At 42.2% G+C, this 69059-nt stretch overlaps 2 protein-coding genes across 8 annotated transcripts; both read right to left on the bottom strand.

The window, feature by feature from the left end:
• Positions 1-30392: 30392 nt before the first annotated feature.
• On the bottom strand, positions 30393-57410 carry LOC115138315 (sorting nexin-14-like). Of its 7 annotated transcripts, none has more exons than XM_029675028.2 (29): positions 57111-57410; positions 56792-57020; positions 56445-56565; positions 54016-54089; positions 52287-52365; positions 52150-52193; positions 51976-52063; positions 51803-51887; positions 51549-51705; positions 51251-51326; positions 48397-48522; positions 48196-48310; positions 45077-45232; positions 44658-44782; positions 43003-43061; positions 41664-41822; positions 40941-41073; positions 38953-39139; positions 34594-34677; positions 34251-34351; positions 33637-33748; positions 33432-33472; positions 33056-33175; positions 32553-32676; positions 32111-32275; positions 31848-31943; positions 31535-31626; positions 30989-31045; positions 30393-30700 (listed from the first exon to the last, which is right to left on the bottom strand). In XM_029675028.2, the coding sequence occupies exons 2-29, from the start codon at positions 56926-56928 to the stop codon at positions 30656-30658; spliced, it is 2958 nt and encodes a 985-aa protein (XP_029530888.1). In that variant the 5' UTR covers positions 56929-57020; positions 57111-57410; the 3' UTR covers positions 30393-30655. The 7 variants fall into 7 exon arrangements, with proteins under 7 accessions (XP_029530888.1, XP_029530890.1, XP_029530889.1 ...); XM_029675030.2 differs by having other exon boundaries at positions 30393-30697; XM_029675029.2 differs by having other exon boundaries at positions 54016-54086.
• Positions 57411-57839: 429 nt separating this feature from the next.
• On the bottom strand, positions 57840-66943 carry LOC115138314 (heterogeneous nuclear ribonucleoprotein Q). The gene is given in 13 exon segments (XM_029675023.2): positions 57840-59154; positions 61071-61441; positions 61628-61749; positions 61849-61998; positions 62214-62419; positions 63081-63216; positions 63325-63501; positions 63817-63839; positions 63842-63929; positions 64046-64153; positions 64261-64379; positions 65142-65301; positions 66800-66943. Coding segments are annotated over 12 exon segments (1677 nt in total). The 5' UTR covers positions 65290-65301; positions 66800-66943; the 3' UTR covers positions 57840-59125.
• Between the last annotated feature and the right edge of the window lie 2116 nt (positions 66944-69059).

The following is a 69059-nucleotide window of genomic DNA, read 5'->3' as shown; positions in this document are numbered from 1 at the left end:
CAGAAAAGGTTGAATACATTGGCCATGCTGTCAATCCATCATGACTTCTGCCGCGTTCAAAACAACTGGAAACTCGGAACTGGGAAATCTCAGACTTCAGTGAGTTCAAGACAACTGGGAACTCTGAAAAAACAAGCTCTGACTGGGAAAATACGTTTTGAATGGTCGATCTCAAGCCTCTTTTTAAAGTTTTGACCTGAAGATCTCTGATGTCATGATTCAACCTTGAAGACGAGAAAATCATCTGGACATCAGAACTGGGATTACTCACCTCAAATTGGACGAGGAGTCCTTCTTCAATGAGTCGGACTCAAGGGATACTACAGACACCCAACCAGGCCCAGATTCATTGGAAAAGGAAACTTAGGTTTTGCAGAAAGAGATAAGGATGCCTTGTGAGGATCAGGCGACAAGTGGCTAACCTGCCCTTGCCTTCCGTTATGCTAGCTAACGTTCAATCGCTGGAAAATAAATGGGATGAACTGAAAGCACGTATATCCAACGGGTCATTAAAAACTGTAATATATTATGTTTCACCGAGTCGTGGCTGAACGACGACATTAAGAACATACAGCTGGCAGGCTATACACTCTATCGGCAGGACAGAACAGCAGCCTCTGGTAAAACACGGGGCAGGGGCCTATTTGTAAACAATAGCTGGTGCACGATATCTAAGGAAGTCTCAGGGTTTTGCTCGCCCGTAGTAGAGTATCTCATGATAAGCTGTAGACCACACTATGTACCTAGAGAGTTTTCATGTGTATTTTTCGTAGTTGTCGACATACCACCACAGACCAAGGCTGGCACTAAAACTGCACTCAAAGAGCTGTATTCCGCCGTAAGCAAATAGGACAACGCTCATCCAGGGGCGGCGCTCCTAGTGGCCGGGGACTTTAATGCAGGGAAACTTAAATCAGTTTTACCTCATTTCTATCAGCATGTTAAATGTGCAACCAGGAGGAAAAAAATTCTAGATCACCTTCACACCACACACAGAGACGCGTACAAAGCTCTCCCTCACCCTCCATTTGGCAAGTCTGACCATAACTCTATCCTCCTGATTCCTGCTTACAAGCAAAAATTTAAGAAGGACAATACACTGACTCGGTCTATAAAAAAAGTGGTCAGATGAAGCAGATGCTAAACTACAGGACTGTTTTGCTAGCACAGCCTGAAATATGTTCCAGGATTCTTCCGATGGCATTGAGGAGTACACCACATCAGTCACTGGCTTTATCAATAAGTGCACAGAGGACGTCATCCCCTCAGTGACTATACGTACATACCCCAACCAGAAGCCATGGAATACAGGCAACATCCGCACTGAGCTAAAGGGTAGAGCTGCCACTTTCAAGGAGCAACTGGCAAGTGTCTGCACTGACATTTTCAACCTATCCTATCCTTGAGTCTGTAATAACAACATGTTTCAAGCATGTTTCAAGCAGACCACCATAGTCCCTGTGGCCAAGAACACTCAGGTAACCTGCCTAAATGATTACCAACCTGCAGCACTCACGTCTGTAGCCATGAAATTCTTTGAAAGGTTGGTCATGGCTCACATCAACACCATTATCCAAGAAACCCCAGACCCACTCCAATTTGCATACCGCACCAACAGATCCACAGATGATGCAATCTTTATTGCACTCCACACCGCCCTTTCCCACCTGGACAAAGGAACACCTTTGTGAGAATGCTATTCATTGACTACAGCTCAGCGTTCAACACCATAGTGCCCTCGAAGCTCATCACTAAGCTTAGGACCCTGGGACTAAACACCTCCCTCTGCAACTTGAAGATGAACTTCCTGACGGGCCGCCCCCAGGTGGAAAGGGTAGTTAACAACACATCCTCAACACGGGGCCCCTCAGGGGTGCGTGCTCAGTCACCTCCTATATTCCCTGTTCACTCCTGACTGCACGGCCAAGCACGACACCAACACCATCATTAAGTTTGCCGAATACACAACAGTGGTAGGCCTGATCACCAACAACGATGAGACAACATTTGGGAGAAGGTCAGAGACCTCACCGTGTGGTGCAAGGACAACAACCTCTCCCTCAACGTGATCAAGATAAAGGAGATGAAAGGAGGACAGAGCACGCCCACATTCTCATCGACAAGGCTGTAGTGGAGCAGGTTGAAAGCTTCAAGTTCCTTGGAGTCCACATCTCCAACAAACTAACATGGTCCAAGCACACCAAGACAGTCATGAAGAGGGCACGACAAAACCTATTCCCCCTCAGGAGACTGAAAAGATTTGTCATGGGTCCTCAGATCCTCAAAAGGTTTTACAGCTGCACCATCGAGAGCATCCTGACAGGTTGCATCACTGCCTGGTATGGCAACTGCTCGGCCGCCGACTGCAAGGAACTACAAAGGGTAGTGCGTACGGCACAGTATATCAAAGGGGCAAAGCTACCTGACATCCAGGACCTCTATACCAGGCGGTGTCAGAGGAAGGCCCTAAAAATGGTCAAAAACTCCAGCCACCCTAGTCATAGACTGTTCTTTCTGCTACCAGAGCACTAAGTCTAAGTCCAAGAGGCTTCTGAACAGCTTCTATCCCCAAGCCATAAACAGGCTGACTACACCGCTCGCATTGCGTGCGCGAGCGTTGCAAAATAAATGTAGAAATCTATATTATTCAATTATTGCACCCACATTGCTTGCGTGCGCCAACGAGCGTCTGTTTTGCCAAGGGCTAAAATAGAAGTCAGTTCTATTTCTGACGCAGATCGCGGATCATGCTAATCGCGGATCGTGCTGATCGTGCTGCAAGTCCTGCCTCTCCCATCTCCTCATTGGTTTATAGAAGCAGGTTATACACATGTGGGTGACTGAAAGACGAACAAGGTCAGTGGCAGGAATCCACCTAATTTATGAAAGTTGCCAATCGCAATATAAAGTCAAGAGAAGGAAAGGCCTGGAAGGATGAGAGATGACTAGAAACGATTCGGTTGACCGTTTTTTGTGTGGATTAATTGGTGGAGTAGATGACCTTTTGCATTTCAGGTAAAATAACAACTCAATGTTTATATCCCAGGACAAGTTAGCTAGCAACAGCAAGCTAGCAAACCCTAGTTTTGATATCAAGCTGTCACTGTAACGATGAATAAACATTGCATCTTTTCCCAACATTTTGGTATGCCACTCAGTACATCTGAGATGAACTGGCCATCTTAGCCTGACAAAAAATACACTCTTGTACTCCTGAACAGCTATTTGCATTGCCCCCTTCCCTTACACTGCTGCTACTCTCTGTTATTATCTATGCATAGCCACTTTAATATCTCTACCTACTGTACATATACATAATTACCTCAATTACCTCGACATTGGTGCCCCCCGCACATTGACACATTGACTCTGTACCAGTACCCCCTGTATATAGTCCTGCTATTGTTATTTACTGCTGCTCTTTAATTATTTGTTATTCTTATCTCTTACTTTTTTAGGGATTTTTCTTAAAACTGCATTGTTGGTTAAGGGCTTGTAAGTAAACATTTCACTGTAAGGTCTACTACACCTGTTGTATTCGGTGCATGTGACAAATAAAAGGACCTCCATGCCACCTTCCTCCACGCCTCCTTCCACCACCTTCCTCTTCAAGTGAGCATAGCATGGGTTAGTAACCCATGTGCCTCACTCTAATAATTTGGTCCCTTTCCCCCTCAGAACTTAGCCTACTTTTCTGACTTGGTGGTGCACATGTAGCCTATAGCCTGTTTTAGAGAAATGTCATCATCTAATATTTTAAGAGCCTTCTTTGTCTGCTTATATGCCCACTTTATTTATCCTTCGGTTCTGACTTGGTGTACAGGGAGAATACTGTAAGAACGGCCCATGTTCTGAATTCTGTCACTGAATATTTCAAAGTGCTGAACAGATAGTTATATCTGACCTCTATACCAGGCGTCCATCTTAACTCGCTCATTAATGTCTTAATCGGAATTACGGATTTCCTCTTATCCTCTCATCGTTCCCTTATGCCATAGTTTGTACATCTCAATTGTTATAGGCCTATTGATTATATAGGTGTATCTCATTAGTATCTTATTGATCATTTTAGGCAATGTTGTAATGATTTCATTGTTTTGCTCACTTTGTGTATTATAATTATCTCATGTGCTTTTCTTGATGAGGAGTAGATACTATATAATGTTGTTGGGTCTGTAACCATGTTTGCCAGTGACAGTCTCTTCCCATTCAAATATTTGTTTTCAACAAAAAGTTCAGTAATAGACCAATGTAATCCCAGTTGATATTGCACAATGCACTGTCTGTGCGCCTGTATATTGTATATAAAAGGGGATCCTCATGATTGTATTTTCGTTCCCTTTTAGACCACAAGCCTTATAAAATACTTCAAATGGTAGGCTAAACGAGTCTCCCTCCCTCCCTCTCTGTGTGTGTGTGTGTGTGTGTGTGTGTGTGTGTGTGTGTGTGTGTGTGTGTGTGTGTGTGTGTGTGTGTGTGTGGTGACTTAAAGAAGAGTAAAGTTAAGGCCTCAAAATCTTGCTGAATTTATCTGAACTAACATCTATCTGAATTTATGTCGGTGTCCATTTTGAAAGTGCTGAACGAATCGCAGTTCGTTTGCTTGCACTTGCTTATACTTATAGCTACAGTGCTTCCTCCTTTAGAAGTTGTGTCGTACTGCGGCACACCTTGCGAGCTGCTGCAGCGTTCTGTGGCACATTATATGTTTGTCAGCCATTTTTTGTGTTAATGCAAGTTATTGCTAGTTTGACCAGAGGGCATCTTTGAGAAGCATTTGATAGTCTTCCATATTGCAGGCACGCGGGAGACCGGGCTTAACTGATTCCATATGTGTTATTTCATAGTTGTGATGTAGAAATATAGAAAAATCCTGGAATGAGTATGTGTGTCCAATCTTTTGACTGGTACTTGCTTAATTAATTGGATTAATATTATGGTGTTTCTATTCCATGAAAAACAAAAACCCTCTGGGTAAATATGGTGCTGTACAACATGACGGTCGGCAGTACAGTACTGGACTATTTAGCTAACGTATCCCTGTGTCGTGCGGACAGGAGACCGGGGTTCAATCTCCTGACGGGGAGGAAGGACTAGGCTGTCCTTGTAAATAAGAATCTGTTCTTAACTGATTCCATATGTATCATTTTCATAGTTGTGATGTCTTCACTATTATTCTACAATGTAGAAAATAGTCTAAATAAAGAAAAATCCTGGAATGAGGAGGTGTGTCCAAACTTTTGACTGGAACTTGCTTAATTCATTTGAATAATATTATGGTGTTTCTATTTCATGAAAAACGGGAAACCCGCTGGGTAAATTCAGACTGTTTTTCGCTCTCGGAGAGCACACTGGACGTTCGGGCCGAGGAGTAGGGTTGATTTGAGCGTTCTGGCCTTACAATGTCAGTCAAGCACCCAAGCTAACGTTGGCTAGCTTGCTAGCTACTTCCAGACACAAATGAGACCACTCTGACCATTTTACTCGCCCTAGCAGAGCTGGGCGGGACATGGGCTATAAAACTCTTCAAACACGCCCTCCTCTCCCTTCCTATATAAATATATATAAATTGACCACCAGAGACATTCTTCAAAGGACAAAGGACTCGGTTTGGCAACACGGCCTTCCATCTACCACCAACCTACCGAAGCGCAGCTCAGAGTAAATATTTATTGCATTTTCCTTTTCCAAATGGGCAGTAATTTAGAATGCATAAGATACTGTATTTACGATAGCACAGAGGTTCTTCCTTTGTTACTCAGTCTTCCCGCTCTTTTCACTCAAACCCGGCCTCTTTTCTTTTGTGTAACAAACTGTCATATCTGTTCCGCCCGCTAGGGACGTTTTCCTTTATGACGTAATTTGTAATCAAGTTATGATTTAATTATGTGTATGTGTAATTCTGTGTGATTAGTTAGGTATTTAGTAAATAAATAATTAAACCCAATTTTGTATTGCTGATTCAACTTGTTAGCCAGGGTTCGTGCAGATAACCAAGAATTTACAACTTTCAGATGAGACTGAATTAAGATGACGATTAATATTGACTGTACTATTGATGTAAAATATTACTAGGTCTTTAAGAGTTTATTCGGAAGATAAAAAATATTATTTTGTGGTGCCCCGACTCTCTAGTTAATTACATTTACATGATTAGCTCAATCAGGTAATATTAATTACGGAGAAAATATTTTATACAATAGCATGTCATATCATTTAATTCGGCATAGCCAGACACAACACTGCTAGGATGTATAATGTCTCCATCAAATCTAAGAAGTTATTTTAACTTTTTTATTCTTACTTATTGGTAGACAAATTTTCAATGATGTATGAAATTGGAGTTGTTCTTCATCAACTGGTAATGCATAAATAAGGTTAATCATTATTTATTTTTTTACCTTTATTTTACTAGGCAAGTCAGTTAAGAACAAATTCTTATTTTCAATGACAGCCTAGGAATAGTGGGTTAACTGCCTGTTGAGGGGCAGAACGACAGATTTGTACCATGTCAGCTCGGGGATTTGAACTTGCAACCTTTCGGTTACTAGTCCAACGCTCTAACCACTAGGCTACCCTGCCGCCCCATTCCACTTTTAATTCCAATGCTTTTTTTCAAGACACAACATTGTCATCTTTGGCAGTATAGATGGATTTTCAAGGAAGGTAAGTATATTATTTTGTATGCATATTGCATATTTCCCAACACCTAATGAACAACCACAATAACAGCCTGGTGTTAAGCTTTCTGTGCTTTTTTGACGTATCCTGAAATTGACATCTGCTTCTTTAGATTGAATGGTTATTTCTCAGTTATTGTTTTCATATCTACAAAAAAATAAGCTATTTTCTTTACTGTCAGAGTGCGAGCTGATCAAGGGGTCGAAAATGTAGATATTGCCAGATGTACTATGTTCACTGTCTGAGGAACAGGCCGTGGAAGCTTTATTGCTGGCGAAAGTGTCCATAACCAGAGGTAATTCAACTGTTCTGTGTTCCTTTTCTCTCTTCCTCGCTGCCTGTCTTATTGTACATCGAACCTGTCTCACATGCATTAATTTAAAGATTTACACCACATAAACACTCAGCTATTTTCACTGGACTATCAAGCCCCTGTTGCTGCCAAATGTATTGTCACTAATACAGATTTGTTTTCTTTTGAGCATTCCAGATTCAGTTGGTGGAGGATCTGCTTTATCAGGAGGATAATCAGGAATCTGGAAACACTGACAATCGGGTCAGTGTTCCTGACATCCCATGCCTGTCACGCCCTGACCATAGAGAGCCTTTGTTTCTTTATGGTGTAGTAGGTCAGGGCGTGACGAAAGGGGGTGTTCTAGTTTAACAGTTCTATGTTGGTGTTTTGGTGATAATAGTTGCCTCTAATTGGGGATCATATTTAAGTAGCTGTTTTTCCCACGTGTGTTTGTGGGATATTATTTTGTGTTTTGTGCATGTGCACCACATAGTCACGTTTCGTTGTTAGTTGATTGATTTATTGTTTTTGCTAAGTTTCACTTTATAATAAATATGTGGAACTCTACATCCGCTGCGCCTTGATCCGTCTCTCCTCACGTACGTGACAATGCCCCCTGTCTACTGAGAATCTTGCTGTGCTGCAACGTCAAGTGAGCCCTACCACTGACTCCTCATCTTTTGGTCAGGACATATACACACATGCTCTTCGATTAGTTATGAGTCTCCAGTCTTTTTAGGTGCAGTCCTCCCACACTATGTCAGATATTGTTTTAGCCCCAGTGCCACTCTTGATAATGGCAAACATTTGTATTTTTTTGGAGGAGGGTGAAAGGATTGCAGGCCATGCTGTCAAAGTGAGAGAGTAGGCTATTCTGGATAGAGCAGGTTTTTGCCTTAGCATTACCCAGCTGATTCAAATGATCAAGTCATCAAGCTTCAAGTGGTATTGATATATTCATTTGTAACACTATCCTTGATATGATCCTGCTATTGTCACATGCTACACAAGCACATGTATCTATCTATCTATCCAATGTTATCATGATTTGTTATAAGGGATATCATAGTTATATTATACAGGAAGAATTATTAAAGAGATGCTTTACATTGAAATACAGATAGAGATGTAGTAGTACCAGAGTTAATGATCCAAGGTCAGTTTTGCATTTCACCTGATGATGAAGACTGACCGTGTTAGCATGATTAAGCTTTGTTTATTTTTTTTTATCTCTCTATCCATCTGTCTCTCGTCTGCAGGTATGTTTTGATGTGAGAGAGGAAGCCAGTGCCGTCATCGCCACCTTCGGGCTGACTGTGAGCCCAAGGCTGATTAGGAGACACCGCAAGAGACACTATGTAATTGTGATGAAGTGAGAGAATATTAGAGTAGCACTGTAAATTCATTAATCATATGCTGTCTTCCCTGCTCCTCTGTTTGACCACTTTCCTATTCTGTCTTCTACACCTCTTTCCCCACCTCCTCTTTCTTCCTTTTTTTTTTATAATGCACACCATATGTGCATTGAAGTACAGAATGAACTTGTACTTAGAATATTACAATTATAATATTTATAATGCATGTATTATGTATTTATAACACCTGGATAATGAACTTTCAAAAAAGCATTTCACATTCTCCACTGGTTGAAATTAAGTATCTCATTGGAATACTACACCAAATGTTTGTCTCTACATTAACTAACATATTCCTCTCAATTGTACCTTTTTTTGCTTGACTCGTTATGACGTTATAACTACTGACATTTGCTTCCACCATAATGTTTTGCCAGCCGTCTTTGCTGAAGAAAGTCACCAGGGACGGGTGGCTCACGTCAAATTCGTCATTGGAACCACTCGATATGATTGGTCATATAAAAACCTCGGGACCCAAATGCATAATGAGTGCTCTTAACTCCCCCTCGCGGTGGTCTGGCGCAATGAGGCCGTGACGCTGGGTACATCTAAGTCCCATGGTGTAAGCTCGCAACTTTTAAAGGCGGAACCATGAATTTACTAGAAACATACTGAACATGTAATAATGTTTGTGTATGGTTCAAAAGTCAACTCATTTTGCAGTTCGTTATTGTTGAAGGAGATTGCGGTTCTTATCGACTTACACAAATTCACAAGGAGTCAGTAGTAACCATATTTGTTTAAGCAAGGCAGCCATATCAGCTATGGTTTTTAAAACAGGCTGTAAATATGGCTGAATTAGCTGTTTCACTGCCAGACAAGGCTCCGCTGATAGCCAGGTAATGTGGTGGTAATGACTCATTCCATGGTGCTGAAAGGAAAGCCCTGCTGTTGGACAGCTTTATGTAGGCACGAACAGTTTGTGGGCACCATTTGCCACCGTATTAGTGCAATTAATGTATTGTTTAGTCTTGTGCAGTTGCTTTGCTGGCATGCATCTAAAAAACATTTTTTTGTTTGCCCCACCAACATTTACATGCTAAAATCGCCACTGGTTTCAATATAGGTAATTGCTCAGTACATTTCAGACAAATTCACTTGTCAATGGCATCAATGATGTGATTGGTTTCCTAGAAAACATCAAAGAAAAATTGTTTTCCTTGCAGTCATGTGACATTTTGCATTTGAAGTAGGAATACAGTGTAACTTTTCTCCCCACTCTAATTGGCTTTACAACACATAATGATATATTCACGAGGGGAAGACTGGCTTTTAACCCATAAGAGTCTTACGTTACAGCCTTATTCTAAAATGGATTAAATCAATTTTTCTCCTCATCAATCTATACATAATACCCCATAATGACAAAGGAAAAACAGGTTTGTAGAATCTTTTGCAAATGTATAAGAAATGTAAAACTGAAATATCACATTTACACAAGTATTCAGAGCCTTTACTCAGTACTTTGTTGAAGCACCTTTGGCAGCGATTACAGTCAATCAATCAATCAGTCAAATGTATTTATAAAGCCCTTCTTACATCAGCTGATGTCACAAAGTGCTGCACAGAAATCCAGCCTAAAACCCTAAAGAGCAAGCAATGCAGGTGTAGAAGCACAGTGGCTAGGAAAAACTCCCTAGAAAGGCCGGAACCCAGGAAGAAACCTAGAGCGGAACCAGGCTATGAGGGGTGACCAGTCCTCTTCTGGCTGTGCCGGGTGGAGATTATAATAGAACATGGCCAAGATGTTCAAATTTTCATAGATGACCAGCAGGGTCAAATAATAACAGTCACAGTGGTTGTAGAGGGTGCAACAGGTCAGCACCTCAGGAGTAAATGTCAGTTGGCTTTTCATAGCTGATCATCCAGAGTATCTCTACCGCTCCTGCTGTCCCTATAGAGTTGAAAACAGCAAGTCTGGGACAAGGTAGCACGTCCAGTGAACAGGCCAAGGTTCCATAGCCGCAGGCAGAACAGTTAAAACTGGAGCAGCAGCACAACCAGGTGGACTGGGGACAACAATGAGTCATCAGGCCAGGTAGTCCTGAGACATGGTCCTAAGGCTCAGGTCCTCAGAGAGAAAGAAAGAGAGAGAGAAAGAAAGAGAGAGAGAGCGAGAGATAATTAGAGAAAGAGAATTAGAGAGAGCATACTTAAATTCACACAGGACACCGGATAAGACAGCCTTGAGTCTTCTTGGGTATGATACTACAAGCTTGGCAAACCTATACTTGGGGAGTATCTCCCATTCTTCTCTGAAGATCCTCTCAAGCTCTGTCAGGTTGGATGGGGAGCGTCACTGCACAGCTATTTTCAGGCCTCTCCAGAGATGTTAGATCGGATTTGAGTCCAGGCTCTGGCTGGGCCACTCAAGGACATTCAGAGACTTGTCCCGAAGCCACTTCTACTCTGTCTTGGCACAGATCTGGGGTAAGTCCTCACTAGCATGAAAACTAAATACAGGCACAGACTGTGTGTAGAAAATGTTTTAAGACTGAGATTCTTTCCAATACAACCCTATATTGCAGAGTTATGTGCATCCTTTCAAGCACACCCTTCTCATTAAACTGTGTTAATAACTGAGTTATTCACAATTTCCGATGACCAAATAAGGTTTTTATAAAATAAAGAGATAAATTATTGATTATTATGATATGATTATTTATGCCCTGTCCTATAAAAGCTTTTTGTCACTTCCAACGAGCCGGGTTGTGATAAAAACTCATTCTTATGTTTAATAAATGTAGCGTATGTGTGTGTGTGTGGCAGGCTTACAATGATGGCAACAACAAAAAAACATTTGAGAGTGGGCTGACCCTGGTGCTAGAGGGGGTACTCAGCTGAAGGTTGAATGTTTGAACTATAAAACGTTTGGGAACCACTGTTTTAGAGGATAATATATACAGAAACATTTTCAGAAACACCATGACATCCCCTCTCTAGTAATTTAATAGGATCTCTATGGTCTAGTCGGTGTCTGTACCTTGGACACTACAGAGAGCTAATACAGACAAATGTAAATTTGACGTTGAGAGGGACCTTATCTCTTCCATGGAGGAAGTGAGATGAGTCTGTCATGGCTATGCCCTCTGGGTGCTCTATGGGGTACCGTCACAAATGTTCCCCGGGCATCTCTTTCTACTCTGCGACAAAGGGTTGTGATACGATCAATATTCTCCCTTTGTTCCTCTAGTGCTGTCACATTTGTGTCTCAATCAAAGGAGACGGCTAAGAAATGAATTGTTTTTAGGACTGAAAAGTGTTTTCCTAAAAGGCGAAAATTAAATAGATGTCAGTTGGACCTCTGAGAAACTAGCATGTTGTTCCAATGTAGGTCAATGTAATGTGAGGGACAGAAAAGGCCCAAGTATCCTCCTACGAAGCCAGAAACTGAACACCTAGCCATGGCCCGGGACGGGAAGATGCTTGTCGATATTGGCCAGCAACTCATTTTTCCACCTGAGATTGCTTCTACCAACCTTAGGCCAGACATGGTACTCTGGTCCCCTTCACGAAAGGCTGTGTACATCATAGAGCTCACAGTCCCATGGGAAAACTATGTTGAAGAGGCCTACGAGCGTAAGAAACTGCGTTACACAGAGTTGGCAGCAGACGCAACTCAGCGTGGCTGGAATGCAAAAGTCTGGCCAGTTGAAGTGGGATGCAGAGGATTCGTGGCTTCTTCCACCATCAGGTTGCTGAAAGAACTTGGAATCCATGGACAGGCTCTGCGGCAGACCGTCAGAGCAGTTTCTCAAGCAGCTGAAAGAGGCAGCCAGTGGATCTGGATCAAACGGAAGGACCCTTGCTTGGCTATAACTTCATGACCCCCACCCCCACCTGAGAACCCAATTCAGATCCCTCCAACTTGAGGAGGGCATATGAGGTATGCGGTCAGCTGTAGGGCTGGCTCAAGGCACACTACTGAGGATGTGTCCCAAAATTGACATCTTAACCCAGTTTAATAAATTAACCTCCCATGCCACTCTGTCAACATCACGGCAAATCTCATGTGAGTGCATACCATCTATTGGCACAATGGACAGTTTTAACATCTCGTCCCGTGTTTTATGATTCTGATTTGTGCAATAAGTTTCGACTACAAATTCTGTTTGTAAATGGCATCAATGGAGGTGATTTGATTTCCTAGAAAACATAAAAGAAAAATGTTTTTTCTTGCAATCATGTGATGTGACAGGATGCATCTGAAGTAAGAATACAGTGTAATTTTTCTCCCCACTGTCATTGGCTTTACAACCCGTAATGATGTAGAGAAGACAGGCTTTTAAGATGTAATCATTGATCATTAACCAGGATTATTTCCAAGGCAATATGTTACCTACCCTGATGGAAATGTTGCATTATCTGGTTAAACAAAGGTGAGCCATGTGTTGGTAAAAATGCATGTCCTGAACCTGATAGCGATGGAATTTAGGCTTACACGTGTTTTAACGGTGCAGCTTCCCCAAAACAGATGTATATGTAACATGCGTTTCCCAAAACATCATAGAGCATCGTTGGAGCATGTGTCGAAACTGATAATATTCTAAGAAAGGCAGCACTGCTCTCTGATCAGCTTTCTCCATTCAAATCGTACCTTAACATTATAAATATTCCACAATACTGACGATGGATCAGCTCCTAAAGAGATATCACATAATGGAGGTATATATTGAGGCATCTTATTCTAATGCTTACCCTATAGTAATGCACTCAATCACAGTTTTATTTGGCACATCATTGCGCATGTTGTTACACATCATGAAATATATTGAGGCAAAACTACAGACAGTGTAGCCTACAAATATAACTCAATTGATTGAACATGACATTTATTTAAATATGATTGAAATATATAGGCCTACTGTATTTATTTTTTATGCAGTCATCTCGGTTTTCATTTTAAACACATTTTTATCCTTCGCTTGTTCAATTGCAAAGACATTGGCAACTTTGTATTTGTAGTCAACTTCGTTATGGTGGGTCGCAGAGAGACAGAAAAACAGATTGATTACATGTTTAGCTGAGATCTTCTGTGTATAAAATGATGCGGAAGGGCAAAAAAAGCATCTAATGACGCACTAAGCTGTTCTATGAGTTGTCTGAGGCAATCGGTAAATAACGTTAGTGTTTTCAAGTGCAACTTGAAAAATAATAAATAATAAATAAATAGCGTTTTCAAGTGCAACTTTATTAACAATGGTTTTGGGAAACAGCTCAGAGATTTAACGATGCTCCAATGAAGGTTCTAACGATGAACTTGGCCTTAAGATGCTTTTGGGTAACCTGGGCCCAAGTCAAGAACGCTAACATATAGAATTGTTTTAAGATGGTCACACCATGGATCATTTAGCTACTTGATTTTGATTTAGTAATCTTAGTGTATCTTTAAAAAAAAACATTTTTATATAAAATATTGAATTTGGCTTTTATTACTGGAGCCCATAGAACCACACATTCATGAATGGCAAAAGAGAGTCAAAAAATAAATCATAAGGATTAAGGCTTTGAAGAGTCTGTTATATATCTAGTAGATTTTTTGTTGTCACAAAACTACCTCCATACTTTCATTCGTTAGTATGGGTTACATTCAGATGAGTCCCATAACACTTGTGATCATAGAACATAAGGAGATCACCATCGGAAAACACCATTGTATTCGTGAGAGTTTCCCCTTTCCATAGAGTGGTCATAATAGTTTGTAGGCCAAAATGCTACAGACATTTTCGTTAGAAGACCGATTTTCGGGATGTCTCATGTTCTGACAAATAGTGTGTAGCTCGACCACCTTCCACCGCAAACTGATATCTCTAGTTTAAACTGACGGATTTTGTTTTATGTTACTCAGATTAGATTAAAGATATTCATGAAGTTTGAACAAAAAGAAAAACAAAATAAAATGTATCTAAACCATATTGTCATGACTGTTCTTTCTCATTTGACTCCCCTGCCAGCCTGGACCCGATCCCTTCCCCCAAATCCCTTCCTCTCATTTCCCACTGTGTGAGTGGGACTCATCGTTGTGAACTCATAGTCTCCAGATCTGCAAGTAAGCTTGAAGCCTGTGAAGAACTAAAAGGTCCCACTGTAATTCACAGCCTCAGTCAGCCACGTCATAGGACACATACTGTAGGTATACATTTTATTCAATCTCTGTCCCCACTAAAAGCCCGACAGTATGTAAACAAAGTTGTGACAACAAAGTTGTCTCCTCTGTCCTCTGTCCTAATGTACACAGAAATGTACCTAAAATATAATCTCTCTGGTTATGTTTTGTTTAATATATAAAGGATGAATTTCATGTTTTTACCATCCATTAAGGAAAAAACCCAAGTATCCATGAATCACAAAAAAAAAATCCTGTGTGTGTGCCTAGCTCAGTTGGAAGGTAGGCCTTGGGGAAAGTGACCCACTTCAGGTGCTTTAGTGAGTAGAGTAAAATCACAATGGTTATCTTGGCTCATCACTAAATACATTTGGAGCACAGCAGTCAGAGCAGTAGCATCCAATCTTAGGCAGGATGTAAAAAGTGCTATTTTTAGGGAGGCAATAACCACATAGAGGCCGAATACAGTTGATTCCCTTTACATGTTTTCCCCGTTTGAGGGATATTACATTTTCATAGCCCTTGTTTAGATTTCTGTATATATTTGCATGAGATTGTTGAAAATATTGTATTATTTTCATTTTGTACATCACGTCTCCAGGCAGGGTTTTTATATACTGAGTGTACAAAACATTAGAAACACCTGCTCTTTCCCTAGTATAGACTGACCAGGTGAAAATTATGAGCCCTTATTGATGTCACCTGTTAATTCCACTTCAATCAGTGTAGACTAAGGGGAGGAGTCAGGTTAAAGAAGGATTTGTAAGCCTTGAGACAATTGAGACATAGGCTGCGGTCCAAACCCTTAAAAGACACACCCTCGTCCATTTATGCCCTTGGGGGAAATCCCCATCGCCGTCTTGGAGGGTGGTCCAAGTGATTAGCCAAGCAAGGGAGGTTTGCAACGAAAGCCCCTCATGCCTCGTTTTCAGTCAGCTTTGCGAGTGTACAAGTTTGTTCACTCTGGGTCCTGAAACTCCCCACAATTCAATTCGTGACCATTGTATATCCGCAAAGTCCGCGAAAACTTAAAAACAACATCAATAGAGTAGTCAACATGCAAGTGTAAGTAAAAATGAATGCAAATAAGTTAGACATTTTGCTACTAAGTAAAAAAGTAAATATGTTTTTGTTTGGTTAGCTTTTGGAAATTGTAGAAATAAAAAATGTTCCTTCTTCAGAAGTTCCAGCTAGTCAGGCTAACTTTAGTTAGCTAATTAATTTGCTAGCTATCATAGGGTAGGCGTATATTAATAATTATATTCTTAATATAAGTAGACATGCACTCATAATTGAATGTAGCGCGTATAAAGCACCCTCAAGCTACCAGTGGCTGAAAACACAATCATCGCGGGATGATGAATTTCCGACCAAGTGTGGTCCATTTAAAAGTAATTCCTTCATCCCTTGCCCTGAAAGTGTATACTCCTCAGACGTCATGAGACGTCAGCAGAAGTGTCCACTTAATTTCAGGGCTGAGGGGGATGGGGTGTGTATTTTTAGTGTTTGAACCGCGGCCATTGATTGTGTATGTGTGCCATTCATATGGTGAATGGGAAAGCGAAAAAATGGAAGTGCCTTTTGAATAGGTTATTGTAGTAGGTGGCAGAGGCACTGGTTTGAGTGTGTCAAGAACTGCCACGCTTCTGGGTATTTCATGCTCAACATTTTCCTGTGTGTATCAAGAATGGTCATCCACCCAAAGGACATCCAGCCAACTTGACACAACTGTGCATTGGAGTCAGCATGGGCCAGCATCTCTGGAATGCTTTCGACACCTTGTAGAGACCATGCCCCGACAAATTGAGGCTCTGCTGAGGGCAAAGAGGGGTGCAATTCAATATTAGGAAGGTGTTCCTAATGTTTTGTGCACTCAGTGTATTTAGGATGACTTTTTAGTTTTGTTACTGGCTCATGCACATATTTGTTCACAGTTGTAGTGGAATGAATCGCCAAACTTCAGTGGGAAAATGCTCACCTTCGATGGCCACTGGCACGCTGGAGAAGTGTGCTCTTCACGGATGAATCGCAGTTTCAACTGTACCGGGCAGATGGCAGACATGGCGTTGTGTGGGCGAGCGGTATGCTGATAACAACGTTGTGAACAGAGTGCCCCATGGTGGCGGTGGGGTTATGGTGTGGGCAGGCATAAGCTACGGACTATATTTTGCATTTTATCGATGGAAATTTGAATGCACAGAGATACCGTGGCCCATTGTCGTGCCATTCATCCACCGCCATCACCTTATGTTTCAGTATTATAATCAACGTCCTCATGTCGCAAGGACCTGTACACAATTCCTGGAAGCTGAAAATGTCCCAGTTCTTCCATGGCCTGCATACTTACCAGACATGTCACCCATTGAGTTTGGGATGCTCTGTATGACAGCATGTTCCAGTTTACACCAATATCCAGCAAAATGTGGGAGAACATTCCACAGGCCACAATCAACAACCTGATCAACACTATGCGAAGGTATCTGTGACCAACAGATGTATATCTGTATTCCCAGTCATGTGAAATCCATAGATTCGGGCCTAATGAATTTATTTCAATTGACTGATTTCCTTATATAAACTGTAACTTAGTAAAATCTTAGAAATTGTTGCATGATGGGTTTATATTTTTGTTCAATGTAAATGGTGGGAGACAGATTTACGTTGACTATTTTAGGTCTACCCCCGAGTCAAGGTTGACAGGTCAGTAATGCCTGGGGTCACATTACATAGCTAAGTCAATAAACTGGATGCACACAGTATAGGGAGACAGTTAGTGAGTGGTCTCCGTAGCTGACCGAAAGTCATTGGGAACTTTGTTTCACCTTTGCAGTCTTGATTTCAATTTCAAGTTCGAACAATCATATACTTGTCAGATACTTAACCTGGAAGGCATGCAAAAACATTGCAGAGAGGATCAAATATACTGCGATATGATGAGCTTCAGATGCATGTGACTGGTTGAAGTCTTAGTTCTGTGAGGATGACATATTGTATGGTGCTGGCTACGCCAGTCAAATCCTTCTCCGACGGGAGAAGGGGACTATTTTCAACTGGTTCCTTTTGAAGTTTCCTAAAACTAATGACCAGACTGGGGAGTTGAAGCTGCCCAGTTTGAGACTGCTATGTCATTTTATGCAGCCCTACATGGTGGTCTAGTACGATGGCCGTGAAGAGCAAAGTAGCTTTTTAAGATTTTTAATAGAGCAGCTCTACAGGGTGTAACAGGAGTACTCCTAATGCTTTAGCCAGAATGCATCGGAGGACCATTTCATAAGTGCACATTTTCATGAGTAGTCTTGTGTCGCAGGAAATGAGCTGATCGGCTTTTATTTATGCTAGGATGTCATGGTATGTGACAATGGATCATTGAAGAGTCAATGTACTCATTGGCTGCGTTTACACAGGTAGCCCAATTCTGATTTTTTTTTTTACACTTAATGGTCTTTTGCCTGATCAGATCAGCTCTTTTGACAATAATTGGGCAAAAGATAAGAATTGGGCTGCCTGTGTAAATACAGCATAGTGTCAATAGTGGAACTTTTCTACACTTTGTTGAGGATAAAGCGCATGATGATATATCAAGATGTCACAGGTGTGATGAATGCCCTCATTTATTATTATTATTGCGTATGTGCTCCTAATTTAGTGTTTGTTAGTTGATTGATTAATTGAGACTTGTGGTTACTTCTGTTTTTCCTTCTTATGTTTGAGGTGTGGCCACCCAGGGAAAGGTGCAGGTAAGAGGGAAGGGGTGGCAGACTGGTTTTTTCTTCTTTTTTTCTCAATCTCTGGAGAGACCTGAAAGTAGCTGCGCAGCAATGCTCCTCATTCAACCTGACAGAGTTTGAGAGGATCTGCAGAGAAGAATGAGAGAATCTCCCCAAATACAGGTGTGCCAAGCTTGCAGTGTCATACCCAAGAAGACTCGAGGCTGTAATTGCTGCCAAATATGCTTCAACAAAGTACTGAGTAGAGGGTCTGAATGCCTATGTAAATGTGATATTTCTGTTTTTTATTTCTTATCATAGCAAAAAATTATAAACCTGTTTTTGCTTTGTCATTAGGGTGTATTGTGTGTTGATCGGGGGGGGACTATTTAATCCATTTTAAAACAAGGCTGTAACCTAACAATATGTGTCAAGTCTGAATACTTGCCTAGTGAAAGTCTACACACCCCTTGCACAGTCTTCACATTTTGCTGCCTCAAAGTGAAATCTAAAAATGGACGAATTAGATTTTTCCCTTGTACACAATCTACTCCACATTTTCAAAGTGAAAGAAAAATTTGAGAAACTTTTCCTAATTAAAAGTAAAAAAAGAAAGATGTCTTGATTGCCGATGTCTTCACACCCCAGAGCTAATATTTGGTGGACGCACCTTTGGCAGCCATTACAGCTGTGAATAATTTTGAATAAGATTCTACCAACTTTGCACAACTCTTAGAGCAACTTAAGAAGAGTTTCATTCCAAAACGCTATATATCATTTTTTTTTTGAAATGTTGTTAAATTAGCTTCTTTTTTGTTTAAAGAAATTATGAAAGAGATTCGTTTTTTTTTACTATTTTCTACATTTATAGAATAATAGTGTAGACATCAAAACTATGAAATAACACATGGAACCATGTAGAGGTTGAAAAGACATTACATGGCCCTTCAGATCCTCAAACAGTTTGACAGCTGCACCATTGAGAGCATCTTACATTTACATTTAAGTCATTTAGCAGACGCTCTTATCCAGAGCGACTTACAAATTGGTGCATTCACCTTATGACATCCAGTGGAACAGCCACTTTACAATAGTGCATCTAAATCTTTTAAGGGGGTGAGAAGGATTACTTTATCCTATCCTAGGTATTCCTTAAAGAGGTGGGGTTTCAGGTGTCTCCGGAAGGTGGTGATTGACTCCGCTGTCCTGGCGTCGTGAGGGAGTTTGTTCCACCATTGGGGGGCCAGAGCAGCGAACAGTTTTGACTGGGCTGCGCGGGAACTGTACTTCCTCAGTGGTAGGGAGGCGAGCAGGCCAGAGGTGGATGAACGCAGTGCCCTTGTTTGGGTGTAGGGCCTGATCAGAGCCTGGAGGTACTGAGGTGCCGTTCCCCTCACAGCTCCGTAGGCAAGCACCATGGTCTTGTAGCGGATGCGAGCTTCAACTGGAAGCCAGTGGAGAGAGCGGAGGAGCGGGGTGACGTGAGAGAACTTGGGAAGGTTGAACACCAGACGGGCTGCGGCGTTCTGGATGAGTTGTAGGGGTTTAATGGCACAGGCAGGGAGCCCAGCCAACAGCGAGTTGCAGTAATCCAGACGGGAGATGACAAGTGCCTGGATTAGGACCTGCGCCGCTTCCTGTGTGAGGCAGGGTCGTACTCTGCGGATGTTGTAGAGCATGAACCTACAGGAACGGGCCACCGCCTTGATGTTAGTTGAGAACGACAGGGTGTTGTCCAGGATCACGCCAAGGTTCTTAGCGCTCTGGGAGGAGGACACAATGGAGTTGTCAACCGTGATGGCGAGATCATGGAACGGGCAGTCCTTCCCCGGGAGGAAGAGCAGCTCCGTCTTGCCGAGGTTCAGCTTGAGGTGGTGATCCGTCATCCACACTGATATGTCTGCCAGACATGCAGAGATGCGATTCGCCACCTGGTCATCAGAAGGGGGAAAGGAGAAGATTAATTGTGTGTCGTCTGTATAGCAATGATAGGAGAGACCATGTGAGGTTATGACAGAGCCAAGTGACTTGGTGTATAGCGAGAATAGGAGAGGGCCTAGAACAGAGCCCTGGGGACACCAGTGGTGAGAGCACGTGGTGAGGAGACGGATTCTCGCCACGCCACCTGGTAGGAGCGACCTGTCAGGTAGGACGCAATCCAAGCGTGGGCCGCGCCGGAGATGCCCAACTCGGAGAGGGTGGAGAGGAGGATCTGATGGTTCACAGTATCGAAGGCAGCCGATAGGTCTAGAAGGATGAGAGCAGAGTAGAGAGAGTTAGCTTTAGCAGTGCGGAGCGCCTCCGTGATACAGAGAAGAGCAGTCTCAGTTGAATGACTAGTCTTGAAACCTGACTGATTTGGATCAAGAAGGTCATTCTGAGAGAGATAGCGGGAGAGCTGGCCAAGGACGGCACGTTCAAGAGTTTTGGAGAGAAAAGAAAGAAGGGATACTGGTCTGTAGTTGTTGACATCGGAGGGATCGAGTGTAGGTTTTTTCAGAAGGGGTGCAACTCTCGCTCTCTTGAAGACGGAAGGGACGTAGCCAGCGGTCAGGGATGAGTTGATGAGCGAGGTGAGGTAAGGGAGAAGGTCTCCGGAAATGGTCTGGAGAAGAGAGGAGGGGATAGGGTCAAGCGGGCAGGTTGTTGGGCGGCCGGCCGTCACAAGACGCGAGATTTCATCTGGAGAGAGGGGAGAAAGAGGTCAGAGCACAGGGTAGGGCAGTGTGAGCAGAACCAGCGGTGTCGTTTGACTTAGCAAACGAGGATCGGATGTCGTCGACCTTCTTTTCAAAATGGTTGACGAAGTCATCTGCAGAGAGGGAGGAGGGGGAGGGGAGGAGGATTCAGGAGGGAGGAGAAGGTGGCAAAGAGCTTCCTAGGGTTAGAGGCAGATGCTTGGAATTTAGAGTGGTAGAAAGTGGCTTTAGCAGCAGAGACAGAAGAGGAAAATGTAGAGAGGAGGGAGTGAAAGGATGCCAGGTCCGCAGGAGGCGAGTTTTCCTCCATTTCCGCTCGGCTGCCCGGAGCCCTGTTCTGTGAGCTCGCAATGAGTCGTCGAGCCACGGAGCGGGAGGGGAGGACCGAGCCGGCCTGGAGGATAGGGGACATAGAGAGTCAAAGGATGCAGAAAGGGAGGAGAGGAGGGTTGAGGAGGCAGAATCAGGAGATAGGTTGGAGAAGGTTTGAGCAGAGGGAAGAGATGATAGGATGGAAGAGGAGAGAGTAGCGGGGGAGAGAGAGCGAAGGTTGGGACGGCGCGATACCATCCGAGTAGGGGCAGTGTGGGAAGTGTTGGATGAGAGCGAGAGGGAAAAGGATACAAGGTAGTGGTCGGAGACTTGGAGGGAGTTGCAATGAGGTTAGTGGAAGAACAGCATCTAGTAAAGATGAGGTCGAGCGTATTGCCTGCCTTGTGAGTAGGGGGGAAGGTGAGAGGGTGAGGTCAAAAGAGGAGAGGAGTGGAAAGAAGGAGGCAGAGAGGAATGAGTCAAAGGTAGACGTGGGGAGGTTAAAGTCGCCCAGAACTGTGAGAGGTGAGCCGTCCTCAGGAAAGGAGCTTATCAAGGCATCAAGCTCATTGATGAACTCTCCGAGGGAACCTGGAGGGCGATAAATGATAAGGATGTTAAGCTTGAAAGGGCTGGTAACTGTGACAGCATGGAATTCAAAGGAGGCGATAGACAGATGGGTAAGGGGAGAAAGAGAGAATGACCACTTGGGAGAGATGAGGATCCCGGTGCCACCACCCCGCTGACCAGAAGCTCTCGGGGTGTGCGAGAACACGTGGGCGGACGAAGAGAGAGCAGTAGGAGTAGCAGTGTTATCTGTGGTGATCCATGTTTCCGTCAGTGCCAAGAAGTCGAGGGACTGGAGGGAGGCATAGGCTGAGATGAACTCTGCCTTGTTGGCCGCAGATCGGCAGTTCCAGAGGCTACCGGAGACCTGGAACTCCACGTGGGTCGTGCGCGCTGGGACCACCAGATTAGGGTGGCCGCGGCCACGCGGTGTGGAGCGTTTGTATGGTCTGTGCAGAGAGGAGAGAACAGGGATAGACAGACACATAGTTGACAGGCTACAGAAGAGGCTACGCTAATGCAAAGGAGATTGGAATGACAAGTGGACTACACGTCTCGAATGTTCAGAAAGTTAAGCTTACGTAGCAAGAATCTTATTGACTAAAATGATTAAAATGATACAGTACTGCTGAAGTAGGCTAGCTGGCAGTGGCTGCGTTGTTGACTTTGTAGGCTAGCTGGCAGTGGCTGCGTTGTTGACACTACACTAATCAAGTCATTCCGTTGAGTGTAATAGTGTAATCTTGACTGGCTGCATCACCTCTTGGTATGGCATCTGCACCGCCCTCGATCCCAAGGCGCTACAGAGGATGGGGCGGATGGCCCAGTACATCACTGGGGCCGACGTCCCTGCCATCCTGGACCTCTATACCAGGCAGTGTCAGAGGAAGACCCAGAAATTGTCAAAGCCATAGACTGTTCACTCAGCTACTTCACGGCAAGTGGTACTGGAGCACCGAGTCTGGGACCCAAACGGCACCTAAACAGCTTCTACCCCCAAGCCATAAGACTGCTGAACAGTTAATGAAATGGCTACCCAGACTATTGCATTGACACTTTTTTGCAGTGACTCTTACACTGACTCTATGCACACTCACTAGACTCTACCCACACACTCACACATACAGTTGAAGTCTGAAGTTTACATACACTTAGGTTACAGTCATTAAAACTAGTTTTTCAACCACTCCACAAATTTCTTGTTAACAAACTATAGTTTTGGCAAGTCGGTTAGGACATCTACTTTGTGCATGACACAAGCCATTTTTCCAACAATTGTTTAAAGACAGATTATTTAACTTACAGGACATTTGTGGAGCGGTTTAAAAACTAGTTTTAATGACTCCAACATGAGTGTATGTAAACTTCTGACTTCAATTGTATATATATTCCCTAATGACATATGTGTATGAATATCTAACAAGGCACTCGAAAGCCACAACATGTCAAAGTCAACATAGAATACACATTGGGCTCCCGACTGGCACTGTGGTTCGAATCTAGGCTGCATCACATCCGGATGTGATTGGGAGTCCCATAGGGTGGCACACAATTGGCCCAGCGTCGTCCGGGTTTGGCCGGGTTAGGCGTCATTGTAAACAAGAATTTGTACTGACTTGCCTAGTTAAATAAAGGTTACAAAAATAAAATAATAAAATAATTGGTGCACACTTCACCACAGTGTTCTCCACTCTATATAATATAGGTTTATAGATGTGGTGTTTATTTGATGTATTGCTAAAATAAAGGTTGAATAAAATAAATAATAAGCTTGAGTTCTTACTGATATTTAAAAAAAAATCTTCAATAGTGATAAAGACTGACTTCGAAGAGACAACATCTAAATCCTCCATCCCCCACTTAGCCTGACTGCCGTTCTCTCTGGCTCCACTATAAACCCCCGCCCGGCCATCTAGAGGTGTGAATACCCAGCCAGCCTACAAGTAGAGGTTGGTAAGTGCTTTACAGCAGAAAGAGACTTGGGACCAGCAGCACAATCTTGTGTAGAGGGTGTTCTAAATACTATAATTGTAAATAGTGTGTACATTTTATTTATTTTTACTTTGTGTGTGTGTGTGGTTTGTGGTGTGTTCACTTATGACATTAGATCAGTGTTGGCTGCTAACTTGTCCCTTATCTTAAATATTTCACTTCTATGTTAGGAGACATTGGATCAGCACTCTTGTCACGTCTCCTGTTAGTACAATTTATGTAGGGAAGCTAATGATCCATAATGTATGACATTCCTGGGAGTGTGTAAACTTGTATTTTTTAGTAGCGTAGCATTTTTGTATGTTTTCTAAAGTTATGTTCTTGAAAATGTATCAATTTACCAATTCGGTCACTTGGGTACTTTTGGGCAAATCGTGAAGGACACCTGGGTGACTTCATACTAAATATCATGTACCTTACTCATTCTTGAAGTTATCAGTCTTTGCACATATACTGTTGCCCTCTTGTGGACACCATCTAAATTACCTCCAGCTTCCAAGCTGAATGTGTGGCTTTTCACTTGCATTTCAAAGATGGTACAAAAACATTTTTAACAGTTTTTTTCTTTGTATTTTATTTGACCAGATCTGTGTTATATTCTTCTACATTTATTTCACATTCCCAGAAATTTTCAAAGTGTTTCCTTTCAAATGGTATCAAGAATATGCATATCCTTTCTTAAATGCCTGAGCTACAAGCAGTTAGATTTAGGTATGTCATTTTAGGCAAAAAAAAAATTAAAAAGGGGGCAGATCCTTAAGAGGTTTTAAGTCTCCTCAAGTTCCAGTGTTATTGGGATTTTCCTGGCTCCAGCAACACAATCCCCTCATTGACTGGTCTGCTGGTGCCATCATGGGCTGAAGCCCGTTCTGCCACGCCCATTGCCTGAAGTCAGCACAGCCTGCCCTGTGATGTCTTCCTGGGGGCTCGGAAGTTGCCCCGGACCTTTCCACCTTTCCCGCAGAGTACCTGGAACTCCGGGAGGTGTTCAACAAGGCCCGGGCCACTTCGCTTCTGATGCACCAACCATATGACTGCAGGATTAACCTTCTCCCAGGCACCACTCCACCCTGGGGACGACTGTACTCTCTGTCGGGTCTGGAGACCAAGGCTATGGAGACCTACATTGAGGACTCCCTGGCTGCAGGGTTCAACCGTCCTTCTGCCTCCCCACCCGGCGCAGGGTTCTCTTTGTGGAGAAGAAGGACAAAACGCCCGTTCATCAACTGCCGGGGTCTCAATGACATCATGGTAAAGAACCGCTACCCCTCATCTCCTCGGCCTTTCGAGCCTCTCCAGGGGGTCACTGTGTTCTCCAAGCTGGCCCTACAGAATGCCTACCACCTGGTGCGGATACAGGAAGGGGACGAGTGAAAGTCTGCCTTCAACATGGCCAGCGGTCACTACTAGTATCTGGTCATGCCATTTAGCCTTACCAACACTCCTGCTGTGTTCCAGGCTCTGGTTAATGATACTCTCCATGACATGTTGAACCGGTTCTTCTTCGTCTACCTAGATGACATCCTTGTCTTCTCCCGCTCCACCCAAGAATACGTGCTCCACGTCCGACAGGTTCTCCAACTCCTCCTGGAGAACCAGCTTTTTGTAAAAGCAGATGTGTGAATTCCATCGCTTCACCATCCCCTTTCTGGGTTACATCATCGCCGCAGGGAGTGTACAGATCGATCCCGGAAAGGTGAGAGCTGTGGTGGATTGGCCTCCCCTACATCCAGGGTGCAACTGCAACATTTCCTGGGATTCAGCAACTTTTATCGCTGCTTTATCCGGGGTTACAGCACCCTGGCTCCCTCTCTGTCTGCACACCTCTCCCAAGGTTCTGTTCAAATGGTCCCCAGCTTCTGACTGGGCGTTCTGGGATCTAAAACACCACTTCATCACAGCTCCCATATTGGTTCATCCTGACCCGTCCCACCAGTTTGTGGTGGAGGCTGATGCTTTGGATGTCGGAGTGGGGGCTGTCCTATCCCAGCGTTCTGCCCTGGACCTCAAGTTATACATCCCTGCTCCGCCTTCTGCCACCGCCTCAATGCCACAGAGAGGAACTATGATGTGGGGAATCGCGAGCTTCTTGGGGTGAAGATGGCGTTGGAGTGGAGGCACTGGCTGGAGCGGGCGGAACATTCGTTCATTGTGTGGACTGACCACAAGAACCTGGAATATCTCCGCACCGCCAAGCGCCTCAATTTCAGGCAAGCTAGGTGGGCCCTGCTGTTCACCCGGTTCAACTTCTCCCTCTCATACCGTCCAGGATCCAAAAATGTCAAGCCAGATGAGCTGTCACGCCGCTATAGCCCCATAGCTTCAAACCCGGAAACCAAGACCATCCTTCCCACCTCATGCCTGACGACTGCACTCAGCTGGGGAATAGGGGAGAAGGTTCGTGAGGCGCAGCTTACCCAGCCAAACCCCAGGGAGGCCCAGATAACCAGATGTTCATTCCTGACACGGTCTGCTCCTTGGTCCTGGAGCGGGCACACTTCTCCAGGTTTGCCTGCCACCCTGGCCTTTGTGTGACAACGCTTTTACTGGCCTACCATGGTTCCTGACATCTCCCTGTTCGTCACCGCATGCACGATTTGTGTACAGAACAAGACTCCTCGGCAAGCTTCGGCTGGTCTCTTTCAACCTCTGCCTATCCCTCACCGCCCCTGGTCTCACATATCCCTGGACTTTGTCACGGGTCTTCCCCCGTCTGATGGCAACAGCGCCATCCTGACTGTAGTGGATCAGTTTTCCAAAGCCGCCCACTTCATTCCTCTCCCCAAGCTACCCTCTGCCAAAGAGCCGGCCCAGCTCATGGTGCAGCATGTCTTCCGGATCCATGGACTGCCAATGGACAGGTTCTCCGACCGGGGTCCTCAGTTGTCGTCCCAGAAGGTTGATGACAGTCAGTGGAGCTGGCAGAGGCGTCATGGCCATAGGGGGCAACGGGGTCCTGTTTTGACATTTTCCGATGTTTAAATTAATTACTAAACTTAATTTTTAAGCCCAGGTTGGCTTTACCATGATCAAGGAAGAGAAGCTGACACATGATGCTGATGAGCTCATTGGGCAGGGTGGCAGAAGTTCGTTTTTGAACAGAACAGGAGACTGTTCAGGAAGGTGCAACGATACAGAACATTCACATGGAAATTGTCATGTAAAATAGGGAATTATGTGAACTCTAATGATTACGTTTCACCTCACTGAATATACTGTACTTGATTCGCACGATTGTAAATGTACTGAGGCCCTGTTGGTATGGACATTGTATGAGAAAAATAAGATCCCCTGTGCCTCATGATAAATGGCAAATAGGATCATGTAGTAACTATTTTCGAAGATTAACATCCGAATGAAAAGTCCCAAATGAGAAATCGACCAGTGAGTGTCACTGAAGAGTAACAGCTGGTGTTATAATTCATTAGCATTGTGGGTACTCTGGCCCTGTTAAACACTTCAGAGTTGTTTCTCAGACCCAATGCAGGTCTTTGACAGAAACTTCTGTATTGGTCACCTCAGGATCTGCTGTTTTAAGACTGTAATATATGACATTACAGATAATAAATAAATGGCCTTCGATTTCCAGTAAATATCTATGAAGAGACTTATAAATAAAGCCTCCTAGTTATAGGAACACTTGAGTACTTGACAGAAGTGAATTATCACAGAAGTGAATTATCGCTTCACGAGTACAGGCTTTAAATACTTGCCGACTTTGCTTATGTGCCACACAGGCTTAAAAAATATGCCATTAAAATGCATTAAACATCTTAACAGAATGACCTAGTTAATGAATATCTTTTTAGCTAATATTGTCTGTGATAACCTTGATGCCTGACCCCAAGCCACACAGTGAACCATTATTGTACTGCATGTGTTTGAAATCAAATTATTCTAAACTAACCTTGCTATAGCAAAAAGATTAACCTCCACTTTTCTTTACTCTTGCCTATAGGTGATGTGGACCGCTCTGTTTTCTCCAACTATATCACTGAGATGAAGCTGGCTTACCAAACCATGGAGGGCCTCAATAAGTTTAGCAACCAACTGTCTGACTCTGTTACTGCTAGATCTGCTATGGGGCCTATCCACACGCCTGAGAGACACTGTCCACAAGATTACAATATGGCTGCTTTATGTGGTGGTGTGGCACATAGCAGAAAAAATCCAGAAAAATCACATTGTAGGATTTTTAATGAATTTATTTGCAAATTATGGTGGAAAATAAGTATTTGGTCACCTACAAACAAGCAAGATTTCTGGCTCTCACAGACCTGTAACTTCCTCTTTAAGAGGCTCCTCTGTCCTCCACTCGGCACCTGTTTGAACTTGTTATCAGAATAAAAGACACCTGTCCACAACCTCAAACATTCACACTCCAAACTCCGCTATGGCCAAGACCAAAGAACTGTCAAAGGACACCAGAAACAAAATTGTAGACCTGCACCAGGCTGGGAAGACTGAATCTGCAATAGGTAAGCAGCTTGGTTTGAAGAAATCGACTGTGGGAGCAATTATTAGGAAATGGAAGACATACAAGACCACTGATAATCTCCCTCGATCTGGGGCTCCACACAAGATCTCACCCCGTGGGGTCAAAATGATCACAAGAACGGTGAGCAAAAATCCCAGAACCACACAGGGGGACCTAGTGAATGACCTGCAGAGAGCTGGGACCAAAGTAACAAAGCCTACCATCAGTAACACACTACGCCGCCAGGGACTCAAATCCTGCAGTGCCAGACGTGTCCCCCTGCTTAAGCCAGTACATGTCCAGGCCCGTCTGAAGTTTGCTAGAGAACATTTGGATGATCCAGAAGAAGATTGGGAGAATGTCATATGGTCAGATGAAACCAAAATATAACTTTTTGGTAAAAACTCAACTCGTCGTGTTTGGAGGACAAAGAATGCTGAGTTGCATCCAAAGAACACCATACCTACTGTGAAGCATGGGGGTGGAAACATCATGCTTTGGGGCAGTTTTTCTGCAAAGAGACCAGGACGACTGATCCGTGTAAAGGAAAGAATGAATGGGGCCATGTATCGTGAGATTGAGTGAAAACCTCCTTCCATCAGCAAGGGCATTGAAGATTAAATGTGGCTGGGTCCTTCAGCATGACAATGATCCCAAACACACTGCCCGGGCAACGAAGGAGTGGCTTCGTAAGAAGCATTTCAAGGTCCTGGAGTGGCCTAGCCAGTCTCCAGATCTCAACCCCATAGAAAATCTTTGGAGGGAGTTGAAAGTCCGTGTTGCCCAGCAACAGCCCCAAAACATCACTGCTCTAGAGGAGATCTGCATGGAGGAATGGGCCAAAATACCAGCAACAGTGTGTGAAAACCTTGTGAAGACTTACAGAAAACATTTGACCTCTGTCATTGCCAAGAAAGGGTATATAACAAAGTATTGAGATAAACTTTTGTTATTGACCAAATACTTATTTTCCACCATAATTTGCAAATAAATTCATTACAAATCCTACAATGTGATTTTCTGGATTTTTTTCTTTCTCATTTTGTCTGTCATAGATGAAGTGTACCTATGATGAAAATTACAGGCCTCTCATCTTTTTAAGTGGGAGAACTTGCACAATTGGTGGCAGACTAAATACTTTTTTGCCTCACTGTAAATACACCATTAGGCCACCACAAGCCCCCAGAACAGCTGCAATGCACCTGAGCATAGATTTGACAAGTGTTTGGAACTCTATTGGAGGGATGCCACAGCATTCTTCAACGAGAAATTCCATAATTTGTTGTTTTGTTGATGGTGGTGGAAAACGCTCCCAGGCACCACTCCAGAATTTCTATTGGGTTGAGATCTGGTGACTGACACAAACACACCATTTAAACCCCTACGATCCTTTGAGACCCCTCTTTCAAAGTCACTGGGATCTCTTCTAGCCAAAATAATGGGTAACTTCGCATTTGTATACATGACCCTCAGCATGATGGATGTTAATTGCTTATTTAACTCAGGAACCCACACCTGTGTGGAAGCACCTGCTTTCAATATACTTTGTATTCTTAATTTACAAGGGTTTCATTTATTTTGTCAGTTACCTATAAGTACAGCTAAGTGGAAGAACTGCCAAGAAAATTTAGTTTTGTCACTTTTCTAGAGCCCTGTATATTTCTTGCAGATTTTTTTTCCACTGACTGACATGTTCATAAAGGAATATAAAATATTTTAGGCAAAAACTTTGATATTCAGACCTCTAAATTATTTCTAAGATTAAGAACTGACATGTCAAATGTCTTTGCATGCAGTATATGAATAAGTCTGACTGTCCTGTACATCTGCCGGGGGAGCCATTATGTTTCACCTCAAGTGTTGACAGACCGATGGAGGAATCTAAAGAATCCTGTTCCACATCCCTTTCTGAAATACTCATGTTATTAAAGCGGCCCTATTTTGAAGGCTTCCCGAGAAGGGAAGACTGCATGTTGCTAATGACTACCGCAGAGTGCAGACTCAGATGAGTCATGGATCTGAACACGTATTGATATAGGCCAGACAGGAAACCAGAAACCACGTGGGGAAGTTGACAAAATCAGTGACCAAGTTTGGACAAGCGTAGTCGGATTAATGTTATGAGTCTTGACAGTCAGGAACATCAGGATGTTTTTTTATTGTATCAATAAATATTTTATTAGCATAATCATGCTTATCTTCAAAACACATTTTTCCAGTGTTATACTTTTACGAATCTGTATCTTAGGAAATTGTCAATGGTAAAAAAATGACAGGCTAAGCACAGCTTACAGTAAAAATGATCACAAGTGCAGCGGTATCAATGGTTTAAGTGCTGTATGTACACAGTCTATTGCACATGCAACAGATAAAGCAAAGACTAAAGCGAGTCCCCATCCTCTTGCTACATCCATGGAGCCATGTTAGGAGTCTCCTTCTGTCCCGGCTGCTGGTGAAAAAAATTAATCAAATCCATGAATTAAAAATATGTATACAATGTATAAAACAATGATTACTGCTGGAATGATAATAGGATGACGGTTCAGGCTTTTTACACAATGCACTTATACTTGTCGGTCGGTAGACCAAAATGTTGGCATTTCAATTAAGTGAATTAAACATTTCAAGTAAGTAGTGTACAGAAACGTCTTGTAAATCGAATTTCATGTTCCAGCACACCTCTTACCAGATATGCGGGCGTCTCCCTTTTGAAGTTAAATTGAAATAATCCATTTACCTTGTTCAGTTCAGGAAACAGTTCTAGAAGAGCAAGGTCCAGTAAGACATAGGTCAACTGAGGAAAAATGATGCAGAAGGATCATTAGAATGACTACAAAATTCCTAAATTGGATTTTTCATCACTGATCTAAAATGTGTTTACTGCTGTCTAAATCATACAGTATTGTACTAAACACACTGTTCTCATTATGTTTTAGGTTAGCTGCCCATGAGTTACATACCGTAGCTCATGAAAATGAGCTACGGTATGTAGCAACCTTATACTGATGTTACACATGGTCTGTCTGAAATAATAATAATAAGCTGCCTTTCTGGTGTTTACATGTAGGATAAAAATTCACTGACTAACTGGCCTTCACAAGCCTCCAACTACTACAATGCCTGAGGACCCTACAATGCCTGAGGACACTAATGAGCTTTCACACTTCAACCAAGTCAGTTTTCGTGCATTTGAAACAATGATAGTATTCTTTTCAACTCTGCATTCTCCTGTATTTTGTGTGATGCTAGTTGTAACTTTAGATGCCTCGCTGCATTGTTGTACCTGTTTGTTAAGAACAGGCTGTTGTAGTCCATCGAAGAGCAGGCGGACCCCCTCGTACCTGGCCTCTTCTCCAATACACTTGCCCAGGAATTCTGAAGGGAAAACACTCGTCATCTTAGAGGGTCAAATAAATTGACCTCTGACCCGTTTTCAATTAATAATACATTTTTTCTTGACTTTATAGTAAAAAATAAAAACACTTTTTCAACTACATAGAACCCAAAATAAGAGCTAATAGTCCTTGCCAAGTTTCCCACTTTAACTTGAGATGTACTTCATGAAAACATCTGAACCTAAGAAATCTACTAAGGACCTGGAATGTATTTCGTCATTTCCTCAAAGGTCTTCTTGGCCCTTTTCTGCTTATTTTCCAAGGAGCGTGGCTCACTGTTTTCACAGAACACAGCATCTAGTACACAAGGACAAACATCAAAATAAGACTCATATCACTCATTGCTTTAGTATATAATTTTTTTTTTTTACAAAACAGAAGGATAATAATAGAAAATAATATAAATAAAATGTAGAAAAAGTAGAAATTGGAAGAAGAAAACAGGTCGGAGTTAAGCTAGCGACCTCTGAGCAGGGTGATGAGAGAAATGAGGCGGTGCTCCTGGAACACCTTGTCCAGTTTATGCTGCAGGTAGTGGTCTGTGTACGCCTCCAGGGTGTTCTTTAACAGGATCCTCCCGCCCATCAGCAGGTGGTGCATCCAATCAGGGATGCGAAAGACCACTCGACCTGCCAATGACAGTCAAGCAGTGGGAGAGTGATGAGATGCTAGGTTACGTCCAATCAATTATTGATTTTCTAAATAGGTATAGGATTTACGTAAGGTGACAATAACACTGATTTACCCTCTGATTGGCTAGATAGAATTTCCACCATATTGTTTACACCTACTTAATTCTCTCATATCTCCACTAGTGCCTAGTAGAGACCAATTTAGTATTGAGCGTTACATTCCTGCACTACTTTGTCGCTGGATAGACAAATGCTATGGGTGGGGCCGACTTACCCACAAACATCAAGTAGTCATACACTCCTTCCACAGTGATCATCTCCATGAAGTAGTTCTGGTTATGTTTCTTCTCCGTGCTCTCTGATCGGTTGGCGTTGTTCTTGAATAGTTCATTGAAGAGCTAGGGAGTTCAAGCAAACGTCAACAACACTTTAAAATGGAGGGGAATAACAAAATAACAACAGGATCTGTTCCAGTTTGGCTGAACATTTAAGTGGCTCTCCTAACTAGAAACACGAAACACTTGTCAACTAAGGTAAGCGTGTGTGAGTATGGGAGTCTAAGCATGCCAGACACAGATCGAAAAAGTATTTGCATCTCTTCCAAATATTTCATGTGCATTTGAATTAGCTTCCCCAGTCTAATGGAACCAATGGACTAGTGCAAAGTCAAACCTTCCCCCACCCCAACTCAGCAGGCTAGGTAAGCCAAATCAAGCGCACCTAAAATATTTGAAAGAAATTAAATACCCTTTAGACCCAGGTGTAGTGTAAGCCCACCTTCTTATCATTCTCTGACGTGGGACTGAGGATGGTCAGCTCTGGCCGGCTGGGTTTGGGCTTGGGCGATTCACAGGAGTTAAAGAAGGAATTGAGAAATGGCTCCAAATGCTGCCCTTTCTGAAACGGAAAATAACACAGGGGAGATTGTGTGAAAGCACAGTTAAATGTGTTATTTGACATTTGAGTCACTGGATCCCTGCTGTTCATTCATTTATTTCAACTGGCATACTCTAATAACATAGCTGACATGACTTATACGTGGATTCCACAGGCATGTGTGGCTTACATTCCTAAATGACTATCCCAGGAATTATTTTACAAGGATGCCGCCACAACGTTCTTTCCCAACCCAAGTCGAAAATGGATGACTTACTTCTTTTATCAGTTTGCTGGGCACTGATTTGATGATCTTCCCTGTCGGAAAATAAACAATGTTAAACTCAAATGAGTTCAACAGGAGAGCAGGTTGTGAGAGATGTTACTAACATAGAACTCTTGGCCACGTTACAATGACCATAGGAGTCGGCAAGATGGCACAAATGTATCTGGGACGAGGCTACTTGGTCAGTGTTGCATACCTAGATTGACATCAGGGAGCATCTTGTCCACAAACTGAGAGTCCATACTGTGAGGGGAGAGGAAGTCTGCAAGCAGCTGACTGTTGCTCAGCTCAGGGTGTTGGAGCAGTTTCTGGAAAATAAACAGAAGGATTCAACAATCTTCACTTTGTTGACATATTCAGTGAAGGGCTGGCATAGAATAGCACTTTGTTATTCATTTGTAACAATGGAAATGTGTCCTAGGCTCCCCACCCCGAGTCAGCACACATACTTGAGAAGCTGGAACCAATTCAGGGTCAACCACAGTAACCCTATATTTGGGGTTTGGTGGTAGATTCTGAACCCAGCAGCCCTGGGATTTGAACCATAAACCCTCTGGTTGCTAATACCTCTCTAGCCTCTACATCAGCTACATAAGCTGACATAGATCCATTGGGAGAGACCAGCTATTTCCTGAAGCATGGCCTCTCTGTTTGTAAGGTGAAGTTTCCCCTGGACGCTGATCTTGAGTCAATTTTGTATTGTCCTTACTAATGTTTAAGGTTAGGATTCGGGGAGGGGAAGCTGATCCTACATCTGTACCTATGGGAAACGTCACCCTGGCGCTTATTTAGTCCATAATGACTACCTACCTGGAGGTACTCCTGGAACTCCTCCCGCTTGGAGGTCAAGAACTCATAGTTCTTGGGGCCGATGATTCTTTTGGAAGGGAGCTGGGCGTCTGGGAATGAGCCTGTTGTGACAGAGGAGCACAAAATAAAAACAAATCCTGGATGAGAAGGCTTGAAGACAATCAAACAATGTGAAAATACTGTTAGAACTATTCTTAGAAATGGGTGGAATTATTCAGTGTGAGAAGAAACATTTGGCCAATGTTCGAGATTCATGTGTTCTGGCTGTCAATTTACAATGGACGATGCGATGAGTGGTTACAGGGACTGAAACCTGAAGAAATCATCTAAAACATGTACTTACCATGGAACTCAGTGAGTTTTGATTCAAGGACATAAAATTCCAGATATCTTCTGTACACAGACCAGTGCTCGGTCTCATGACCCACTGTGAAATACAAAGGGGAACAATACATCAATATTAAGGGTGGACATACGGTCTTCAGAAAGTACCCCTTGACTTTTTCCATATTTTGTTGTGTTACAAAGTAAGATTAAGATGGATTTAATTGTCTTTTTTTGTGAACGATCTACACAAAATACTCTAATGTCAAAGTGGAAGAAAAAGTCTAACATTGGGAAAACAAAATGACAAATAAAACACTATCAATATACTATCTTGATTAGATAAGTACAGTTGAAGTCGGAAGTTTTACATACACTCAGGTTGCAGTCTTTAAAACTCATTTTTCAACCACTCCACAAATTTCTTGTTAACAAACTATAGTTCTGGCAAATCGGTTAGGACTTGTTAAGTGGTGATCCTAACTGACTTAAGACAGGGAATTTTTACTAGGATTAAATGTCAGGAATTGTGAAAAACTGAGTTGAAAAGTAGTTGGCTAAGGTGTATGTAAATGTCCGACTTCAACTGTATTCAACCCCCAACATGTTAGAATCACCTTTGGCAGTGACTATGGCTGTGAATTTTCCTGGGTAAGTCTGTAAGAGCTTTGGATACCTGGATTGCACAATATTTGCACATTCTTTTTAAAATTCTTCAAGCTCTGTTAAGTTAGTTGCAGATCATTGCCAGACAGTCATTTTCATGTCTTGCCATACATTTTCAAGCTGATTTAAGTCAAATCTGTAACTAGGCCACTCAGGAACATTCAATGTCATCTTGTAAATAACCAGTGTACAGTGCCTTCATAAGGTATTCAGACCCCTTGCCTTATTCCACTTCGTTACATTAGAGTTATTCTAAAATGGATCAAATAAAATACTCAGTAATCTGCACACAATATCCCATAATGACAAAACAAAAACAGATATTTAATTTATTCAAAATAAAAAACAGAAATACCTTATTTACTTAAGTATTCTGGCCCTTTGATATGAGAATTGAAATTGAGCTCTAGGTGAATCCTGTTTCCATTGATCATCCTTGATGTTTCTACAACTTGGTTGGAGTCCATCTGTGGTAAATTTAATTGATTAGATATGTGCTTTTCCAAATCATGTCTGTCTATATTAAAAGGTCCCACAGTTGACAGTGCAGGTCAGAGCAAAAACCAAGCCTTGAGGTTGAAGGAATTGTCGGAGCTCCGAGACAGGATTGTGTAGAGGCACAAATATGGGCAAGTATCAAAAAATGTCTGCAGCATTCAAGGTCACCAAGAACACATTCTTAAATGGAAGAAGTTTGGAAACACCAAGACTCTTCCTAGAGCTGGCTGCCCAGCCAAACTGAGCAATCAGGGAAGAAGGGCCTTGGTCAGGGAGGTGACCAAAAACCCGATGGTCACGCTGACAGAGCTCCAGAGTTCCTCTGTGGAGATGGGAGAACCTTCTAGAGCGACAACCATCTCTGCAGCACTCCACCAAATCAGGCCATTATGGTAGAGTGGCCAGACGGAAGCCACTCCTCAGTAAAAAGGCACATGACTGCCCGCTTGGAGTTTGCCAAAAGGCACCTAAAGACTCTCAGACCATGAGACACAAGATTCTCTGGTCTGATGAAACCAAGATTGTACTCTTTGGCATAAATGCCAAGTGTCACGTCTGGAGGAAACCAGGCAACATCCCTACGGTGAAGCATGGCGGTGGCAGTATCATGCTGTGGGGGTGTTTTTCAGTGGCAGGGACTGGGAGACTAGTTAGGATCGAGACAAAGGGTGAGCAAAGCAGTCATCAAGGCAAAGGTTGGCTACGTTGAAGAATCTCAAATATATTTAGATTTGTAACACTTTTTTGGTTACTACATGATTCCATGTGTGTTAATTCATAGTTTTGATGTCTTCACTACTATTCTGTAGAAAATAGTCAAACTAAAAGAAAAACCATGGAATGAGTAGGTGTGTCCAAACTTTTGAATGGTACTGTATGCAAATGTGATATTTCTATTTTTTTTTAAATATAAATTAGTAAAAATGTATTAAAAAAAACTGTTTTTGCTTTGTCATTATGGGGTAGTGTGTGTAGATTGATGAGGGGGAAAAAACAATTGAATCCATTTTAGAATAAGGCTGTACCCTAACAAAATGTGGGGAAAAAATCAAAGGGTCTGAAAACTATCCGAAGGCACTGTATATTTGGGCATGGTGTTTTATGCTTTGTGTATGGTCCTGCTGAAAGGTGAATTTGTCTCCCAGTGTCTATTGGAAAGCCGACAACCAGGTTTCTCTAAAATGTTGCCTGTGGTTTGCTCTATTCAGCTAATTTTTTATCTTAAAAAACTGCCTAGTCCTTGCAGATGACAAGCATACCCATAACATGATGCAGCCACCACCATGCTTGAAAATATGAAGAGTGGTACTCAGTGATTGGATTTGACCAAAACATAAAGCTTTGTATTCAGGACATAAAGTTAATTTCTTTGCAACGTTTTTTTTTAGCAGTTTTACTTTAGTGCCTTGTTGCAAAAATTATGCATGTTTTGAAATAGTTTTATTCTGTACAGGCTTGCTTCTTTTCACTCTGTCAATTAGGTTAGTATTGTGACCATTAAACGGTTGTAAAGCGACCACTGGCCTCATGGTGAAATCCCTGAGCGATTTCCTTCCTCTCCGGCAACTAAGTTAGGAAGGACACTGGTATCTTTGTCGTGACTGGGTGTATTGATACACCGTCAAAGTGTCATGAATAACTTTACCATGCTCAAAGAATTTTCCGTGTGTGCTTTTTTACCCATCTACCAATAGGCGCCCTTCTTTGCGAGGCATTGGAAAACCTCCCTGGTCTTTGTGGTTGAATCGGTGTTTGAAATTCACTACTCAACTGAGGGACCTTACAGATAATGTTATGTGTGGGTTACAGAAATTAGGTAGTCAATCAAAAATCATGTTAAACACTATTATTGCAAACAGAGTTCATGCAACTTATTAAGCACATTTTGACTCACGACATTTCAGGTTTTCATAAAAAAAAAAAAAATGAAAAACATAATTCCACCTTGAAATTATGGGGTATTCTGTGTAGGCCAGTGACAAAAAAAATCTCAATTTAATCGATTTTAAATTCAGGCTGAAACAACAAAATGTGGAAAAAGTCAAGGGGTGTGAATACAGTAGGCCTACATACTCTAAATATCTCGGCAAAATCATCCCTTGTGTATCTGTTTTGCTATAAATGGGAAGCTTATAAGGTATTTAAAATATTTGATGGAAAGAAAAAGTTGATGACTGACAGAACACAGAGGAAGTTCTGTAATAGAGTTAGAGTTGTCATCGAATGACTTGCATTTTGTCAGCAACAGGCAGCATGATGATAGATAATGAAGCTGAATTTCATCCAGTGCTAATGGAGTATAGAACAGCCTTGCTTAGCCATTGTAAATTTAAACCTATTCAAAAAAGCCCTTTTAGACCCATATGCAGTTGTCGGAAGTTCACATACACCTTAGCAAAATACATCATTTTTTCACAATTCCTGACATTTAATCATAGTAAAAATGTGTCTGGATTTTGCACTCGCGCATTGTGCCTTTGGAATAGTGAACTAAACGTGCAAACAAAACTGAGGTATTTGGACATAAATATGGACGTAATCGAACAAAACAAACATTTCTTGTGGGAGTCCTGGGAGTGCATTCCGACGAAGATCAGCAAAGGTAAGTGAAGATTTATAATGCTATTTATGACTTTTGTTGACTCCACAACAATGTTACACATGTATTGTGTAACATTGAGTCCTGGGAGTGTCATCTGATGATTAATTTTATCTATATTTCTGCTTTTTGAGACACCTCTCTTTGGTTGGAAAATGGCTGAATGCTTTCTGTAACTATTTGCTGACCTAACATAATGATATGTTCTGCTTTCGCAGAAAAGCATTTTTGAAATCGGATACTGTGGTTGGATTAACGAGAAGTGTATCTTTAAAATAGTGTCAAATACTTTTTGGTTGAGGACTTTTAATTATGAGATTTCTGTTGTTTGAATTTGGCGCCCTGCAATTTCACTGGCTGTTGGCGAGGTGGGACGCTAGCGTCCCGAACGATCCCAGAGGTTAACAAGAAATTTGTGGAGTGGTTGAAAAACAAGTTTTAATGACTCCAACCTAAGTGTATGTAAACTTCTGACTTCAACTGTACAGTATCAGCAGTATTGGTTTCACCTGTACACCACACTGATCCCAGACCAGCCTGTAGGTAATACTTAAGCCCCTGGGCCTAGTTTCACCTGTAAGCCACACAGATCCCAGAGCATCCTGTGAATCTCACCTGCCTTCCTGTCGTTGCGCTCCACGTCGATACAGAACACGGGGATCCTCTCCCTCTTGATGTCATCATCAAAGAAGTCTATGTAGGGGATGGTGATGGTCCAGGCTGAGAGATTGCGAGGGGTGCTGGGGGTACTGACGGCCTCCATGGGAGAGTCATCCTCCAGAACCATCATGGCCTCTTCCACCTGATAGAGCCCAGCCACAGACAGAGGGCGGTCAGAGATAAGAGGGTGAAGGTCAAAACAATGAATGACAGTCAAAGTTTGGTATGGAATCTGGGCCTCTATTCACAAAAAGGTTCTCAGAGTAGGCTATTGCAACACTCCTATCAGCTAAAAACAAGAAACTGCTTCAGTGGGCACGCAACACTGGACAATTGAGGAGTGGAAAAACATTGCCTGGTCCAACAAATCCCAATTCTGTTGCGTCATGCTGATGGCAGAGTCAGGATTTGGCGTAAGCAATACGAGTCCATGGACCCATCCTGCCTGGTGTCAACAAAACAGGCTGGTGGCAGTGGTGTAGAGGTGTGGGGAATGTTTTCTTGGCACACATTACGTCCCTTGATACCAATTGAACACCACAGTGTATCTGAACATTGCTGCTGCCCAAACCCAATAGAGCATCTTCGGGATGAGATGGAATGGGCTGTTCGCAGGATGAATGTACCACCATACAATCTGGTGGAATCCATGTCCAAAATAATTGGTCCTCTAACTCAGTTGGTAGAGCATGGCTTTGGCTCGTGCAATGCCAGGATAGTGGGTTCAATTCCCAGGACCACCCATATGTAAAATGTATGCACGCATGTCTGTAAACCGCGTCTACGAAAATGGCATGTATTATATATAAGAATTCTGGCTGATCTGGACGCAAAGGGGGGTCCGAACCGGTACTAGACAGGTGTACCTAATAAACTGTCTGGTGCATGTATATCAGCACTCCTACTCCAAGACTCTTTGTGAATACGTGCCTGGTCTGTGGTCCCATACATGGTAAAGCTTGTGTGAAGCCGCACAGGACCACAAGGTAAAAAGGGAGACACACTGCAAAGGTCCACTGATATTGAGTGACATATACAAGACATACTAGAATAAACAACAAAGTACAGGATGTAAAATGGGAGATGTATTCAGTGACAGCAGCTCTAGTGGGGGTAAAATATAGCTAGAATGTGAACTATCTAGTGGGTCAGCTACGGAAGGCTCTGGGAGAAGAAGAAGAGAAACATACTGAGGTCGGCTGTGCAATGCTGTGGGAATGATGATGATACCTAGTCAGAGGGGGCAGGGCAGTGGTCTCTGTCAGTGAATCAAACATGATCATAAACCATTTTTAGTTGAGTTCAACATTATATATTTTCTGAGCAGAAACGCTAAAGATTTCCCCTTTGGTGAATTTGTTGCAAGGTGTTTGTTCACCATTAACATCAAGTAGAAATTATATACCAACAAAAATTCAACCTAATTGTTGTCTGCTTAGTACAAAGAAAGAAACACATCATGGTATTGAAAAAGCAAACATACAGGCCAGTACAACACCGTACGATGTATATGGGCACTGGGCCAGAGGACAAGGAACAAAAAGAGTACCTCTGATGCTGAAATTGGGTTAACAGGCCCCCATTCCAGTTTATCTACCTGACCGTGCAATTGTAATCTATTAACCAGATTTCCAATGAAAAGGTTAGTGAAAACTCACAACCTTAAAAAATTACTCCTCTTGGCAATCAGTATTGCTTCATAAAGTCTCTGGCGAATTCATTTCAAAATTCAAATTATCAACAACAAAAGCTCCAAGCCCATCTTTCATATTCAAGGTACACTCTGCAGGATGACATCATCATATACCATATGAATTCAACAGAAACCATATCTACCAAGACTTCCATAGTTTCACCTCTACCATGAATCCTTCATTTCCTGAGTGTGCGATCCTAACTAATCCTGGCTCCACACTGCAGCCCAGTGGCCACACACTACTCACCATGTCATCCTCTCCCTCCACCAGTCCGTAAGAGGGCAGCATGGCTCCCTCCATGGTGGTGCTCTTGAACACCCCCTTGATCTTGCTGCCGATGCGGCCGATCCCAAACGACTCGCCCCGCTTCGAGGTGTTCCTGCAGGCCAAAGAAGAGAGATTGTTTAATGTTGTGACAATGCAGGAGTTGTGCATGGCTTCAGCACATCACATGCAGTGTGGGTGCAGGACTGGAAGACAGAAGGGATACTGTATATGGTTTGGGGTTGAGGTGGGGGAGGTAGAAGCCAGGGTAGCCACACCAGACCACAGATAACAGTGAACACTTCTATAAAATAGAAGTGGATGAAAAATCATTGACGAGATTATAGGATGAGAGTGGCTTGGGGTATACACTCAAACCACACTCATTGGAAAACAAACTAATGTTCCTTTAGCAAAGTAAAAAAGTACAATTACAACACTGACACTTTGTGAATGACTGATGAAACCACACACCGTGTAGTCACCCTAAACAAAAAATTAACACTGAAAGGCAACACAAAATTGACATATTCAAATCAAGACCCAGAACGGTCACAAACAAGGAGGCCATGCTGGTAGGGGAACAAATCAAGAAACATTAGCACTACAAGACAAGTACCCATGCGTAGGAGATGGGAGGCGAGGGGCGATTTATAGAGGGGGAATGTAGGATACACACAGGCCTCGCAATGGACCCCGACTTACTTCAGCGAGCCAGGGCGTGAGGTTAGACAGCCATAAGAGCCGGATGGGAGGGCTACAATGGACTGGACATGAAGGTGGTGGTTAACAGATGCAGGTGAGGAGGAACCAGGGGTGCTGGACGGGGACTCAGGGCTCTGGGCATAGTCCCACTCCCAGGAGCTTTAGAGCCATCAGTGTGTAAGGCATGGAACATCCAGAGGGATGGATGGATAAAAAAAAAAACAAGCACTGTCCAAGATGGTGGATATAGGCGAGCAGTTGGTGAGAGAGAGACAGACAAGGGGAGGGGGTTAGCGACAGGGCCAGTGTTCACGCAATGGGGGTGCCGAAGCAGAAAGTGCCATTCTCTACTTTAAAAATTCTCCTCGTTCACCTCCTCCCTTCTGACAACCACACAGTCCATGCTGCCTTGACCACTGCCTTTATAACAAAGACTGTTCCTACGAGAGAACAAGAACTATTACCCACCCTACCTTCCTTTTTGCTGCAAGGGAGCACAGATCTGTGCAAAAAAAAATACAATTTTTCTAACTTTTCTTTAACAATGTGCGTTATAAAAAGGAGGGGATTGTTTATACATGGCGCCGTTGACTAAACTCCACCAGGGTTTGTCGAGTTTGTTACAAAGGCAGTATTCTTTTCCTCAGACTGCATTCAGGCAAGTATAGTTACATATCTTGCGTGCAGTGTTAACTAAGCAATGGACAGCCATTGCTGAGCACCATACTGAGGGGGCATACTCACCGGATGTCATCCAAACTCAGGCTATTTCTGGAATAATAGCAGGCACAAGGAGTTAAAGATGACAGGCCACTCAAACACACTACCAGTCGACAGACACTGACTGAACTTAGCCACTGTGAGACAGGTGTGTACAGATAAAAGTCCATCTTTATTTAGCTTGAGTAGTATAAGTCCAATTTTAAGTCTGTACACACCTGGACGGCTCATAATAATGGCTGGAACGGAGCGAATGGATTGGCATCAATGCGTTTTGATGTATTTCATGCCATTCAACCTTCGCACTCCAGTCATTATCACGAGCCCATCCTCCCCAATTGAGGTGCCAGCAACCTCCTGTGATAGAAACCCTGGTGAATGTAATATGGCACAGAGGAGCTTCGGATTTCCCTTTTGGTCCAAAACCAAATTCTAATGGGAGAATTTACGTACTTTGAGCACAAAAAGGATCCAAAAAGCTCAACTGTGCCTTCGAGATTAACTAGTCTACCAACACCACGGGTGCACAGTAAAGACAAGCCTACGTTAAGAAAAGACAGAACATAGACACAATATAGATACAAACATCGTTCTATGGCCATGGAAAAACAGCACCCACCTGCTCAGTTTAGAGTTCCTGGCGGGGGATTCGGCCCCCCTCAACAGTTGCCTGAAATACTGGGAAAAAGGGGCAGGGAGGAAACCAGTCACACATATTAGGACCTCCTCCCCTCCCTGACTATCTATTTAACACTGAACAAAGTACCGTGGTCGGGTCTCGGCGTTTTTCCTGATCATTTGACATGAACAGGAAAAACACCAGGCCATAACCATGAGATCTAAAGACTCTTACGAATAACTCTATGTATTCAGGGATCGGTAGAAGACACTATTTCACCTCATGTTTCAGTATGATAATAAAATGAGAGAATCTGTATAGTGTAATGCATGATGACTTGCTGCACGAGCTCATTGGTCAGTCATGTGTCCAGTATTGATGACATGATCTCACGTGTGTTTGTGTGTGAGAGACTAGGGTTGCAAAGCTACCTGTGATTTACCAACTGCAACCAGTTTGACGCCAAAACATTGACAACAAATACATAGTTTTATTTATTTGTTTAAATCCCCAGGTGTGTAAAACAAATATAAAAGTATATTTTATGGTGAGACCCTCATATTAAAACACTAATAGAATTCAATAATTTATTTATTTATATATATATATATATATTTGTTTTGAATCAGCATATTTCATTATATGTAAATGTTATACTAAACAAAAATATAAAACGCAACAATTTCAAAGATTTTACTGAGTTACAGTTCATATAAGTAAATCAGTCAATTGAAATAAATCAATTGGGCCTAATCTATCAATTACACATGACTGGGAATACAGATACGCATCTGTTGGTCACAGACACCTTTAACAAAAAAGGGTTGTGGATCAGAAAAGCAGTCAGTATGTAGTGCCTAATTTGCTTCATGCAGTTTAACAGTATCTCTGTGCATTCAAATTGCAATCAATAAATTGCAATTGTGTTCGTTGTCTGTAGCTTATGTCTGCCCATACCGCCCCCATGGGGCACTCTGTTCACAGCGTTGACATAAGCAAACCACTCGCCCACATGAAGCCATACACGTGGTCTGCGGTTGTGAGGTAGGTTGGATGTAATACAGAATTATTTAAAACGGCGTTGGAGATGACTTATCGTAGGTGAAATTAACATAAAATTCTCTGGCAACAGGTCTGATGGACATTCCTGCAGTCAGCATGCCAATTGCACGCTCCCATTGTGTTGTGTTGTGTGACAAAACGGCATATTTTAGAGTGGCCTTTTATTTTCCCCAGCACAAGGTGCACCTGTGTAATAATCATACAGTTTAATCAGCTTCTTGATATGAAACACCTGTCAGGTGGATGGATTATCGTCACAAATGAGAGCTGCTCACGAACAGGGATGCAGACAAATTTGTGCACTAAATTTGAGAGAAATAAGCTTTGTGTATATGGAACATTTCTGGGATCTTTTACTTCAACTCATGAAACCAACACTTTACATGTTGCGTTTATATTTCTGTTCAGAGTACATGTGATAAGGCCACACAAGAGGGCCAGAGACATGACAGACACCTGTGGTAATCTGAAGTACCCAAAAGGGCCACTAGATGTCTTGTGATAGATTACATAAAATCCTTGAAAGACACAAATTCTGGTAGACTTTGAAAGTTTCCAGTAATATACCCTCCCTTTGCAACCCGAGTCCTGACCTCGTCGCTGTGGCAGAACATGGGGGTGAAGACGTTCTCCAGCAGGGACAGGACATGCTCGTAGGCCTCGAACAGGCAGCGCATGGTCTGCAGCTTCACCACCCCGGCATAAGGGCCCTCAGCAACTGGGGAGGGAAACCTACCACATGAGCATAACCTAACCAAGCTGCCATTTGTAATAATGAACATTCTGTTAATAAATCTGTTCATATGGCCATTTATAAACAGTACTTATAGACATTCTGTTGATAAGGCTGAAGATACAATATTAAAATCCATATCTGAAGGAGAGGATACGGTATTATAACTTCTCAAAGAGAAAATAACAAAAAGCTATGACTGAGCAATGACAAAAGCCATGACGAATACAATGATCATGCCTTAAAATGGGAAATGTCAAACAAGTCCCTATGACTCACTATTTTTGATCTCCTCGACAATGAAGGGGTCAAAGCGGATCTTGTCGATGCTCTCATCCAGGCAGTAGGTCTCGTAGATCTTTTTCACCTCCTCGTGGAGCATCAGCGTCTCAGAATCCGACAGCTCCGGACATAGGATCTTGTCGTTGAATTCCTCTGGTGGGGATAAAGGGAAAGGTCCAACTAGAGTTAACCCACGGTTGATTAGGCAACAAATCGGAAGCAAACTAATAGTACACGCACAACCTACCAAAGCAACAAAAAAATAAATACATATCCACACGGATTCCATCGGGCCCAGGTTATTATTATTTTTATTTTTTTAATGTTTTGCCCAGATCATCAGCCTCAGCCTGACAGCTTCTGAAAATCAATATTGTCAAGAAAGACCTGACAATTCTCTGTATAAAGCTATAACTCAGATTTAAGAAATTGATCAAAGTAAATCAGACAATATGTAGTTAATTGTGAATGTAAACAGTGACAATGTCTCCTTGAGAATTAATTGACGAGAGGGCAGCCGTTCATTAGAAACAGAGTTTAATGGTTAGAAGATGTGATGGATGGCTATCATTACTTTAAATGGTTTTGACCTCTGGATAAAAAAAAAATGGACTTGATGCCTGAGTAAGGAATTCAGCTTGCTTCTTAAAGACGGAGCTGACGAGCCTTTGAATCACAAAAGGAGGATTGCTGGGTTAAATCCAGAGATTAATATTTATTTTCTAAACCAGATATTCTCGTCGTTCTAGATTTATTCAGATGGGGTGCAAACCATGTTGTATTGTCCTTTACAAATAATTTAAAATAGCCTAACCAGACAATCAACTACTGAATTAATATTAAAAGAAATTAACTCTGGAGTAAAGATATGTTCAATTTCCAACAAGGTGCTCTGGGTTTGGGAGTTGAAATCTAAAATACAACAGTTTGCATGGTGATCTGATAAAGTAGAATGGAGGATCTAAGTGCTCTGTAATAATGGACATAGTGACAGAGGACAAAATGTAATCAATCCTTGAGTAATACTGATGTCTCTGATAAAAGAAAGTAAACTCTTTAGAAGATGGATTTTTCGGTTTTTCAATTGGATCTATCTAAACATGGGTTCATAACTGCAGGCATGTGTGCTTCTTTGACCAAATTTTAAAATAAATCATATATATAAAATTATAATAAAAGGACAATTGAATCCATATATTAGATAGTGAAATTAAGGTTTTATCAAATATGGCTGGAGCATACAGAGAGATAAAGGATCCTGCCTTCACTGTCATTCCAGGAGTCTATAATGCCCCATGGGCCTACCGGTCGCGGCCAGCTGCGACAGAGCCTGGGCTCAAACCCAGAATCTCTGGTGGCACAGCTAGCACTGCGATGCAGTGCCTTAGACCACTGCGCCACCCGGGAGGCCTTGGGAAGGGGTTCTTAATGTTTTGTACACTCAGTGTAGGTCACACAACAATCCATTAATGCTGCCTGCTCTTTCCCTTTCCCCATGCATTGGTGATATGCAGATGCCGAGTCATACCCCCGTGGGCACCAGATACCCCCATATGATGACAATATGGGAACACCATGCAAACCATACACAACAAAAAAGGTATAATGTTCTCTATATATTAGATATAAACTAAATCCACTGCAGAGTGAAACCGCTACACTCATAATATAAACCAGCCTCAAGACTCCAAGGAAAATATGCAGTGAAGCAGCAAAAAAGGAAGTTCACATAAAGGCATGCAATTTTATGATAATAAATAGAAGACTTTAGAATACTCTATGATACTTTTTTCTCATGCTCAGGCCTCAAAATGAAAGACTATGAGCAAAAGAAAATTACCCATACAGATGATATGGTATGTTTTAGGGAAAATAATATTACCACAATGCAGTATAGGTCTAGTGTAGATGCCTGTGTTTGCATTCCATCTCAATCCCCCCGCGGGATAATAGGCTGAAGAGCACAACAGGTAGCGGCTTCTGCAGGAATGATATAGCGTCGCTACCTTCTTGGGTCTCAGAAAGCGAGACCAGGCGTAGGGATGAGCGGCATGAATAATCCTCCATCTCGGCTAAACAATCAGTCATGCCCTGGATGTTCTCCGCATCGATGTTGATATCATGGTGTTCACGCTGTTCCGCTTGTATTGTGTCTGTGCGGGCTGATTGTGTTGTGCCAGACTGGTTTACCTTCGCAATTTCAATCTCACATTGAGTGAATTTCATCTTGAATGATTCAATGTCTGCGAAGATGGCGATCACTGTGACTTTAGTAGTTTTCACATCAGTGCACATTTCGGATAGACTCTTTTAGCTCAGCAAGCCTTCCCGACATCAGGAGCAAGTGAGATAGAAGCAACTCCTCTTTGACGGGGAGCTGCGTCCCTGTAGACCCATGTACAGAGGGATGCTAACAGCTTCTATTTCATATCTTCTTGATTTGTAGATGGAGACGGAGTAGCCGGCTCCAACATGTTGATATTTCTCTTGGCAGGCATTTCAGCGCTCATTCTTGTACGTGATTAGTTCAGACGGTCAAAAGAACACTCTAATTAGCATTTAAAAACTTTGCAGAAGAGTGAGCAAAACTCCTATGCCACCATCTTGCTCGTAAATAACACGTCGCTTTCATAGCGTATTACTTTTCATTATTAGGGTGTACTAATGGTCAAGTCTCAAAATCGATATCCATCTTACCTCTATATTGTTTTATGTACTGCGGATTCGAGAAGAACAATCAACAGGAAAGTAAGCCTGTCAGATAGCCAGTAATGTAATTTTCCAGATTTTTGACAAACATGTTTTACCTCTGGCCTCCATTGCTTTATTAACCCTAATTCTGGTCATCCTACAAGGGCAAACCTGCAATAACTTTGAACGAATCGTGATACAGACATGAGTTTTGGACCATTTGTTTTCTTAGAAAAGTATCTACACAATTAACATATTTTAACCATTGGTCAAAAGATGCTTTTTTGATTGGACACCCTACACTTATCAATTTTCCTTCAGACTGTCCAAACACTGGGAAGGGGGGAGTTTCTGGGCCAGGACATAGTTGTCAGTCTATATTCATCTATATCTGGGATAATGGCGAATGGCCAAAGCCTGCTTACCCACAGTGAGGCAGAACTGGAGAACATGCACGGCCCCCTCCTGCTTGAGGAAGTTCATGAAGCGGAAGAGCAGGTCCTGCTGCTCCCTGATCTCCTTCAGCTCCAGCTTCAGCACCTGAGAAAGAGGGGAGAAGATGAGTGGTTTGGAAGGGCAATATATGGGGAGAAGAGTGGGAAAGGATGGGTTACTTGACTTCTTACAGAGGGCTTCTTGTTGCGAACGTCAGAGTACTTGTGCAGGAAGGGAACCAAGGTTGAGCTGGGCTCCATGGCGGCCTCGGGAGGAGAGTTGTTGATGAATATGAGAAGCAAATGGTTCACGGTGTCCTAAAATGGGAATGAGTATTGATTTACAACAGAAAATCTATGCCCATTCTGGCATGTTTATGTCCTGGGAAAGACTTGCAAATCACATCAAGCCTGAAAACAACAATCCTATACGAATCAGCTATGGGTCAGCTATCAGCTATACGACCACTCCTCATCATAGTCAAACGCTCCCTAAAACACTTCTGCGAGCAGGCCTTTCTAATCGACCTGGCCCAGGTATCCTGGAAGGATATTGACCTCATCCCGTCAGTCAAGGATGCCTGGTCGTTCTTTAAAAGTAATTTCCTCACCATCTTAAATAAGCATGCCCCTTTTAAAAAATGTAGAACTAAGAACAGATATAGCCCTTGGTTCACTCCAGACCTGACTGCCCTTGACCAGCACAAAAACATCCTCTGGCGGACTGCAATAGCATCGAATAGTCCCTGCGGTATGCAACTGTTCAGGGAAGTCAGGAACCAATACACACAGTCAGTAAGGAAAGCAAAGGCTAGCTTTCAAACAGAAATTTGCATCCTGTAGATCTAACTCCAAAACGTTTTGGGACAATGTAAAGTCCATGGAGAACAAGAGCACCTCCTCCCAGCTGCCCACTGCACTGAGGCTAGGTGACACAGTCACCACCGAAAATTTCAATAAACATTTCTCTACGGCTGGCCATGCTTTCCTCCTGGCTACCCCAACCCCGGCCAATAGCTCCGCACCCTTCGCAGCTACTTGTCCGAGCCTCCCCAGCTTCTCCTTCGCCCAAATCCAGATCGCAGATGTTCTGAAAGAGCTGCAAAACCTGGACCCGTACAAATCAGCTGGGCTAGACAATCTGGACCCTCTCTTTCTAAAATGATCCGCTGCCATTGTTGCAACCCCTATTACCAGTCTGTTCAACCTCTCTTTCGTTTCGTCCGAGATCCCTAAAGATTGGAAAGCTGCCGCGGTCATCCCCCTCTTCAAAGGGGATGACACTCTAGACCCAAACTGTTACAGACCTATATGCATCCTGCCCTGCCTTTCTAAAGTCTTTGAAAGCCAAGTTAATAAACAGATCACTGACCATTTAGAATCCCACCGTACCTTCTCCGCTAAGCAATCCGGTTTCCGAGCTGGTCACGGGTGCACCTTAGCAACGCTCAAGGTACTAAACAATATCATAACCGCTATCGATAAAAGACAGTACTGTGCAGCCGTCTTCATCGACCTGGCTAAGGCTTTCGACTCTGTCAATCACTGTATTCTTATCGGCAGACTCAATAGCCTTGGTTTCTCAAATGACGGTCTCGCCTGGTTCACCAACTACTTCTCAGATAGAGTTCAGTGTGTAAAATCGGAGGGCCTGTTATCCGGACCTCTGGCAGTCTCTATGGGGGTACCACAGGGTTCAGTTATCAGGCCGACTCTTTTCTCTGTATACATCAACGATGTCGCTCTTGCTGCGGGTGATTCCCTGATCCACCTCTACGCAGACGACACCTGTATACATCTGGCCCTTCTTTGGACACTGTGTTAACTAACCTTCAAATGAGCTTCAATGCCATACAACACTCCCTCTGTGGCCTCCAGTTGCTCTTAAATGCTAGCAAACCCAAATGCATGCTTTTCAACCGTTCGCTGCCCGCACCAGCCCACCATCACTACTCTGGACGGTTCTGACCTAGAATACGTGGACAACTACAAATACCTAGGTGTCTGGTTAGACTGTAAACTCTTCTTCCAGACTCATATCAAACATCTCCAATCCTAAATCAAATCTAGAATCGCCTTTCTATTTCACAACAAAGCCTCCTTCACTCACACCACCAAACTTACCCTAGTAAAACTGACTATCCTCGACTTTGGCAATGTCATCTACAAAATAGCTTCCAATACTCTACTCAGCAAATTGGATGCAGTCTATCACAGTGCAACCCGTTTTGTTACCAAAGCGCCTTACACCACCCACCACTGCGACCTCTTGTCGGCTGGCCCTCGCTACATATTCGTTGCCAGACCCACTGGCTCCAGGTCATCTATAAGTCTATGCTAGGTAACGCTCCGCCTTATCTCAGCTCACTGGTCACACTAAAAACATCCACCCGTAGCACTCGCTCCAGCAGATATATCTCACTGGTCATCCCCAAAGCCAACACCTCCTTTGGCCGCCTTTCCTTCCAGTTCTCTGCTGCCAGTGACTGGAACAAATTGCAAAAATCGCTGAAGCTGGAGACTTACATTTCCCTCACTAACTTTAAACATCAGCTATCTGAGCAGCTAACCGATAGCTGCAGCTGTACATAGTCCATCTGTAAATAGCCCACCCAATCTACCTACCTCATCCCCATATTGTTTTTATTTACTTTGCTGCTCTTTTGCACACCAGTACCACTACTTACACACCATCATCTGCTCATCATCATCTGCTCATCTATCACTCAAGTGTTAATCTGCTAAATTGTAATTACTTTGCTACTATGGCCTATTTAATTGCCTTACCTCCTCACGCCATTTGCACACACTGCATATAGACTTTCTTTTTTTTCTATTGTGTTATTGACTGTACGCTTTTTTATTCCATGTGTAACTCTGTGTTGTTGTTTCTGTTGCGCTGCTTTGCTTCATCTTGGCCAGGTCGCAGTTGTAAATGAGAACTTGTTCTCAACTAGCTTACCTGGTTAAATAAAGGTGAAATATTTTTTGTTTTTTTACATATGTTTTCTAAATTAAACATGTTTCATGGCTACAAAGCACTTACAGGATCAGCCAGGTAGTCCAAGGCGGGGAGGAAAACAGAGCCAGCCAACACCTCTCTTATCAGAAGAGTAAGCGATCTGAGGATAGTGGAGAGACGGGTATGAAAGAGAGAAATGGGAAAACAGAGACCGGGTTCATATACAGTTAGCATGAAACAGAAACTCCCCAAAACAAGAAGGCACTATCTGAACAACTAATAAGAAATGCTAAATTTTGTTTTCTGTCATAAGTGTGCCCTAATGAACTCAACCCAGGAGACAATGACCTATATTGCCTCAAGAAATATGGTGCCATGTTACCTGCAGTCAGAGGCTTTGGGGGGCAAAATATAGGGGAAAAGCATCTCAGTCAACTTCCTGAGGTAGAGGAGCTCGTCTCTGCGACTGCGTAGTGCCACGTGCAGGTCAGGGCCGTACTCCTCCAGTGCTGCTTGCTGTAGATACTCAGCGTTCTTCACTAGGGGGTAGAAACAAGTCAAGGGTCCACTGGTCAAAGTTCCACTCTTTGGAAAGAACTCTTGCAGTAAAAAATATTTAAAAATTAAGATGATTACCTTTTTGCCTTGCTTTGGTTATTATTTCAATGTGCTTCATGGAAACTTTAAGCAGTTTGGCCGTGATAAGACCTGGGATATCAACCTGAGAAAGAACACAGGACATAAATATTATAAACATATATATATATTTTTTAAATCGGATATCTAGAATAGTCTAAATCCTGTTTCACCTTTTGAGTTCGACGTACGAGCACAGCGGCAAAGAAACGCAGAGTCACTCTCAGCTCATCCACAAACGCCTCATCATCTGTGATATCCCTTCACAGGAGAAAAAAAAACAGGTCATATGTCTGCATATACCATGCCAGAGGATGTATTTAGTGCAGTAATATACAGTAACAAACCTATACCAGGGATACACAAAGTTTTCAAGAACCAGTTCCAGAACCTTGAAACAGAGCAAAAACAGATCACATCTTAGAATGACAGGAGCAGTTTCCAGAAGGCACAAAATAAAATGATTTTTTTCAGTGTCCCATACCTCTGATAGAGAGGCATCCACTTTGGAGGGGACTTTCAAGTCCAGCCATGGTTGATAGTTCTCCAATAGTAATGTTGGTCTGTCAATAGAACATTATTTACATAGAGCACCAGTCAAAAGTTTGGACACACCTACTCATTCAAGGGTTTCTCTTTATTTTTTAAAACTATTTTCTACATTGTAGAATAATAGTAAAGAAATCAAAATTATGAAATAACACATGGAATCATGTAGTAACCAAAAAAGAAAAAAGGTTATGAAAATAGATTCTTCAAAGTAGCCACCCTTGCCTTGATGGCAGCTTTGCACACTCTTGGCATTCTCTCAACCAGCTTCAAATAGCCCTTACACAGACTGGAGGTCATTGTCCTGTTGAAAAACAAATGATAGTCCCACTAAGCCCAAACCAGATGGGATGGCGTATCGCTGCAGAATGCTGTGGTAGCCATGCTGGATAAGTGTGCCTTGAATTCTAAATAAATCACAGACAGTGTCAACAGCAAAGCACCCCCACACCATCATACCTCCTCCATGCTTTACGGTGGGAAACACACATGCGGAGATCATCCGTTCACCTACTCTGCGTCTCACAAAGACACGGTGGTTGGAATCAAAAATTTGGACTCAGACCAAAGAACAGATTTCCACCGGTCTAAATGTCCATTGCTCATGTTTCTCGGCCCAAGCAAGTATCTTCTTCTTATTCGACCATGAAGGTCTGTCTCACGCGGTCTCCTCTGAACAGTTGATGTTGATGTGTCTGTTATTTGAATTTTGTGAACCATTTATTTGGGCTGCAATCTGAGGTGCAGTTAACTATAATGAACTTGTACTCTGCAGCTGAGGTAACACTGGGTCTTCCTTTCCTGTGGCAGTCCTCATGAGAGTAATCATGGACTGTCATTTCTCTTTGATTATTTGAGCTGTTCTTGCAATAATATGGACTTGGTCTTTTACCAAATAGGGATATATTCTATATACCACCCCTAACTTGTCACAACACAACTTTTTGACTCAAATGCATTAAGAAGGAAAGAAATTCCACAAATAAATTTTTAACAAGGCACACCCGTTAATTGAAATGCATTCCAGGTGACTACATCATGAAGCTGTTTGAAAGAAGGCTCCTTCAAAGAATCTGAAATATAGAATATATTTTGATTTGTTTAACACTTTTTGGTTTCTACATAATTCCATATGTGTTATTTCATAATGTTGATGTCTTCACTATTATTCTAGAATGTAGAAATAGTCCAAATAAAGAATAACTATGGAATGAGTAGGTGTGTCCAAACTTTTGACTGGTACTGTACATAATGGCAATTAACTCCACTTTTTGTTTTCAATTAGTCTGAAATATTGATAAAACCATGAGTTCATTCTGTTGTCTCATCTAGCCAAATTACTAAAACTACCAATGTGGGACACTTTCAATTCCATTATGTGCTCCAGTATACCATTTTGCCACTGGGGGTGCAGTAAAACGCACTAGTGATAGACAAAATCAACAACTCCAGTCAATGAATGTGAACATCAAAATAGTAAGCTGTTTGGAATTCCTGCGCTATTTTGTCAAATTAATAGAGAGAGATGAACAGTAAACTCACAGAGACCCAACAGTAGGAACATCAAGCAGTATTATTCACTCTCAATCCCACATAAATACAATAAGGCCAACATCCTAATCAACGTTCATTCACATGCAGTATTTTTGGAGCAGTGATCTCACCTGTGCCTTTTACACTTTATTTTCCCGCAGACTGCACAGCTGTGACCCAAGGGAAACAACTCTTGTTGGTCCTGCTAACAGATACAATACCACCCTCTATCAACCTGGACTATAAGTAAATGTATAGTTAAGGGTAGAGGTCGACCGATTAATTTGATGTCGGACCTAATTTTCATAACAATCGGTAATCTGCCTTTTTGGACGCCGATTATGGGCGATTACATTGCAATCCACGAGGAGACTGGGTGGCAGGCTGACCACCTGTTATGCGAGTGCAGCGTCAAAAGGACCTTGTGGCTGCAAGGAGCCAAGGTAAGTTGCTAGCTAGGATGAAACTTATCTGATAAAAAAAACAATCAATCTACACATGGTTGATGATATTACTAGGTTAACTAGCTTGTCCTGCGTTGCATATAATCAAATGCGGTGCCTGTTAATTTATCATCGAATGAGCCTACTTCAATTTCGTCAAACGGGTGATGATTTAACAAAATCGCACTCGCGAAAAAAAGCACCATCCTGGCACAAATGTACCTAACCATAAACCTCAATGCCTTTCTTAAAATCAATACACAGAAGTATATATTTTTTTAAACCTGCATATTTAGTTCAAAGAAATTCATGTTAGCAGGCAATAGTCACTAGGAAAATTGTGTCACTTCTCTTGCGTTCAGTGCAAGCAGTGTCAGGGTATATGCAACAGTTTGGGCCGCCTGCTCATTGCAAACAGTGTTTCTTCCTAACAAAGACCATAATTATTTTGCCAGAATATTTATTTAATTATGACATAACATTGAAGGTTGTGCAATGTAACAGCAATATTTAGACATAGGGTTGCCAAACTGTTCGACAAAATACATAATGGTTCTGTATTTCACTGAACGACTAAACCGGATTTGACCATATCAAATGACCAAAGGCTTGTATTTCTGTGTGTTTATTATAATTAAGTCTATGATTTGATATTTGATAGAGCAGTCTGACCGAGCGGTGGTAGGCAGCAGCAGGCTCGTAAGCATTAATTCAAACAGCACTTTACTGCGTTTGCGAGCAGCTCTTAGTAATGCTTGAGGCACAGCGCTGTTTATGACTTCAAGCCTATCAAGTCCCGAGATTAGGCTGGCAATATTAAAGTGCCTATAAGAACATCCAATAGTCAAAGGTATATGAAATAGAAATGCTATAGAGAGAAAGTCGACACGTCACAATTCCTATAATAACTACAACCTAAAACTTCTTAACTGCAAATATTGAAGAACTGGGAATATTGAACCACCAGCTTTCACAGTGCAATCCTCTTTGTCACCAAAGCCCCATATACTACCCACCATTGCGACCTGTACGCTCTCGTTGGCTGGCCCTCGCTTCATACTCGTCGCCAAACCCACTGGCTCCATGTCATCTACAAGACCCTGCTAGGTAAAGTCCCCCCTTATCTCAGCTCGCTGGTCACCATAGCATCTCCCACCTGTAGCACACGCTCCAGCAGGTATATCTCTCTAGTCACCCCCAAAACCAATTATTTCTTTGGCCGCCTCTCCTTCCAGTTCTCTGCTGCCAATGACTGGAACGAACTACAAAAATCTCTGAAACTGGAAACACTTATCCCCCTCACTAGCTTTAAGCACCAACTGTCAGAGCAGCTCACAGATTACTGCACCTGTACATAGCCCACCTATAATTTAGCCCAAACAACTACCTCTTTCCCTACTGTATTTAATTAATTTATTTATTTTGCTCCTTTGCACCCCATTATTTTTATTTCTACTTTGCACATTCTTCCATTGCAAATCTACCATTCCAGTGTTTTACTTGCTATATTGTATTTACTTTGCCACCATGGCCTTTTTTTGCCTTTACCTCCCTTATCTCACCTCATTTGCTCACATCGTATATAGACTTGTTTATACTGTATTATTGACTGTATGTTTGTTTTACTCCATGTGTAACTCTGTGTCGTTGTATGTGTCGAACTGCTTTGCTTTATCTTGGCCAGGTCGCAATTGTAAATGAGAACTTGTTCTCAACTTGCCTACCTGGTTAAATAAAGGTGAAATAAAATAAATAAAAAAATGTTCTCATGTTCTGAGCAAGAAACTTAAACATGAGCTTTTTTTTTTACATGGCACATATTGCACTTTTACTTTCTTCTCCAACACTGTGTTTTTGCATTATTTAAACCAAATTGAACATGTTTCATTATTTATTTGAGATAATAAATAGATTTTATGTATTATATTAAAGTTAAAATAAGTGTTCATTGAGTATTGTTTTACATATACAAAAATATATATAAAAAAATTACATTGTCAGATGAATCGTTATCGGCTTTTTCTGGTCCTCCAATAATCGGTGTGGGCGTTGAAAAATCATAAAATCGGTCGACCTCTAGTTACAGGTGTATATTTTCTGTACATAAGGTAACCTACCTTGGTCTTTGGCTTTATAGACAGTAAGAAATTAGGCAACAGAGTCTCTGGGCCAAGAGAGCAGTAGAATGTGACAACTCCAACCAGGAACGACCAGAAAACCATAATAATGTGCAGATATCTGTGAATTCAATAACATTTTACACATATGCTTACATTGGGGATGTATTGTGACTCATATAGTCTACCTCAGTCATTGCTAAATCGATATGCTAACTCAAACTGATGCAAATACTGCCTATTCGTGATTCTGAGCATCATGCAATAGTCTGTTTCATTGTAGACAGGCCTACAATCTGTAAACGTGTGAAACATTGTAAGCATACAGTAGGCCTATTTTTACCTACCTGTTCAACAAAACAGTGGATAAGAGCAAGACAAGTAGAAGGAAGCAGAATACTGGATACTGGCGGCCCAGTTCTCTCAATAGGTCCAGCTTCATCCTGTGCCTCATCTTCTGCAGGTAGACTCTGATGCATCCCATTGTCAGGATGGACAACGTACACAAGTAATTATAATCACGTAATTATGTTGCACTTTCACTGGAGAGCAATGGAGGACCTTCCATGATAAACACTGCGACAAATAAGTGCGATGTTAGAAACGTCATATACCTAGGCTATGCAGAATAACGGTGCAATTTGATAATTTGTCGTCTATACTCACCACAATCCAATATGCAGGATTAGTCAAGCTAGATAGTTGATGTATGAAACGCTATCTATCATCACGCTAGCCAAACGTCAACATCCCCTCTCTATTACTGCACGCAGCGCGCTCATAGACATGCGCACGGTCTTTGACGTGTGCAGGGCACGCGCCAGTCTGCTGTAAACCTGTGTAACCAGTCGAGTCAGTAACGGCTTCTCGTGCGTTCACCGTCTATATACTTCTGAATATCATTATTATCAATGTCCACCAAACTTCACCATGTGTACGTATTTTCGTCGTTAAAATAACTGGACAGTCAGTCGTCGTCGGGCTGATGTCACATCCGGTTCATTATGGGATCGTGCAACATTCTTTTTTATAGCCCATTTCACCTGCCAACATAACGGTGAATATACAGTATTCCAAAATGTAATCACATTGCTATAGTACTGATTTCGTGTTGTGGCAGGCTAGAAGCAAACGACCAACATGCGTGGCAGCAGTACTCACTGTCAGCGAAGTGTTTATTATAACTGAATGTAATTATTCAATTGAAATCACAGGATAGTGATGTTACACATGCGCCTCTGGTTGAAGCCTCCCTGGGAATGAGAAAGTGATTGTGTGATGCGCATCAGAAAGCTATTAAAAAAAGCTATAAACCCAGGGTATTTACACTATAATCAGTGCATAAAAATGTGTGACATGGTTTAACAAGATGTCATACAGAGAGTAAGACACAAATAGAAATCAAAAACTTTATTACAAAAATAAGTTACACTCACCTCCATTTTACAGTATAAAACAATTTATTTGCAGGAATGCAAAAACGTGGTTGGCCACCAACAATAGTTTAAAACTGCTAACATTTTTTCAAAAGGTGGTTGTAATTATTTTATTGAGGGAGTTAACAGTGTACAAAACCGGATGAATAGTTCAGTCTCCTTTTCGCTATACATGGAATACGAATAACAGCTGCAGTATCCCTTTTACCACTGTATGATCACGATCCCCTTCGAAACAGCTACAGGCACACATGCTCGCTGGCTGGGCAGTATGGCAATTCCTTTTTAATCAAAAGACTTGATTACATAGTAGCTGGTTTAGAGTTAGAGGGATCATTCAAGATGTCACATGATTGGGATATTTATTTTACAGTAAAGTGGGTGGTACTGAACATAATTCTGATCTACTCTAAAAACAATAAAAAATAATTGGGAGTGGCAAAGGGACACTGCAGGGCTTTTTCAAAGGCAGTTGACACCCTTGTTGATGTTCAAGCCTTTACAAAAGTAACATTTTCCAAACTATACAACCAGTAACTACAATAATCTGAAGAAGCAAGGTGGCTTATTCAGTTCAAAATAGGATAAAAGTAGGGCTTGTTCAGGCTCATCATATGAGATTATTTTTGCATGCCCAGTTTGACTGTTTGCCATGTCAGAGCTGCAGCAAGTCCTTTCGGTTGTGCTGCTGCTCTTGTGCATATTTTGTAGGAAACAAGCCCTGCTTTCATCAATATAGTTTCCCTATTTACAGTACAGGCCGGGTAGTTTAATCCTCTGTACTGAGGTAGTTAACCAACCCTTTAAAAAAGACAAGTTCTGAAAAGAACCACTTTCCTGGAATGCCTGACTTATCCATGCCAGGTGGTTACACCTAAAACCTGCAAATGTTCTCTTCAAACATCCAAATCAAACGATTAAGATTAACAGGGATATTCCAACAATAAAAATTGTGATTAGCACAAAAATATACAATAGCATCAAGCTCCTTTGAGCCACTTCAAACTAAGAAACTTAAAAAGTGCAAATTCTTCAATAATTATTTAAAATGGCATTTTTGGGGGGGTGTGGGCATACAGGGGGAGGCAAGTTTTTCTAAATAATCCGCTGATTGTTTAGGTGGCAGTTTGGGGGAGATGCTTCTGTAAGGCTGGAATATTGGACCATTTTGCTGACTTTTCCATCCGTATCCATTGCAGCTTCTGGTGTAACCCAACACAGTAAGTCAGTCTTCATAGTGACAGGTCAGGACCGGCCTCGACCCCTTTTCCCTGCTGACCAAGCAAATAAGAGACAGAATTGGAATGGAATTCAAAATAATAATAAAAAACAAATCACAACACAGAACATAAACATGACTAATGACATCCAATCATGTAAAATTACATTTAAAAAAGGGTGACCCCTAAATCTGCAGAGGAGCAGACCTTTCAGTTGGTGCTCTGAAAGGTGACACCTGTCAAGGTTTCGACCTAAGGCCAAAAGTCAGGTATGTTTTCAAATGTTACGCATACATACCCATCACTAATTTGAGGAAGTCTTCTAAAGACATGGACAGAAATAAATAAAAATATGGACAGAAATAAATAAAAATATCAAAGTTGTCCAGTCAGATCTTCGCAGTAAACTATCAGCGTAACCAGAGTTAATCCAGGATAGAATATACATATTTTCATCATTTGGACACTGAAAGCCAAATACATATCTGTACATTGAAAATTACCAATTGAATGTGAGGCTCAGCTTTCAAAAGACAAGGAATAAAATGGTGCAGACCTGCCAACATTGAATCATTTTTACAAGTACCACTTCAGCGTGGTGGCGGCACCCCCAGCTCCCATTACAGCACGCGTCGACACCCACATTGCTCAAATCATAGGCAAATGCGCCTCCTTTTTTTGCCTAATGTTGGCAGAAGACTGGCTCAGTAGGAATGGTAGACTAGACTGTTATGGGTACTTGGTAAGTGGCTGCTCTTCAGTAGATAACTAGAAATATGTTTAAATGTACAAAATCAGGGCTCTCCCTAGGATTTTCTGACAAGGTGGTGCGGATGTAGGCTGGGTAGGGGGTGGTCCAGAGGAAGTTAGAGGATTTATCATTTTTGAAAAACCTGTAACTGCTATTTCCTGAAACATAGTCTTAAAGTACATCAAATAATGTAGTCAACAGAAGTCTTGTTTGATCCTAATTTTTTAAATTTAAATTCTGTTAAATTTAGGGGGTTGATTATTCTAATTAATAGGTGTCTTTATGTGGATAGTCTAGTGAAAGTGTAAAACGGGCTTAATTTAGTTTGGGGAGAAAATTCTGAATATAATTAAATTACTGGATGCAATGTAACATTCAGTAGTCTGGTTTACTGTAGGCTATTTGGTATATGAACCTGAACTAGTAGGCCTTTGAGCTTGTTTCAGATCTCCATCCCTGACATAATCTGTCAAATTAGGTTGGACTACTAGGCTGCCATTCATTCAACATACCTTGGTCATTGGCGAACTACCTATTAGCACGTCATTAGCAGCCTACTGTTGACAGCTATATCAAGAGGACAGACCAAGAACTGACTAATTAACATAGGCCTACTACACTTGAACATAACTTTCTGTGAAGGACGGTATTAGCGTAACAGTTCTCTCTGCCATGTCTATTGCCATCCACACAGCGAACTACCGCAACACTTCACCGTTTCCTTGCCCATCAATGCGCTCGCACCTACTACCTTTGCAGAGATCAAAGCATGTGCGACCAAGAAAGTGTTCTCGCTAAACGCTGTAGCTAACACATACAATTCTGGAAAATGTAGTCGGCAAACAGTTTGTTCTCCATTTTCCCCTCACACATCAGTAGTATCAATGGATGAAGTGGATTGGTTTAGTTGTTAAAACCACAATGTGCCAACTAGAAGCCTATTTATTTTAGGGTTGTTTTTCGTACCAGCGTACTTTGACATCAAATGCCCGTTGGCAGGTCTGCATCTATATGATTCCTTACTTTCAAGGCCTATATTTTACACAGAATGCAAATAGCGAACTACGGTCAATTTATACCATAAGCAAGAAATTCATGCAGGCTGAAAACATTAGTTTAAGGTTATTCAAGTGTGTGTCTAAGTCCTGCCCAAATAGTATGTTTGCATTTTTGTGTAGCTGATAGCAACCATTTGCCAACACAGCTAGTCCCTATTTACCCAGTGCCCCTTTGGTCCCCTGCACACCTCTGCTCGATCCAGGGCCACTTCCACCTCGCTGAGAAAAGCCACCCACTCTGCCCCTGGGTGTGGCAGCTCCACGGCCCCGGGAGGATAGGGTGGCACCACCACGGGCTCCGCCTCGGGCCCCTCCCCGTCCTCGGCTGGGAGCTTGGAAGTCCTCATAGCCGTAGTAGGGGTCTTCATAGCCACCCCGATAGTTGTGGTAGTCATAGCCATAGTAATCGTAGTAATCTTCATAGCCGTAGTAGTCATGGGGGTAAGAGTAGCCTCCTCGGCCGCCACCTCGTCCCCTGCCTCTTGTGGGAGGTGGCATGTGAGGTGGGCCGTAGTAATAGTAATCGTCATACCTGGGGAGAGGATATGCACTTGTTTAGTAACCGTACAGGACGCATTTGCGCTTGTTAGATCACGTTAACTTTTCTATTCAATCATTCAAAAGAAATCAATGGTGAAAGGCCGCCCAACAACGCAACTATAATTTTGGCCCGTATTTGCAGGTCTCAAGTAATTGAAAATCAATTGTCTTTGCTTACATTTGTGTCTTAGCCGCTTGTCTCTGGGCTTTGCGTTCTTTCCTCTTCTGGTCAGGTGGCTTTGCAAAGACTATTTCAATGTGCTCTCCCTCCAGGTCTTTCCCATTCAGGTCGGCCAAGGCCTGTCAAAAGAGGCAAGTTGAATAACCACACAAAAAACAGCCATTGTTACCAGTTTTGTGATACATTGGTGAGAGTAATATAAAGACTCCAGCATGTACCTTGACTGCGCCGTCTCTCTCCTCAAAGTGGATGAAGGCGTAGTCTTTCAGCTTCTTCACCCGCTCCAACTTGCCAAAATGACTGAAGGCCTTTTCAAGTATTTCCTCCGTTACAGTGCTCGCAAGGTTTCGGACAAACAGCACTTTCACCTGGAAGGAAAATGGTAGTGGCTTATCAATTACACTTAAAGTCTGTGTCTCTGTCCTGTCTCATACACTGGTGGTTACTTCCATTCTTACTCCCTGGTAAACAACGTCGAAATCAAATCAATGTTAACTCTGAAATATTTCACAAGTTTAATGGATGGACAATACAAAAACAATTTATCTCAGGCGAAATGAGTCGTTAACTTTGCTCCACTTACCTTGGCCATGACCTCAGGATCAGGGTCTTCTATGGGGTCAGCCCACTCCACAGTCACCACGTTCGCCCACACCTTGACCTTGCCACTCATCAGCCGGCGGCGGGCCTGAGCGGCAGTTTTGTGGTCTTCATATTCCAAGAAGCAAAAGCCTCTGTTCTTTTTCTTGTCTTCTGGCTGATGGTACAGTATGACATCGTTAAGACCCTCTGTTGAAAGAGAGGCAGAAGGGGAAAGGCATAAAAAGGTATCCTAGCTGAACAGTGACCAGTGCACAAGAAAGCTTGCTCTATCTCCATGCAAAATGCTAAGCAAAAAGGAATGGAACGGAGTTACTCTAGAGAGTACCTTACTAAAACAGTTGGCAGCAGAACAAAATATCACACATTCATGGAATGTTTCCTTCGGTTTAGTCAAAACATTTAGTGTCCCCTTTCTTTGACACAGCTGTTCTCTTTGGACAAGTCTCGAGACCATGGATTTGTGCCTAGTTAAGTGCAAAGTGTCCAGTCAGATCTTAGCGGTAAACTATCAGCGTAACCAGAGTTACTCCAGGATAGAATAGATGTATTTCATCATTTAGACACTGAACCCTGACATTGGAAATGAGCAATTAAACTGTTGAGCAAATATAGCCCAGCTTTACATAGCATAGCATACCGTACGTACATAAACCCAAACTCAGACTAAATGCAATCTAACACACTAGCGGTTGATCATGATTGTTGCATTCAGTAACATAAGGCAATGTTTAAACACTGTTGTCAAAGTCAAAGTAAATATAAATCTTTGTCAAGACCGAATATGACTGGCCAAGCAAAATGTCAATTTGTCCCAGAAGATCATTCAACAAAAAGAGGTGCTGCTTACCCGTGACTTTGGCAAATTCTTCCACAATCTGCTCTTTTGTTTTACTCTTGGGGATGGAGCCAACGAATAGTCTATTATTGGCCACAGAGATGCACACACCAATGTGTTTGCCGGGTCGAATTTCATTGTTGTTACACTGTGGAAAGAGGGGAGTGGGTATGAGAGAGTGCATGACATGTCATGATTGGGTGGGCTAAATTCTCCATTCCTATCATGAGAGAGGATTTCAACAAGTGGTACATACCAGCTTGACAGCCTCCTGCGCCGCCTCTTTAGTGCAGAAAGTGACAAAGGCGTAACCTCTGTTCAGGCCACTGAGGGGGTCCATCATCAGACGCAGGTCCCAAATGGGCCCGGCTTTCTCAAACAGAGGGACCAGCTCATCCTCAAATAGATCTCTAGGGATCTTGCCAACAAAAATCTGAGATGAAAGCAAAATTAGGTTAACTTGGTGTGAAAGAAACATTGGGCCATTGTTACGCAATAAATCTCCAAAATACAGTCAGATCTTAGCAGTAAAATGGCACAATCTGAGTTACACCAGGAAAAATGACACATTTTCATTATTTGGACAGAATGCAGAAACACTATCATACACACTTAAGTAAACTATAACACACTAATTACATTTACATTTAAGTCATTTAGCAGACGCTCTTATCCAGAGCGACTTACAAATCTCCCTATCATGCACGTGTTAAATCAAATACACCATTGAATTATTGTAGAGACATACCTCTGTACCAATTGTGGGCTGTGCCCTGTGTGAGCAGAATCTGGAGGGGGGCCTCCATACTTCCGCTGACCTGTTGTCACATCGAGCGTGTAGCCAGTTCTCTCCAGCAGGGCCTGTTTATTGAAATAACATGATTGAAGTCAAACGCCTTCCAGAGAACAACTGCACAGTATATGATAATGATGACATGTCTCCATTATCACTTCAAGAATGTTCGTTAAAACCATACTTTGATTTTGGCCTCATCTGGTCCTTTATTGGAGTCTGAGACTTTGGTACCCTGTTTCTCCCTCTGTCTATATGTCTTCATAACTCCACAAAGAAAGGCACTTTTGTTCTGTCGATGAAAGAAAAATCTGTACACTTTAGAGGGTGAAATGGTAGCATTTGATTTCAAGATGTGATCCCATATGCAATCAATCCACCATCCCTCGCCATACATACCTGAACATGTGAGAGGTCGCTGTCCTTGAACTGCAACAGAACTTGCAGAGCACCTTCTTCGTTGAACTCTTTCAGAGCCTCAATCGCTCTATCATCTAGGTCACTGTGTGATACCAAACCTGAGGGACATCAAAAAAACATTGGTTACTAAGCAGGAACAGAACTACGGGATGACATCTTTTCAAACGGGGCTAGCCACAATGCATGTTTGGGGGTATCAAAGTTCACTTATTTCTGTGACTTCTTTAGTTTATTGCTTAAATTTTAATAATTTGCATAACATAATCATAGAAAAGGAACCATCTCAGGAGACCGATATTTTAAAATGGACAAAGTGCATTGAGTAAAAGCACTTTCTTCAACCTCTGCAGAACTCATCACAACAGACATGATGTTTTAACTTTATATGGCAGTCCTGTGCACTGTACGCCCCTAATGAGCTTGTGCACATTCTGCTCTTGGAGGGCCCATCACCTGTCCCAGCCACCGACAGCTGCTGCCATTGTTGCTGCATGTGCCCATCTGGCTGCACTCTCTGCCTGAGACTTTCCAGAGACCTCCGCTGAACTGTGCCCTAACTCTTTGCTCATCGGTGCTGCTACACTTTAATGGTTGAGAACGCAAAGTGTCCGTGACACCAGTGCTCTGCCCAGATATACCTTTAAGACAATGTACCCAAAACATTTATTTCACATCGATATTGGTGGTGTATGAATTCTCTTTTGTCCATTACACTGCAGTACCCATTTTGGTAGGAAACCACAAAAAGTTGCTTGAGGATCCCAATTCCCACATTCAAAGTTAATGTAAAATATGACAGCACATGCAATAGCAAAAGTATATTTTGTGTACGAATATGCTGGATATTCAATGTGCCTTACCTGCTATGTAAATTTCATCTAGTTTTTCAGCAACTTTCTGTGGTAAACCAGCTTCTAATAAAGTCTGGAAGTGTTCAGAATGGGTAACTGCAGCAGTGGTGTCCATTGGTTCTTCTGGACCATTTCCATTAATATGTTCTGTGGCCATGTCTCCAGAAATCTGTGCAAATGCAATGAGCCAAATTAATCCTGGTTCAAGTGCAAGACTGTTGATAGCTTTTTGGGGGGGCGGTGTCATGTGCAACAGGCACACATGTGGGTTCATGTGGTCCCTTAAGAGTGGAATCAAGTCACATTTCAATTACGATATTGGAATTTGCATGTCTGTATCAATTTTGAAAATGCTGACAACCAATAAAAGTATCAATTGCTATTTATGATAACTGCACACCTTATACTTATTTTCGTTTGCATGTGCAATGTATGAGGAGAGTTAGCATAGGCTACATGGTGAAATGTGTACACGTAATGACACATTTCCCGCCTTTGACTGTGTTAGAATAACAACTTGGCACAACACTATGGCTGCTAACATTACGTTAATCTCCCGCTGCGTACAATGGCATGGCCTGATTGCTAAATTATAAATTAGCCTACTGATTGCAGACTTCAGCACTAACTAGCTAGCTGATACACGTGTTCCTTCGGTAGAGTACCGCGACAGAGTTTCTAAGCCACCCGTTTCCGGTAACTAATAAGACAGTCCGCAAGCATTTGTGCAGGAGCAAATGACATGGTGTGGTAGACTAACGTTACATCTATCTAGTTAAAATGTTTGATAACGTGTCGCAAACCACTGATAGCAAATTTGGCTAGTTAGGTAAAGGGAGCAGTCTAACGCGAAGCCATTTCAGTTTGTGCTCATGCTAAAAGTATTCCTTGCAGCCAACTAACGTAACGTTTGCGAACTAGCTAACGTTACCCAATTCTCTAGCTAAACCTGACAAGCAACATCGTTACGTTTTTATATTTAACTTAATAATTTAGTTAGCTATAACCACAAGTGTTCAGACATTGTTAGCCAAAGTCACCTAGCTGCGATATCCATAACGTTAGCTAGCCAGCTAAATAATAGCACGCCAAGCTAAATAATCACTGTCTTCCAACCCTGTCAAGTCACAATAACAAACCTAGCTAGTTATCCATACTAGCTAGGCAGTGCTATGATCACGACCAAATGTTTTGCTAGCCAAATTGGTTACGCTAAACTAACGTTAGTTTTGATTCAACTCGCGAACTATCTGACAAAGGCAATTATCTCGAAGTTTACACGCTCAGAGGTTAGCTCCCTGGTTGGCTGGTTCAGTTAGGTAGTGACAACGATCAAGTCATTCATGATGTAGCATAATTATCCCACTTGGCTGAGTTAACTAGCGACACCATTAAAACCGCGAAAGCTCATATATAGTTTGATGGCTGACTTAATTCGGCTCGACATGTCCATATGTGGAGCAGAGAGAGGCCTTGTAGTATGGTGACTAGCTAGCTTCGTGGTTTGTCAACGTGCCGCCACATAGGGAGAGTCCATTTTCAAAAAGCCGGTCTGGAGAACCCGTCCCAACCACCCGTTTCCACATTGTTTGAAACACCACACGCTCAACTACTTTAGCTATAAATTGTGCTATGATCACGTGACCAGTTAGTAGTATTCATCATACCTGCCGATGGATCACCAACTTGTATGGTGTTGATTATTTCGGAAGGAAATTTTGATAATTACAAGAGGAAAAGTGTACAACTCCCGGCACTAGTTCGGCTCCACTCATTCACTCTTGAGGATGTAAAATGGCTGCCACGTTCACGCTGCGAGTTTTGTCTCGTCAATGGGGTTTCTTAGACACCCATGCACGGGCTTGCCTTCTATGCCTTTACTCTACAGTAGATTGGGAAATGATTTGTATGTAGTGCTACAGTGATATTTTTCCTCTGATTTTGCATCTGAAATGGCTTGAATGACAAGATAGAGGCAAGGATTAAAACTCAACATTTCTGTAAAGATAGCTTTTGAACAATAGGCTATCATAACAATGTTCAGCACCTTAGCCTAAATTATTGTTAGAATTCTAAATATTTGTAAACAGTATATCAGTCATTTTATGTTTTGGGTCCATTCAGGAAGTTTTGGAATTGAAAAATATCCAATGAAATTTAAATTGTGGAACTTCACAGTTCTTGAATTAGAATTTGAAAGTATTCCTGAAATGCCAGATTTTATATTTAATAAACCTCAACCCTTTTCAAATATTTTATAAACTGGTTGGCTGTTCTTGAGACCATTGTGATGGGCTATTTTCAACTTTATTACCATTTTTTAGACATAACTAGTGTCTCAAATAGTGTCTCAGTCATGTTTTTACACAGTTCAGATTCTATTGAATTCCACTGAATATTTTAGAAGAACAATCAGGCACACTGATTTGTGCAAACCCCTGAGGCGTAGAGGCCGGTATTGTTCTCTCAGTCAAACTGTCCTGGTAAATCAGCATGGGTTTTAATCACTAGTGCACACTGCAAACGTAGCAAAACGGAAAACACCTGTTTCTTATTGGACAAGTTCAGTCTGTTTTCTTCAGTTTGGTGCCTATAATGAATATGACCCTGCTTCTAGTGAGTTGAAATCATCATTGGTTGAGAGAGAGCCGTAGTAAAGAAACACCCTTGAAAATGCCTTTTTCCACCACAGCGTGTCACCCTCTTCATTGGCTTGTTTCATACACTTATGATGTGAACAAAGAACTTCAACAAAACAAACAACCAGACCTATACAGTGTTCACAAAACCCAGTATAGTTTGAATAGATGAGGATTTGCTGATGAACAGCTTTGATAGTCATTGGTTCTAAAAAATAAAATAAAAAATAAAAACTGCTAAACTGGCACTTGTGAGCACATGCTGTATTTATGCTTTTCACTCCTCAAATGTTTATCATAGCCTCTATCCTATCAATATTGCATGATACTCCACCACAATCTTATCACTTACTGTTGCTATGAGGAGTTGGCTCGAATGCCCAGAGTTTCATATTTTACCAGAGCAATTTGAGCATGACCTTTCCTCATTCATAAGATATGGAGCATGAGCAAAGGGCATGACCAATGTCATTATGCAGTGCCCTTGTCATTCATGAGCTCTAGGATCACCATTTGAGGAAGACAGGACCCTAATGATAGGTTTGTACCTAATTTATTCACTTGGCAGACAGAAGCCTTATGGATAAACGAGCCGTCATTGTAAAATATGCCATTTTTTTCTGAATATGTCACACTCATAATCAATTTCCGTTGCTGGAAGGGGTGGTTGGAAGGACATTCTGAGCTTCATAAATATGCACATAGGCCCACTATATGCCCCCACACCGCAGTGCTTTATCGACAGGAAAAGCTGAGCTTGGTGACCTGACTCTACAGCAGTCATATCCGAAAACTCTCCATATCTCCTAGGGTTTGCTTTCCACCGTCCCTCTGGAATGGGAATCCTTGCACAGATAGAGCTAACCACAAGTTTGTACTACCGTAGGTATAACATTGTTTTATACTCTAGTTATTACAAAGCATTAGTTACACTAATTATTAACTGCAGCATTGTTATTCAATTACAAAAGTATACAATTCTCCATCAGCTGTTCAGTTTTGTCATTTACGAACTGTTTTTATTGTGTATGACAATCTAAAAGTATGACTGTTTGGACAGTTTAGGATGGTACCTACGAATTAGGGCTGAGAATTGCCAGAGATCTCACTATACGATATTTTCACGATGCCAATAGGATATGTATTGCAATTATCACAGTTCTTATGGGTTGAGATTCGATACTGTGATTTTTGCGATTCGATGTTCCAAACATATTGCTCATGATATGTCTGCTGCAGACAGACAACAAAGAGACATGTGAAAACAGGTTTTGATCAGTCATGGAAA

This window comes from Oncorhynchus nerka, linkage group LG12 (genome assembly GCF_034236695.1).
Source record: "Oncorhynchus nerka isolate Pitt River linkage group LG12, Oner_Uvic_2.0, whole genome shotgun sequence".
Taxonomy (NCBI): domain Eukaryota; kingdom Metazoa; phylum Chordata; class Actinopteri; order Salmoniformes; family Salmonidae; genus Oncorhynchus; species Oncorhynchus nerka.
The sequence above is the reverse complement of the archived record's forward strand: the minus strand, read 5'-3'. Positions and strand labels throughout refer to the sequence as shown.

What these genes read in the sequence shown, in the direction of transcription:
- LOC115138315 (XM_029675028.2), bottom strand. Translation starts at nt 56,928, where the DNA reads ATGGGATGCATCAGAGTCTACCTGCAGAAGATGAGGCACAGGATGAAG. An exon ending in TGTTCTGCCACAGCGACGAG is followed by an intron (nt 43,062 to 44,657) that starts GTCAGGACTCGG and finishes CCTTTTTCCCAG; the next exon opens with TATTTCAGGCAACTGTTGAG. An exon ending in CGTCAGAGAATGATAAGAAG is followed by an intron (nt 32,677 to 33,055) that starts GTGGGCTTACAC and finishes TGAACTCCCTAG; the next exon opens with CTCTTCAATGAACTATTCAA.